At 40.1% G+C, this 72,089-nt stretch overlaps 1 protein-coding gene across 2 annotated transcripts; it reads right to left on the minus strand.

The window, feature by feature from the left end:
* Positions 1–19,975: 19,975 nt before the first annotated feature.
* Positions 19,976–24,055, minus strand: LOC131246110 (rust resistance kinase Lr10-like). 2 transcript variants are annotated; one of them, XM_058245977.1, is made up of 2 exons: positions 23,905–24,055; positions 19,976–21,247 (listed from the first exon to the last, which is right to left on the minus strand). In XM_058245977.1, the coding sequence occupies exon 2, from the start codon at positions 21,067–21,069 to the stop codon at positions 20,098–20,100; it is 972 nt and encodes a 323-aa protein (XP_058101960.1). In that variant the 5' UTR covers positions 21,070–21,247; positions 23,905–24,055; the 3' UTR covers positions 19,976–20,097. The 2 variants fall into 2 exon arrangements, with proteins under 2 accessions (XP_058101960.1, XP_058101959.1); XM_058245976.1 differs by lacking the exon at positions 23,905–24,055 and adding an exon at positions 22,276–22,296.
* Positions 24,056–72,089: the final 48,034 nt, after the last annotated feature.

Raw genomic sequence — 72,089 nt, forward strand, 5'->3', positions numbered from 1 at the left:
ATGGGGTGTGTAAGAACTTTTTGACTAATGGGGTTACTTGGGGATGAGTGTGAGGAGATGTGTACTTGACATGTACTTGACCTTAATGGGTTTGATTGATTGATTAAGGTGACATGTTGTAGAGATTCTCTTGGATTTTGCAATGCGTGGTGTTTTCCTTGAACTGAACGCGGGCTCACATCTCTTGGCCTGGGTATTATCTCGGCGTACGAGACGAGACATCGGAACTGCGGCGACGGTGAGGTCGCTAGGGTACAAGTCTCAGGTCGTGTCAACCCGGGTTGACAGGACTCAGCTTAGGATCATGCGCAAACGTTGGATAAAGGTTGAAGGTTGCTGAAATTTGACCGAAAATATCGTGGAAGCCTACGGGATGGTACGGACTATGATACGAGTCTTTTAAAAAAAAATTCTACTCTCAAATCTGAACTTTTTAACTAAGTTTAGAGCATATTTAGTTTGAGAAATAAAGAAACCATCAGGTAGCTGTTTTACTTGCAACCCTATGAAATAATTCAATTCTCCAACCATGCTCATTTTGAACTTAGATTTCATAAGATCTGCAAACTCAACAGTCATGTTGGCACAGGTAGATCCATAAATAATATCATCAACATAAACTTGCAGTATTAAAATGTGATCATTATGTTTCTTTACAAACAATGTCTTATCAACACTTCCTATTATAAAGTTATGACTCGGTAGAAACTTAGTCAACTTTTCGTACCATGCCGTGGGAGATTGTTTCAAACCATAAAGGGCCTTTTTTAGGCGGTATACATGATCAGCATTCTTAGGGTATTCAAAACCTGTTGGTTGTTCAACATACACTTCTTCATACAAATCGCCATTTAAGAAAGCACTCTTTACATCCATTTGGTATATTTTGAAATTTCTAAAGCATGCAATGGATATAAATAGTCTGATTGATTCAAGACGAGCTACTAGGGCAAAGGTTGCATCATAATCGATGCCTTCAATTTGAGTGTACCCCTGTACAACTAGCCTAGCTTGTTTCTAATAATATTACCAAGTTCATCAGACTTATTTTTAAAAATCCATTTTGTTCCAATAATGTGTTTATCTTTAGGTCTAGGAACTAAGTACCAAACATCATTTCTGACAAATTGATTGAGATCTTCTTGCATCGCTACAATCCAGTTTTCGTCAGTAAGAGCTTCTTTTACGTTAGCCGGTTCTATCTGAGATGTAAAGCACCCATAATTACACATATCTTCTAGTTGTTTACGAGTGCGCACACTAGTGAGAGGGTTTCCAAGAATCCGATTAGTTCGATGGTCTTTAACTGTCCTCAGTTCAGTGTTATGTCGACTTGATGATGAGTCTAGTTTATCAATTAGAAGAACTTCATCATTTTTTGAACTAGAGACAGGTGTATTCAAGTGATCGTCAACAACCACATTAATGGACTCTTGGATTACACCGGTCCTCTTGTTAAGAACTCGATACGCTTAACTATTCAGAGCATATCCTAAAAATATCCCTTCATCACTCTTAGTGTTAAACTTACCTAGATTTTCTTGGTCACATAAAATGCAGCACTTGCTGCCCAAAGATTTTTAGGCAGCTTCATACTATTTAACATTACATTTGTCATTTCTTGAAGCATTCTATTTTTTCTTTCTACTATACCATTTTGTTGTGGTGTTTTGGGTGCAGAGAATTCATATGATATTCCCTGATCACTACAAAACTTCTCAAAACTTTTATTCTCAAATTCTGATCCATGATCACTACGGATCTTACAGACTTGAGATCCTTTTTCCGTTTGGATACGTTTAAGTACCCTTTTTACTTCATTAAGAGTTTCTGATTTGTCTCTTAAGAAGACTACCCACATATATCTGGTAAAGTCATCAACAATTACCAGTATGTACTTCTTGCCACCTCGACTCTCCGTTATGGTTGGTCCAATAAGATCCATGTGGAGAAATTTGAGCGGTTTATATGTGGCATTGGAGTTCACCTTTTTGTGTGTACTACTGGTTTGTTTGCCAATCTAGCATTCGCCACATATCTTATCTATTTTCTGTATTTTGGGTAAGCCTCTTACCAACTCTCTTTTACTTAATCTATACAAGTTATGGTAGTGTACATGTCCAAGGCGTTTATGCCATAACTCAGTCTCATCAGTATGGACCATGTAGCACAATAGATTAGATGAGCTTGAATCACTTATAATGTAGCAGTTTTCAGAAGTTCTGTGACCAACTAATATTACAGAACCATTTTTATTTAAAATTTTGCACCCTATGTTAGTAAATTTTATGCTATGATTATTATCGCATATTTGGGAGATGCTTAATAAATTGTGTTTTAACCCTTCGACATATAAAACATCTTCAAATAGAGGGAGGTTAAAGAGTTAAACTGTACCTTGGCCAACAATTCTGCAGTTGCTACCATCACCGAATGTGACTAAAACATCAGTCATATTTTAAAGATTGTTGAATAGACCGCCTATCATGTGTCTGGAGCATCCACTGTCTGGGCACCACTTTGAACGGCTTGCAGCTTTGAAAGCAGTGTGGGCAACCAAGCAAGCAACCTTAGGAACCCATTTCTTTATAGTCTTGGGTTTAGGAGAATAGTTGGTCTTCTTATGTTTATAGTTGTTATAAGACCGACCCATTAAGTTAAATTTTAAGAGCTCCTTAAGTAAATCAACAATTTTCTCAACTAAAGGATTATGATTCTGATTTTTATAGTTGATATGGTTGATTTTAGGTTTTAAGGTTTGAGAAGTCTTAGACTTTTTAGAATAATTTTGATTCAGACTTTTCCCTTTTAACTTTAAAGACGCCCCTTTCACAAATTTGGGTGGAGTATTCTTATGTTTAGGAGGAATACTTTTGTCGTAGCCCAATCCGAATCGATCGCCACATTTTCTGGATCCAGATAAGAGTTTTTCTAATTTTGGATCACCTTGGGCATACCTCCATGTGTCTTTTAAACTCAAAAGCGAAGAGACTTCAAGTTTTACCTTTTCATTTTCAGATTTTAAGTTTTCAACTTGGGAGGTTTTGAAGTCTAAGTCGCACTTAGTTTTTTCAAAACAATCTGAAATGTGAGATTTTTCTAAAACAAGATTATCAAAATTTTCTTTAAGTTTTGAAAACTTTTCTTTCTGAAGTTTTAATTTTACAACAATTTTACAACTTTCCTTGTATAGGGCATTATAAGCATCTTGAAGATCTTCTTCATTTTCATGATCGTTATTTAGATTTTCTTCACTAGCTGAATCATTATTATCTGAAAAAGTGAACTTGGCTAGAGTCATAAGGGCTTTAACTTCATTACTCGACTCAGTTTCAGAATCTTCTGACTTAGAAAAGGCTTCAAAGTAGGAAGATTCATCCCAAGTAGCCAACATTCTTTTCCTTTTAGGTTTGTCCTTTTTAGGACATTTGTTTGCTAAATGCCCATATGCATGGCAGTTGTAACATTGACTGTCTTTTAAAGATTTCCAAATTTTAGATTTAAATAGTTTCTTTTCATTAGGTTTTTGAAAATCAACCCTCTTTTTACTTTTGAAAATCTTATAAAACTTTTTAGATAAAAGGGCCATATCATCTTCAGAATTTTCTAAATCAGAATTACTACTATTTTCTTGAGAAATACTTTTAGAAGATTTAAGGGCGATGAATTTACCTTTAAGAGCTTTAAAGTTTAACTCATGGGTCTTTAATGAGCCAACTAATTCTTCTACCCTCATATTATTCGCATCACGAAGTTCTTAGATTGCAGTCACCTTTGAATTGAACCGTTCAGGTAGTGAATGTAGTATCTTTGCATAGACTTTACTTTCTGGGATTCTATCACCGAGACCCTACATAGAGTTGACAATGTCATTTAATCTTATATAGAAGTCCATGAAAGTTTCACTTTCTTCCATACGTATTTCCTCAAATTTAGTTGTGAGGATTTGGACTGTAGATTTCTTGGCAATTATTGTTCCCTCGTGAGTCATTTCTAAAATATCTCAGGCTTACTTTATGATATAATTCTTTTGAATTCATCTGGTAATAGTGCGCAAGTAATTGCATTTAGAGCCGTTGCATTGACACTACTCTCACTTTTCTGAAGAGTGGTCTAAGAGAAATAAGGTGTGACTTTCATAGTTTTGGATCCGTCGGTACCAGTTACTTCAATGGTAGGAGGGGTCCAATTAGTCACTGTGGCTTGCCACACGCTCTCATCCATGGATTTTAAGAAAATTCTTATCTTGGCTTTCCAATAGGCATAATTGAAGCCATCAAATGGTGGAGGCCTAGTACCTGAAAGGCTATCAAAATTTGACATCTTACAAAGCTCAGATCGATTAGCTCAGGAAATTAATCAAAAAGAAATCATAATTAAAACGAACTATTACGCTCTGATACCACTTGAAAAGGTCGAGCTAAGAGTCCTAGAGGGGGGGGGGGGGGGGTGAATAGGATTATGCCAAATTAAAAATTAAATGAGGAATTTAAATAAATATAAATAGAGATTACACTTAAACAATCTCAAAATGCAGAAATGTTAAACAACCTCAAGTGTACAAGTATTGAGAGATTAATACAGATGTTGTTCTAAGGACAACCTTACACCAAAAACCAATGGCTTATGGTAGGACAACCTGATTCCTAGAACGGTCTGTGTATCAAAATCTCAAACCGATACAGAGGAATAAAGAAATAAATAACAAAGGAAATAACTAAGCTATTACAACATTCCCACACTTGCATAAAAGAAATTCCAACATTCTCCACAAATGCATAAAGGGAAACTACAACATCCATAAAATGAAATAATCAGTCAATCACTACACGACCAAAAATTATAGTGGTTCTCTTGTGTGTACACCAACTGTTTAGCAAAACAGCCACACAACTACTCCACTCCTAATATCCTCACACAGTAGATATTATTAGCGTTCACTAAGAAATAGGTTTTTCAAGGTTCACCTAAAACCCTCACAATTGTGTCTTTCAAGTGGGCTTATACAATTCAAAAATCCCACACTCTGAGTTTTCTGGATCACCTCAGACAAACCAAAAGAAAGATATTTTTCTGGCACAATCTTAATGAAATTAAAAGAATGAATTTACAAAAATGTAAAATACTTATCTAGATATTCTCCTTTGTTGTAGCCCGGAAGAACAAATTCGGAGTAGAAGTTCAACGTAGATGTTCAATATTCACACTCATTTATGAAATGGTTCTAAGTTCTAAATTGATTTTAGATTAAATCACCTTGGGCTAGCTTGATTTGATTTTGATTCCAAGAAATGGGAAAACTTCAATCCCTCTTTTGAATAAGATTAGAATGTAGAAACTTAAAATCAAATGTAAAGAAAGCTAATTATAGAGAATATAAAATGAGCACAAAATAGCTTAAGAATATCACTAACTTATCTCTTAGAGCGACGTATTGATTTTGCTTGAATTGGATATCAAACTCTGAAAATTGTGCTCTATTTATAAGTGCAGAAATCGTACCTTTGACTGGTTCAGAGGTCGGCTCGACTAGTCGAAGGACCAACAAACTTTTGAAAATTTGGGCACGATAAGATCAGGTCGTTCCATGTCTTGTCGAAGGACCTTCTCGACTGGTCGAGTGGCCTCCACGACTGGTCGAGTCCTATCCACGACTAGTCGTGTGGAAATTAATTTAGTTGCTAGACTTTGAGTCGAGCTTACAGGACTGGTCGAACACTGTTCACTCGACTGGTCGAGCAGTCTCCAGGACTGGTCAAGATAATAACAAAAAATTCCAAAAATTAGTAACAAACTTAGGACTGGTCGAAGATTTTTTAGACTGGTCGAGCCAGTACTAGGACTAGTCGAACTTAGGCTAAGACTAGTCGAAAAATAGACTATGCACTTATAAAATGACCCAATTAAATTATGTATTCAAAATTACCTATCGTATGGTCAATCTAGGTTCATTCATACCTTGTAAGTGATGTATGAACATTAAATCTTCTTTTGCTTCAGTTGATAGTTGTTCTTTGAAGTTCATGAAGCTTGAGATCTTGACATATGATGAAGCTTGAACTTCAGACCTTTTGAAGCTTGAATTTGTAATACATTGAAGCTTGAGCTTGATGTACTTGAGTTGTACTTCACCTTGAGCTTTGAGTACCAAAGTAAAGACTATTTGTCTTGCCTTTAGATGTAGCTTTGAAACCTTGAACTTTGAAGCTTGAAGAGTGAACTATCACAAAACTTTGAGTTGTACTTGAACATGTATATCTCTTGATCTTACATTTGAAGTTCTCGAGGTAAAGACCTTTGTTCTTGTACATGAGATGCACTGTTTTGAATATGTAGATGAGCTACACAAGACACATATTCCAAGAGGTTTTGGCACTACAAAATTTGACAATCATAGGAGCTAGAAAACATAGCAGTTACACAGACTCAGAAGTGCTTTCAGATTTAGATGATTCATCCCAAGTAGCAATCATGCCTTTTCTTTTTTACCTATCTTTTCTAGGACATTTATTAGCCAAATGCCCATATTCATGATAGTGGAAACATTAACTGTCCTTGGTTTTAGATTTCCAAGAATTAGATTTTCCTTTTCATTTATCAGTTGATTTTTAAAAATCTGATCTATTTTTATTTTTGAAAATTCTATAAAAATTTTTAGCTAACATTGTCATATCATCTTCTTTTTCTTCAAAATCAGAATTAGAACTAGTTTCTTTTGAAATAGATTTAAAAGATTTAAGACCAACAGACTTAGCTTTAGGAGCTTTAAAATTCAACCCATATATTTGTAAAGAGCCAACTAGCTCCTTAACCTTCATAAGATCTGTATCTCTCAATTCCTGAATGGCAATAACTTTAGAATTGAATCTCTCAGGAAGAGATCACAGTGTTTTTGCACAAACCTTGCTTTCTGGGATTCCATCTCCTAAACCTCACATGGAATTTACTATGTCATTTAGTTTTGTATAGAAGTTCATGAAAGTTTCATTTTCTTCCATACAATTTCCTTAAATCTGGTAGTGATAATTTGAACTTTTGATTTCTTGACTATAGAAGTTCCTTCATGTGTCATTTCAAGGATATTCCATGCTTGCTTAGCTGTATCGTATGAAATAATTCTTTTAAATTCATCAGGTGATAGAGCGCAAGTTATGGCATTTAAGGTTTTAACATTAGCACTGCTATCACTTTTCTTAGTTGCAGTCCATAAATGTAATGCAGTTTCTCTCATAAATTTAGTTCCATCACTGCTTAATAATTCAGTCATGGGAGGTTTCCATTTGATCATAGTGGCTTGTCGCACACTTTTATATAAAAATTTTAGAAAAATCCTCATTCTGGCCTTCCACTATGAATAGTTAGAGCCATCAAAAGGAGGTGTCCAGGTAATAGATAAACTATCAAAATTTGACATAATTAAAGCTCTAGATCTTTAACTTAAGGAAATTAATCTAAAAAAATGAGCAACTTAGCTCTGATACCACTTGAAAAGGCGAACTTAATAAGTCCTAGAGGGGGGTGAATAGGACTATGCCAAATAATCGAATAAAATGTTGAATAAGTAAATATATCAGAAATCTCAATCGCATTAGTATTGAAACGTTGATTCAAACTGATTCATAGGACAACCTTCACCCAAACAAGTTAGGGTGGACAATCTTATTTCACAAATATGATAAGAATCAAAATTCCAAACTAAGTAAGAGTAAAAAAAAAAATTATCTATTACAAACATTCACTACTTTTGCATAAATAAAATTACAATCATTCACCACAAAAGTAATAAAAGCATTCACCACAATACCAAGAATTATGGTGGTTTGGTGTGTCAACAACTGTTCTCAAATAGTCATACCTGCTCCACTCCCAAGATTACTAACAACGTAATCTCGGCTTTCACTATGAATAAAGTTTTCAAAGGGTCACCTTAAAACCTGATACAGTTGTGATTTTAAGGGGTTATCACAAACAAAGAAACCCCCTCTGAGATTTTCAGGCTATCTCAGATAAAACCTATAATGAGATTTTCTAGCTATCTCATAAAAAAACAAATACAAAAAGTAAATTGATACTTATCTTCACCGTAGAAGCCGCTGTAGTCATCGAATGCTTTTCTCGAATGATGAATGTTTAATGTTCAGTCCAATATAAAAGGTTAAGGGTTGTATTTGATTTTAATTAAGTTTACAATAAAGGCTACTTACATTAATTCCCTTAAATCTCAATAAGAGTAAGCACTCTTTTAGAATCAAAATGATAGAGTTTTAAGATGAAGGAATTAATGAAAAAATTATAAAAAAGATTATAAATACTGCTTGATGGCTTGACAATAAATGAGGCTTTTCTCTCTCTCTAGAATAAGGGCTTTGATATGTTTGAATCATATTTTTGGATCGAGAAAGAACCTCAATTTTTTGGCAGAAAGTTTGTTCCTTCGACTGGTCTAAGGCAATTTTCGATTGGCCTAAGCACTGGATTAAGTTCCAACAAATTTTCAAATTCGAGTGGGATAAGATCTAACAGATCTTCGACTGGTCGAACAGCCTCTTCGACTAGTCGAACAAGTTGAATCCAACCTTGATTTTAGTTGTTGGACTTCGAGTTGAGGAACCTTCGACTGGTCGAAGGTCGTCCTTTGACTAGTCGAGGATACCCTTCAACTGGTCTAAGGTGCAACAGAATTTCTGTTCTACTTCAGCTGTTACTTGGACTAGTCGAAAATTTTCTTAGACTGGTCGAGGTAGAACTCAGGCTAGTCGAAACTCAACCTACAACAAGTATAAAAATCCAAATTTAAATCTGTTTTGAAAGCACCTAAACCTAATGTCTTTCTAGGGTTTATAATACCTATAAGGACTGAATTTCATAGGACTAGAACTTCACAAAGGAGCTTGATTTTCTACTAGCATTTTTAGTAGATCTAGCTTGGTTTTCAACTTAAGCTTGAGCTTGAACATGAGCTTGAACTTGAACTTGAACTTGAGCTTAAACTTGAGCTTAACTAGAACATGACTTGTTAAGTTATTTTGACAAGATGAAATTTGACAAACCAGGTGTAACATGTGCTTTAAACATAATGACACTTACACATTTAGCCTCAGGTTAGTTATTATTTTTATTGTGTTGCTTCGGTTAATGAAATTTTAGTGAGCAACAAGCATGTTCATTGTTTGATGAAATTCCTAAAACAAATGTGTGTAGTATTATCAGGTTTTGGCCTCATACATGCATTGCATCCACCCCCACTTTGTTTCTATCCACTGTAAATGGTAATCAATTGAGTCAATTGCATTTTACTGAAACTGAGCATCCAAATACATGCTGAAGATTATATCATACTCTGCTGGAGTATGGTTATTGAGGATTGAATTTTGATATGGCTGTCTAGGTGATGTTTAAGGCTGTGTATGGATGCTTAATTGAATTGAATTGTGAAATTCAATTATGTTGAATGTTAATTATGAATGCTAAATGGCCTAATGCATGCATAAATTCTATAGTCTCTTTCAATTATGTTTTTGTTGCCCCAAATATATGATGAAATTTCATGATACTTGGTGTCATGAAAGCTATTATCATGACCAATTTTTTCTTGTGGATGCTTGTTCTATAAAGAACTATCTGCAATTGGGTAAAGATATAATTTATGAAGCTTGACATTCCTGAATTTAAGAATTCTTTTCTACTAGCAACAGAAGTTTAATAAAAGGTGCAGAAAAGGACCTCTAATATGTTAAGGTAATGGATAAGAGGGCCAAATGTAAATAGTAGGCCTCGAGACCTCCTTAGTGAGAGATCTACCATTAATTTGACATGCCAAAAAGAATTCCAATTTCAACCAACCAGGCTTCGGTCCTATTGGCTAATGAAAAATGCCTAACCAACATCTTTTCTTAAAATTGTACTGTAATGCAATGCAATTGGGATTTTCTTGCAATGATGCATGGGAAAATAGTGTCTTAGAGCTGGTATTGATACATGGTTGTATATCATGACTTCATGATTATATACTGCACTTATGCAGTGATGTGGTCTTTTTTTCATTTTATATGTTGTAGGTTGCATTGTTGGACAAGGGGCTCTGGTATTGACATTTTCAAACTTTCTATCGTCTTTTTCAATTATTCTAGATTCTAGTGATCGCATTCACATACTCAACAAGAAGTCTTATTGATACAAAATCTGGAATTGCAAGTAGGGATTTGGTTGTCTCACCATCTCACATGTTTATAGAGAGAGCAATGCAGCAGACAATAGACTAGCTCGTCTATGAAGCAGTTGTGTGGTCGACTGAACATGATATCCCTATGGAAATTAAGGGTCTCTTAGCAATGGATGGCGTGGGGTTGGGACGTATTAGAAGTAAAGGCTGATCCAATTGGCAGGAAGCATGTATGCAAGGGCTGGGAAGTGGACAATGCCCTTAGATTCCGATGATCTCTCTTACCTTGCATGAGCATCCGAATCCATGGTTGAGCTCCCCTTGTATAAGACCTGTAGCAGACTTAGGAGGAATGGACTTATCTATAGAGAATTGTGTGTGCATGCCAGGGCTGTAGGTTAGTTATGTAAAATATAAATATCAACGAATGGGACCAGTAGTTGTTGCCGTTACAAGTTTTACATTGGATGTGGCTCGTAGTCGAGCTCATCACAGGCTAGGTTATATGGTGTATAAATGAAGCAGGTTTAGAGATAACTCATTGTAGTCGTTTGTGAGGTAGTGGATGTGTCTGGCCTACTTCGCAAGCTCAGAGTGGCCCTCATGCTTACTTCTCTCTTTCCAAATGTATATTGTGCTGCTTATGCTGTTAATGGAAGTTTGTGTGTGTGTGTGTGTGTGTGTGTGAGAGAGAGAGAGAGAGAGAGAGAGAGAGAGAGAGAGAGAGAGTTGGGAGTTTGTTATATAGTGTCAGGTAGTGTTGAAGACACCTCTGTTTGGACGGGGATGTTGCTTGGAATGGGAAAGCTGGTGTGATCATTAGCTGCTTTAGTTGTATTTGGATGAATCTAGATTCAGGTTATTAGCTGAAGCATTTTCTCTTCATATCCAGGAGCTAGATGATGAAGTCTTAATGGAAAATCAGAATTGTAGTGGTTATTCTCAATGTTCTTTTCTAGCGAACATGGTAGTAATTTTGGATGCTTCTCAGTCTGATCCTATAAATTGCTCTGTTTCATCATCATCATCTACTCCTATTATGTTGTGAGTCTAGTTGTTGTTGCTATTCCTGTTTGCTTCAGGCGCTGCAGCTGCTCCTAGTGTTACAGGTTATATCTTCAACCTTCAACCTCCCTGCCACTGTCTTGAAGCCTCTACAGTTTTGTCTGTGCCTCTGTGATGTAGAGCAGATCACGGACAGTTTCTTGGCCAAGTTGGATCAGAAAAGGACTAGTCGACAATAGAAGTGATCCGGACCGTCAGACCTTAAATCGGGCATATTTCGTAATCTGGAATGAGTTATCAAAAGTAAAATATATGATTTTAGGGCAAAACAAGTTACTTTAGCCACCCAACCCACTATGTTGGGTTGCGCAATCCATATTTATGAGGTTACATCAGATCAACAGTTGAATTCCATGTTTATTTCTGTTTTTACTATTTTTAGTAAGTTTTGGTTTGATTATAACTCTTCATCTGTTGGCCTTTAGGAGTTGTATCCAACATGAAAAGTGCTTATAAAAATTAGGCGAATAATGTGGTTAAGCCACATAGGACCTTTACCATAAATAGTAAATTTACTATTTATGGTAAGTTATGAATTTTATTGAGTTTGAGTCAGAGTCTGATGCTGAAACTTCTTCCAAGGTTTGGTATCACTATTTAAAGGGTTGTAAATTCATTTTTACTATTCATCAATCAAATTACGAATTTTATAGGATTTATTTCTAATTTTCTTACTTTTTTTCCTCATGGATTCGAGAAGTCTCTATGAGGAGTCCAGAGAAGCTTCGTGGATTCTAAGTATTTATTATTGAGGAAGACGGTGATCGACCTCATCACGTTTATTCCTACGTCACTCTGCCTGCGATTTTAGGCCATTATGCTGATTGGGAAGGAGGGAAGTAAGGGCTATTGGAAAGGCAATCTACCACAGGTGATACACTGAATCCCATATAGTGTTGTGCAGCTGCTTGTTTATGAATCTTACAAGTATTCAGTTTGTGATGTCCAAACATGTAATCTATCTTTTCCATCTTGGGATATAGAAACTTTTCAGAGGAAAGGATAGGAAGCTCTCTGTTGTTGGGTGACTGGAAGTAGGAGCTTGTGTTGAGATGAAATCCACTCTTATCGCATATCCTTTAGATGTCTTGTAGATAAGCCTAGTAGTTGAAACTGGATCCAAAACGATGTCTGAGGTTGCACTGAACATTCTAAGAGATGGAATTGCTCCCTTTTTAGTGGGTCTCGGACCTTCTCTTCTTGTAATTGCATTGCACCTGACGTTGCTTTGAACTTTCACATTTTCAACTTGTGAGCTTCCTATTTCAGAAGTCCTTTTATATTTATAAGGAAAAAAAGCCTATGCATTCAAGGTTTCATAACACCAAGTGTTACATGACTATTGCAATAAATATCACCAAGATCTAGAAAATCTTGTGCAACATTAATCAAACAACATGTAAATATCTTGACATTTTCAAAATCTGGCAGCATTTTAATTTTCCATAATTGTATCTTGAAACTGCTATATTAGCACAAATCAAAAATTTTAAATAATCATTATATACATACATATATAATAATTATAAAATAATTTGCTAGTTTAACTTCTAAAATTTTAATTTTCAATGATATTTTTCCCATGAGAATTCAAGGAAAAAAAAGAGCTAAAAAACTCCTGGGAGCTTCTGGAACTGACAAATTGCCAAGAATGATTAGATAGTTTTTGAAGGTCAATAGATGAAGAATGATATCACCTATAAACTGCTACTTGTTAATCGATGAAGCTGGTTCTGTTTGAAGGAAGCTTTCTCCACATTAGTTTGCAGTCTCAATTCAAGTGGGTCACAACAGAAAAACCTCCGACAATCTTGAAAGAGCATCTGAAGTCCCATTAGAATTTGTATGTTATCTAGAGATGTTCTGTTGTCTTGGTTTTTTTTTTTTGCCATAGGCTGGCCCACCTGATGAATGGACCATTGTGATCTTTTGGTCAGCATGTGAAATTAGCAACCCTGTCAAATACCATATTCTCAGTCTTTTCACAAGAGATCTTTAATTAAAATGGAAACATGATGCCATGTCTTTACCCAGAGAAGGTTAAGTAGGTCCCATTATCCTTTGTTCATTCATGAAGATTTTGTTATCTTTTAGTGGAAACCTTGGTTTTAATTTTTAAGATTAAGGTTTTATTGGTTTCTTGTGATCACATTTTCCTCAGTTTATTCATGAAGATTTTTCTATCTTTTGTACCAATTTGCCTTTTCTTGTAGTGGATTTTGTTCTTTTTGATAGTCTGCCGAGTTTCATGTGCAGCATCTCATTTTCATGCTGGGGCAACCTTGATGGATGGTTTGCTGAGTTTCATGTGTGGCATCTCATTTTCATGCTGGGGCAACCTTGATGGATGGTCTGCTAAGTTTCATGTACGGCATCTCATTCATAAGCTTTGGAAATGATGTTTTTGTACATACATACATACATATACATACATCTTATGTATATACAGATATACATATATGCATGTGTGTATATGTATGGAATCAATGGAGCAAGGTGAGTTTTAATTTTGTTTACACATACATACATACATACATACATACATACATACATATATACATGCTTACATGTGGAACCAGGTGTTTTGGAGTGGTGGGTTTTTGAGTTGTTATACACATGGTTTCCACCCTTACTATAAGAAAGTAGTAGTTCTATGTCTATGCATGTATAGCTTCTGTTTCTCTTTGTTGTTTCATACATACACATAGATGCATATTGCTCGATTTTGGCGGTATTTGATTTTTTGGAGAATCATCCAATCTAGTTTAGTAAGAAATGAAATTTTTGTTTCTTCTGGTTTGAGAATTTTTGAAAGATTGGTTATCTGCCATGAGACATGAAGCTTTTGCTGTTTAGAGGTGGATTATTCTAGTTTTGTAGTGATATTTTCTAGATTGGATTCTTATTACTACAAAGTCGTTTGTCTTGTTTTCAAAGTTTTTTTAAATTTTTTTTAATTTTTTAGCTCCATTTCTCATGAAAGACTGGTAATTAAAGGAGTTTTCCTTTTCCCTTTTATTCTGTGTTGCTATGAAAGTACTAGATGTTGTACTATTTTATTTTTTTTTAGCTTTTCTCTTTTGAACAAATAGATGCTTTGGCCTTGTTTTCACTCAAAGAAAACAAGGTATTTTCGTTCTTATGGGACCACCATGTTGTTTGTGTGGTATTTCAAACAAGGCCTGAAATGTCCAGTTCTCCGTCTGTTATGCTGCCCATTGGTTGATGATAATACCCTTAAATGTTACTAGATGGATCAATGTGATCCCTTCTTGCAAAGCAGTGGATATATCCGATGTGTATTTTATTTCTCAGGATGATGGGTCTTATTAAAGCAATACATTTCCATTAGAAAGCTTAATTCCTTATGGGTTGGGAAATTGTGAATGTAATGGTGGGCCTCTATGTTCTCGTGATCTTGCTTGCTGCCTTTTTTTTTTTTTTTTTTTTTTTCAGTTGCGGATTTTGGCTGCTACTATTGATTAATGTGAATATGTGATTGCCATTATGACTTATCAGGAAACTAGATGTGCTTCTCTATTTTCTTTTGGGAGTTCTTTTTTATAGGTTGGCTAATCTTCTTCTTCTTCTTCTTCTTCTTCTTCTTCTTCTTTTTTGTTGCAGATGTTGGTGCTTGGCAATATGTTCAACAACGCATGCATGTATTTTTTGTTAAGATGCAAGTGATTTGTTTGTTGTGTCAGCGCCTTACGTTGGACTCCACATTCCATTTTTTAGTTTTGCTTTAACTAACTACCATTTTTCAGGAATGTTTTTAGTCTGTAAACCATTCAAGGGAATTTCTTGTATCAATGAACTATGCAGACCCTGAAACTGAATGGGTCAATATGGCTACCTATGGAATTTCGAGATGACTACAAAGTTCATCCAGTAATTTTTGTAAGAGGAAACTAATTGGAGTGTAGCACACCCATTTCCTTTTTTGTTGCACTATGATCAAATTGCATGTGGCAAGGTCTGTGTCATTCTCTCTCTCTCTCTCTCTCTCTCTCTCTCTCTCTCTCTCTCTCTCTCTCTCTTTCTCTCTTTCTCTCTTCTTTAATCAGAAAAATAAACTAAATTGCCATCTTTACGCTTTCATTTAAATGAACATATGTATTATAGCATTATTTTCCTTCTCTACAAGTCTGTTGATTGGTAGGTTGTTGGGCTTTTTGTCATTAAGATAAAATTTGATCACTATTTATTTTTTATAATTGGTACAATTTTAAACCATTTTATTTTGGTAGAAGTTCAATCTTGTTTGACTTATTTCTTGACATGCTTGTTATCTTAAACTTACAAATAGAGACTTTGGTAGTGATCGTTGCAGATGGGTACCAACACTGCTTGGTTGCAATGATGTGTGAACAAAGAGGGTGGAGATAGTTATATTGGCCAAGCAAGGAGTGGATGATATTGAGGATTTTTTTTTTTAAATGTATTCAGACAATTTTTCAACTTATTGTTATAAATAGTTTATATCTTTTATTGTAAAGTCATACAATATTTGTTTAATATTCATTTTTAATTTTAATGTAATATTTTTAGGTTTCAAATATTTTAAAATATATATAGGTTTCAATTGAAAAAAAAAAAAAATCATTTTGAAATTGCTGTTTCTTAAATTTTATGACATTTTTTTCTAAACTCTGTGATAATTTTCAACTGGTCCTGTTCTAAAATTTACGACGGTTTTCAACCGTTCCTATTCGAAAATTTGCGATGGTTTTTAACCATTCCTTTTTTTTTTTTTTTTTTTTTTTTTGCAACACCCTATTTAGGAATGGTTTAAAACTATTCCTAAAAAGGGATTTTGGTGTAGTGACATCTAGTCAGAATTTATCATACACTTGCATGGAATATCAAAGGTTTAGGAAGTGTTTAACTGAGTTAGGTTGTCTTTAATAAACAAATGAACCAAAAGCAAATGATTAAATTGCAGTTACCTTGGTATTCAGGATGAGCATGAACACCTAGAGTAACAACATCACAATTTGGCCAAACTCACTCAATATGAATAGAGACCATGTAATTTTCAATAAGGACCAAAAAAAATTTCCACCCATAAAAAACTCATCCATTCAAGTTTCTTCCATAATCAGACACGTAATTTTTTGAATTACTCAAAAATTCCAAAAGATTGATACACATGTAATTTTTGGAATTACTTGAAAATACCAAAAGATCAAGGAGTTATGGCAAGTACCTGGAGTGGAATTTTGCATGCAATTTTAACACATTCTTCAATTAGGCAGATTTCTCTTGTCGCATCTATCAGTTTTCAAATTCTCCAAATGCACAAAAAAAAGCTCTCTAGAACTTGCACTCAGAAAAGCGTCTACATACTTGATCACTGCTTCCGCCCTGTACACTATTTATAGATGGGTCTGGTAGTCGGGCATGTAAGCTCGTCTTCACGTAGCTTCCACTTCTGACCATTTTTTATGTTTCTAATAAATACATGCTATGCAATTACTACATGATAATAGCCATCTAAGAAATTATCAATGAAATAAGAAAAGAGGTAGAAGTACGACTACAACTCGGGTTTAGGTCAACCCAAATCTGATTGAAGCAACCGATTTTGGGTTGGGTTGTCAAGGTTATCATTAGGTTGGGTTCAGGTTGAGCAGATTTATGTTAGGATATGTTGGGTTGGGTTCAAGTTGAGCAAATGTGTCATGTTAGGTCAGGTTGGGAATAATCACATGTTTGGGTTGGGTTGAGATCGGGTAATTAGGTCAAGAATATAGGACATTGGCTTGGTTTTATGTTGGAATTCGGGGCGGGTCAAGTGTGTAGGTTCAATCCTCTTCAAGTTGGGGTTGACCCTCAAGCCAACCCATCCCGCCTGAGCTGTGCCCTTGGGAAAAAGGGTAGAGGGTGAATTTTAAGATTTAAATACATGTAGTTCATTCTGCAAGGTCATGTCCATGTACAACTTTTCCAGCTGGTTGACTCTCTTCATTATAATCTCCAACTCTGTATGAAGAAGTTGTTTTCCTGTGCAGAAAGAAGCAAAGTTAAATGAAACTAGCAAAACACTATGAGTTTTATCGTCACGGATTGAATGCCAGTAGTAAGGAATCAAAACTCAGTTTCGAAGTGAAACTTGCCCAAATACCAAAACCATTACAACTCACGCCAGAGAATCTTTCCAACTTGTTCAGACTCAGTCAGAATACATGTGTTTTAGGGTTGACTCGGTTTGCAGACCACCAAAATTGAGTTGAGTTGATGCCAGCCTAAATTTCATTCCATTGCCAGCATACCCACCAAGAAACATTTGAAAAGATCACAACCATGTTTTTTTTTAAGGTACCAACGACATGTTTGGAGGGGGCCTACAGGATCAAATCAGACAGGATATCCCCTATCCATTTCAATTTATTTGAAATGGGAAACAAGAAGAAATGTATTGTGGTACCTTTTCCACTCTCTGCTCACTTCCAGACAAAACTTGGCATAGAATCCAAACACCCTATGTTCCAAATTCAAATGGTTCTAGATTTTTATAATAAAATAAGAGTCTATTCCTTCTCCACAAGTCATTCCTTCCACCCGATGCTCTACCTCCATATACCCACACAGGTTAGGCCAGCACAGTCCAAATACAAAATTGGAAGAGCAATTTGCAATTCCATCCTGAAAAGAATTATGTGGCGCTTAGGCCAATGAATTGCATAGTGGACCCAACTACAGCTCTATTGGACACCCAATCACAGCTTAAGGAAAGAAAGCAAAGGTGCATATTAAAAGTTTAAAAACCTAATTGGATCAAAATTTACCTCACAGAAGAGCCAATTCTTTAGCAACAGTTTCACAACCTCCAAAGGTAGAAGGACATGCCTATGGAAATTTTTAGATAGAAAATTAATTAAAAATTACCGAGATTTATCAAAATTTTGGGAAAAAAGATAGGATAATGAAAGAGGGATGTGTAGTGTACAAACCTGTATTCATAGTTATCATCGATGTATTTCTCAGAGTGTTGGATCTGACCCATTTCGTGTTCCTCAATTAGGGATTTTTAGCTTTCACCGAGAGAGAGAGAGAGAGAGAGAGAATCAGAAAGCCAAGGTCTAATGTGATATGCGAATGAAAAATGCAAAGAGAAAGAAAACCTAGATTAAATGTCTGATCTGTGAATATGAAACTACAAATGGGGAGGGAGAGAAGGTTATGAGAGAGAGAAGAGAGGGTTGAGAGAGCGAGAGAGAGAGAGAAAGAGAGAAACCTTGTTTCCTTCAACGACAGAGAGAATGAGAGAGAGAGAGAGAAGCTGTGTGGGTTATTGGAGGGAGAGGGAGAGGGAGAGAGAGCGAGCGAGAAAGAGAGTGAGAGTGAACGCATGAGAGAGGACAATCGAGAGAGCGAACGTGAGAGAGAGAGTTGTGGGTTATTGGAGGGAGGGGGAGAGAGAGAGGGAGAAGAGAGAGAGAGAGAGAGAGAGAGAGAGAGAGAGAGAGAGAGAGAGAGAGAGAGAGAGAGAGTGAACACAAGAGAGAGGACAGTCGAGAGAATGAACGCGAGAGAGAGGATCAAGCCTGTGAGAATAAAAGTATCTCATGGGCTCCATCTATTTGGGCGTAGATGAGACTACCCCCGTATGGAGTGATGGATGATCTTGTCAGTGGCTCTATGGGGCCCACCATGATGTATATGGTTTATCCCCTCTGTCCATTCACCTTAGCGATTAATTTTAGGGCATGATTCCAAAAAGGAGGCAAATCTAAGGCCAAGTGGACCACACCAAAGATCAATGAAAGATAGTTAATTTCCACGTTTTCCTATGGTGTGGTCCACCTGATATTTAGATCGACCTAATTCTTGGGACCACATCCTAAAATGGGTTGGAAAAATGGATGTAATGTGTGGATAAACATCAAATCATCAAGGTGGACCCCAAGGTAACGGTAACACCCAACAAGGGTTTAATAGCCCTGTGGTTTTGCCGACGGATTTATTGGGATTTGTCGATGGCTTTTAGCCGTCGGTGACTTCAATGGCTAAAACCTATCAGGCAAACCACTATATGACCGACGGCTTTGGTCATTTTTTTGGTAGTGACATCTCTAATAGTTTATTTGATGTATAGATATTACTCAAAAACTTGAGGAGAGATGTATCTTTTGGTTTTTCTCGTGCGTGAGAGTGTTAAGAAATAAGTTCATGGGGGTCATAACAAAAAGGCACCACTGTCCCCTGGGATAAAAAATGACATTCCTCTATTAAATCTCTGAAATCCATCACTCAATGGGCCAAAATCGGGACATTGACATGCATAAACTATGAGATATAATAATAGGTGGAAACAGATGGATTCAATAATAGAAAATTTTGAAAGATATAATTTGAAGAATGGATTTGATAAAATACATTTTTCTTGTAAAATATGAAAATCGAGGTGTTAGGCCAGGCCACATACAGCCCAAAGTCTGGCCTAGGTAGTCTATTTATATAGCTATGGGAACAACTTGCATAACTATGTATAGTATGTATAGAATGTATTGGTTAAGAAGAAGACGTGCATTTATCTTAACGTGTGTACGCCCGTATATTACAAAGCTATAAGGATTATACAGTCATACAGCTGCACCCACAGTTGTTAAACGATGTTGTACACACACACTTCATATTGCTTTGGTCTATATACATAAGAAAACAACAAAGTGAGAAAGCATCAATGAAATTATCCAAAGGTAAGAGCAATCTAATCATTATAGATTCAAAGTAAAGGAAAAAGAAACACAACATTGTGCTTATTCTAATGGACTTCAATTTAATGGATAAGAGATAGAAATGGAGACCATCACAAACATATAATATAGCAAACACTCTTAATGACATAAGTTTGGAGGTTGATGTCAAGAAATATCTTCTTTCCCTTCTTCAAGTTCTGCTATAGTTGTTAAGTTTGCCACATGGGTTATCTCAGGGGTAGTTGTGTCAACATTTGGAGGAGCAGAGGAGGCAAAAGGATTTGGTGGCATCATCAAGCTTTCCATGCTTCCTTCTATCATTTGGACCACACTGTTCATAGCAGGGTGATCACCCAGGTACCACTGTATGCACCAGAGTGTCACAGTTGTTAGTTTCTTTGCTTTATTCCCATCTTCAACTACAACGATGTTGAATCCCAGCTCTTCCCCATGATGTAGACGATTATAAATCCATTCAGGAAAGTACACTTGACTGGTGTTTTCCACCATAACATAAATGTTCTTCCTTCCTCCAACCATTTCTAGCAACAACATTCCGAAACTGTAAATATCTGACTTGTACGAAACATTTCCAAAGTTCCTAGAGAACACTTCAGGTGCAATGTAACCCATGGTTCCTCTGGCAGTAGTCATTGATACAATGCTCTGTCCCTTGGAGCATAACTTTGCTAGCCCAAAATCAGACATCTTAGGATTAAAGTTATGGTCTAGCAATATAGTGTGAGGTTTGATATCAAAATGAAGGATGCGTTGGTCACATCCTTGGTGAAGATACTCTATCCCTCTAGCAATGCCAATTGCAATATATTTAAGCTTCTCCCAACTTAGCAAAGGGTTTTTGGCGTCTGCTGAGAAAATGAAATTTTCTAATGATTCGTTTGGCATGGATTCATAGATGAGTGCACGCTTCAAGTTGTCAATGCAGAAGCCCAGAAGAAGAACCACATTAATGTGGTGAATCCTACCAATGGTACCCACTTCATTAATGAAGTTTTCTCCATCTCCCCCTGAATTTTGTAGGATCTTCACCACAACCAGATTTCCGTTCACAAGCATTCCTTCGTAAACATTTCCATATGCTCCTTGACCTAATTTGTCTTTGAATTGTTTGGTCATCCTTTTCAGATCAGCATAAGAGTATTGTGGGCTTCAGTGATTTATAATCCTCCAGAAATTTTGCAACCTTGAGCCGGTTCTCTCTATATATCTTTCCACCTTTCTAACTTCCACGAGTGATAGAACTTCAAGTTAATCAATGATGCTACTAAGATAACAAAGTAGACTAGGCTCGCACCTGCACACATAAGCATGGAAATTTCTTCTTAAAACATGTGGAACTGTATTGAGATGTGCAATGCATGTACCAAGTGAACAATTGATTAAGTCGGCCAGATTGAGGATAGGCCATAGTTCAAAAATCACACCAAATGGACAATGTCAGGGTCCTCTGAACTCCCTTTTACTATCTGATCAATTGCAGCCTTGTACAAGAACTTCGATTGGGTAGTCACATCATCCAATCAATGTGTTTCTGAACATTTTGCAAGTCATTGATATGATAATCATGTGGTTGTAATTTTTTCACGGTGACCTACCATGAATGGGTTGGACCAAATGGTAAGTCTAGATGGTGATTAATTTCACAATTAAATCTTAAGTACATCATACACACATCTTTTTATTAGTGGCCCATAAAGTGTGGGATGGATCTAATGGACTGTTGAGATCTTTTGGTTAGACTGTCCACTTTTCCCTACCCAACTGGGAGCATTACAATGTACAGTGCCCAGGAAGCGTTTGATCATATTTCTCGGTGTTAAGAAATGAATTTGCATAGGTAGATGGAAAGGATCCAAACAATGAGCCATCATGCAAAAATCTCAACTATCAGATAGTTCTACTATTAAAGTCGTTTGGCATTGGACAAAAATCCCATTTCTGAATGTTATAAAGCTTGGGAGGGAGTGATCATTAATCGCACAAAGCCCAGGGGCAATAGTTAGATCAAGAGCCTGAAAGATGGATGGCTAGACCAAATTCGACCTAACCAAACATTTCACTGATCTTGATCAATAGCAAAGATCATCAGATATGGTCATGTTTACTAAATAGATCAGGCTTGGGCTAGCCCCAACCCAACCAATCACAAATCCTATTCCCAATATTATCAATGTGTATTATTTTAATATCGAAAGTAGAATAGCTTATAAGCCAAAATGGGTGTAAATATACACTCCTTCAGTCCATATATGCAGTATATATATATATATATATATTCTTGTTCATGTAGTCCACAAGAACAAAAGGAAGCAGTGGTTTTACCTATAATTACATGCTTTTCTGTTCATTTGATGTACCTCATCATCAGGTTGAAAGAATTACCCAAAAAATCACTGTATTTTCTAACTCAGGTGGGCCATACTAGCTGAGTTTAGAGGATTTTATGTATAATTTATGCAGAGGCCGACCAAGTGCCAACCTGATTTTTGGGAGCAAGACTAAACAAGAGTGATGCACCCTGAAGAATTGGACCCACTGGAGAAAGAGGTTTGATCAACTAGCTACTTTGCACTACCTTCTGCTTAGTGAAGTGGGCGGCCATATACTAGGACCGTTGTTTATAACTATATGCTTAAATTTTATGTTTAAGATCATCCATTTGATTTGATCTCGGGGCATGACCAATTGATTGGATGGTTTGGATCAATTTTCCACAGCGACAAACTACATGGTTATCTAGAGAGTTCATCTAGTAGGCCTACATGGCAAACATCCCATTGGTTAGACTCTCCTCATCGATGCATTGTTTGAGATCTGGACAGTTCTTTATAACCTTCCTTCATAATTACTTTGAGGATTTCTCTGGTAACTGTTAATTTCCCCACTGCGATGTCAAAATCCAGCTTAAGTGATCCTAGCCATGTGAAAAAATGTTGTTGATCTCTTGCAACCATCCATTTCCCCAGACATCTATTGGACTTTTATGATCACCAAATTCAGCTAAGTTTCATTTTGGCTGGATGGCCCATGATGAGTGGGGCCTCATCAATATATCAATGGACTCTCCATGTTTCTGTACCCAAGTGACAAACCCCCAAACTAACTAAAAACAGAAAAAAGGACAATATTATCATGTTAGTATCATGAATTTTTTTAAAACTCATTAGTAATTATTTCCTTTTTGTGATTCTATGCAGAGAATATCATTATTTTTCATACAAAATTCATTCCCTACATATATAGTCTAAATTAATAATTTTATTAATTTATAGTAAATATCTTTTAAAATTTTTATTTTTGGTGAGATTTTCTCAATAATATCCCCCCACCCCCAAAAAATAAAAATAAAAAAAATCAAAATCTGAAAATTCCTGCACTAAGAAATTGCCAAGATGGGATTAGTCACTATGATCTAGACAGCAGGTGTGCATCTTCAATAGGATACAAAAGAGAGAATAGATTTATGATGATGAAAATTTGGCTGAAAAGTCTAATCATAACAAGAAAACATGGGCACATATAAGTAGAAGATTTATATTTTTCTATTATTATTATTGTTATTATTATTATTATTATTATTATGGAAGGAAGAGAAATGGGAGTTGTTATTAAGAGAAAAGCTCCAGAGCTATCAGAGAACTATAAGCTTCAGTGTTCATAGTTGCATTAGGACATATAGACTGCCCAATCCATCGATTTGGACTGTTCATCAGGTCTAACACATTTCTCACCCATGGTTAATTTAGAAAAAATATGGGTATAGAACATAATGCTGAATTGAGGATGGATTAGGTGATACGATCAGTGTATTTTTTTCATGGAAGGTCAGGAAATGTGTTTGGAAAATAATGGAGAGTTGAGATTGAACAATTGGAGCTTCCAGGTGAAGCTATGCAACTACAACTTTTGGTTCTCTGAGAACAGTGGAGCAGTTATCTTTCATTAAAATACCTTCATTGCACTTATTATAGTAACATGTAGTCTCATTAGATTGAGTCTTGTCTTTGAATCCACAAACCCCTTCTTTGGCTTCATCACAGCCAATGCATCCGGGCATGTCCCACTTCAGATCAAGAGGATGAGGAAGACCATTACCATATCCATATCCATACCCATATGGTGTTAGGATTTATGCTGTGGAATCACACAGATTTGGATCTAGGATAGCAATCCAATGGCTCCAAGCAAACACAAGAGAATACAAGGATTTAACGTGGAAAACCCTTGCGATAAAAAACCACGGCACAAAGCAACAAAAATTCATTATGAAAGCATAAATCACAAAGAGAGAGGACTTACCTGATTCGAACAACCTCGAATTTCACCCTTGTTACACCCTTTCAAACCCTAGAATCCCTTCTAGAAACCCTTAGAATACCTTTAGAAAGCCTGAACATCTCCTAGAATGGCCCTAGGAACTCCTATTTATAATTTAGGAAACTCCACCTATGCACCTCTCTGAAACCACCACAAATTTATGTAGTCCACGTATAATCCACGCATCATCTGCGTAACCTTGAACTGGTCGAGCTTGTCTCTCGACTAGTCGAAGACCTCGAAAATTTCAAAAACATTGTTGCTAGACTTCGAGTCGAACTTGTTTCGATTAGTCGAACTTTTCCAGAACTTTTCAGATTTAAGACATCCTTTTTAACAACAATCTCTACCATGTCTTCAATCTTCAAATGTATAGATTTTTGACATCTTCTCTTATCTCTGCACCACATCATAATTTCTCGTGCATACTCTGTCCTCCTTTTATGCCATCGTCAAGCCTAGAGAAGTTGCACAAAACTTGAACTTCTCTATAGGAACGACTTTGGTGATCATGTCTTCCGGATTCACACTAGTGTAAAACTTCTCTAGTGTTACGCCTCCTTCCTCAAACACCTGTCAGATAACATAGACATCCAACTAATTTCTCCACCCACTAGTATAAACGAGTAATCTAAAGTTGACTTCCTAAAATCCACACTGCCTGTATAATCTGAATCCACGTACTCTTCTAACTTTGTTCCCATCTTCTCAAAAGATAAGATGTAGTGCTTCGTACCATCTCATTGGTACCCAATATTAATTGCCGAGGTATAATATGCTTACAACACCAGTAGCATGTGAACTAACTAGTTTAATACAGACCATGACATTTACCGCCAGCCACATTCTAATAAGGCTCATGAGACATATCTACTTTTTCTTATCTGTTTTGGGACATGTCATGAGGAAAACTTAAGGAGAGACACGTAAGGACTACTCACCAGCTTTGCCTAGTCTATCACATACTTGATCAATACCTACCCTAGGTATTTTGCCTGAGATAACCAAAGCCTACTCATCTTCCAGTCTCTATGAATATCAATGCCGAGAACCTTCTTTGCAGCCCCCCGATCCTTCATCCTGAATGTCCCACTTAACCAAGTCTTTAGTGCATTTATTTCATACAAGTCATGATTGACGATCTACATGTCATCAACATACAATTCCTGACTCACCATAAAGGAATCAAAATTTACACCACTGCCTAGGCGATAGGTCGTGCAACGACCTCCTGCAAACTTTTTCTTAGCCCCTTTAAACTTCGATCGGCTCTGATTGCTTCATGTAGATCTGCTCTTCCAATTTTTCTTATAAAATTTCAGACTCCATATCCATCCTTTCTAGCGCAAGATCGCATTGGCCAACCAGCATCAATATGATTCTTATAGACACCTACTATACCGTTGTCGCGAATATTTATGAGAAGCTGATCCCTTCTCTCTAAGCATGACCATTCGCTACCAACCTAACCCTGTATTTATGTTGTATCCCTTTAAAGATTCACCTGTATCCAACCACTTTCTGGCCCACTGGAGGCTCCACCAGCTCTCATGAGATGATCTGGTACAATAAGTCCATCATATCGTCCATAATCACCTTCCACTTCTCAGCACCAGGCTCACCAAGAGCCACTTAAATAGTATATGGATCCCTCTCGTCTGTAATGAGAGCATATGTGATATTGGAGTCGTCCATGTACCTCGCCGGTATCATGCGATTATGTGGTGTGATTCTTCTCATAGGTGGCTGCTCCACCTGTCTCGTATCTTTGTCCGCGCATCTCAGTCTTCATGCCCTGCCCGCTCATGTGGCCATGCCCAGCATGCCACACACGTGCAGAGGTAGAATCTGCTTAACCACTGTAGCTCCACCTATTGAAGTGTTCCCGATCAACCTGTAAAGATTATCGAGTTGTTGCACTTTCATGATTACCTGTGCTCCCTTAGATACTTTAAGAGCACCATCAATATCTGTAAACTTGCAGCCCATTGCCTTAAGTATACTAAGAGAAATCAGATTCTTCTTCAAATTAGGAACGTGCCTAACATCAGTCAAGGTATGCTCCACCCCAATAAACATCTTAATGCGCAATGTACCAAAGCCACAACATTGTAAGAAATGTCATTGCCCATAAACACTTGTCCACCATCTCACTCCCTGTAGCTAGTGAAATAACTCAGATGATGAGTCATGTGAAAGGATGCCCCTGTGTCTAGAATCCACTCGCCCCTACAATCATTATATGGTCGTTTGATCATAGACATAGACAAAAATATCACTATCACATCCACTCGATCCATCTGACGTGGTAGGATTAGCCTCCCTGTATGAAGCCTCAAATTCTTCTCTCTTAGATTTAGGATTTGTACAATCATTCTTCATATGTCCTTTTGTAACGTCTCGGAAAAATTCATAGAAAGACCCGAGTACCACCTCAGGTAGAAATCTTTAAAGATTGAATCCTTTAGAATTTAGACGAAATTAATTAAGTAATAAACTAAATTAATCGATGGATCATCTTAAGTGACTATCTATACAAACTGCAAGACCCAAAACCATTAAAATCGTTAACTCAACATTACTTGAAAACCTAGGAGAAATTCCAAAACCCAGTTGCTCTCAGAAGTACATTGAAACTCCGTATCGGACCTAGACCATGCGTCGAAAGTCTGATTATCCTGAAACTATAAGGTTATGACCGCCTTATTAGGCTTGACAACTATCGCGGGAATCGAGCCCAAATAGTACCCAAAAATGCACAACTTGAGCCTTGAGTGAAGAGTGTGAAAAACGCGAATATCTTTAGAAAATGAACTCAAACTTAAATGAATTGGACCATTCACTTGCGGGTGAAATTGAAGACTTCAGACCATTAGATTCTAACCTAAATACACCCATGGATTAGAGAAATTCTCCTACACCTATTGGTATACTTGTGACCCTGATCAAGTAACGACGACCGTTGATTCGTCGCAAGTCCTTCACGGCCGATCAGTTTGTCAGATCACACCATAAGCACAGTTCTGGTGAAGATTCATTGTCAGGGAACTTGCTCCATGACTTAGGTGAGAAATGGACCTTCCTAAGAGCCCTGCTTGTCAAAAAAAGGCACCCTTTGGCTATAACCTAAGTATATCATGGCCCCAGGGCCATTTGTATCACTTTCGAGCCTATATAAGGCCCTTAAACCAACCCTTCTCCCCCTCATACGAATTTTTTAGAATCCCTAGGAGAGAGAGAGAGAGAGAGAGAGAGAGAGAGAGAGAAGGAGGGAAAAGAGGGAAGAAGAAAGAAGGGTTCTTGGAGTTCATTATTGGGATCCTTTCCCACAACTCCTCACACTGATTTGCCTCTCTACTACGCAAATTGACCTGATTGTAGCTACAATTTGGGTAAGAAATCCTAACCCTAATCATGTTTTAGGAATCCAAGTAGAGGAATCTATGAAATAACTAACCTATTTCAATGCTTAGGTGTCCTACGTTTGGTTTACGGGAATATAATATTCAAACCGAGTTCGAAATGAGCAAACCAACGAAAGGTGCAGACTATAAACGTTTAGGTTATGGTTTTCAAGGCTTTTAATGTCAGCAATGATTTATGTCTAACATGATTGCTGCCATATGATCTTAGTTACGATGTATTCGATAAACTATACATGTGTGTGAACTATGTGAATATTAAATGCATTTCACATGTTTGTTGAAATGTTTGAATGAAGGTGAAATTATGATTTATGCTTTCTATGACTATTAATCCAAAATACATGTTTGTTGTGTGTATGACAACTCCTTTATGAAAGGATTTGCCATAATATATGTTATAACTAATTTAGTTTATGTATATAGTATTATGTAGTCTAAGTTTTGATAAAATGTCTGAATGAGAAATTGTTTGATAAATCACTTCCAACAATGGTGTTGAGATGGGATTCTCAACTACCTTATCCATATTTGTAGTTCCCTTTATATTTTGTAAATTATAGCTATGTGATTTATGGATGAAATGCGTATGTATAGTAACATGTTCAATATGTTTGATAAAATGCTCAAATGAGAATTTTGTTTGAATTGTTTGTTAAATATCGTTATGATTATCACATGTGACTACTTATTGTATTTGAGTATGATTGGGACTACTACGTAGTCCAGGCAATCAGTAATGATTCCCAATGGAGTGACCGAACTAGTTTTGCCACATTAAATACGTTCGATAAATCTAAGTCGTACGCTGATTGTCGACAGTGGTTAGGCCACGTGGAGTGCTTATGCGTTCCATGTCGATCAATTCAACGTGTGCTTGTACCAATCGCACTTGTCAAATAACCCGATTGGCCTATTGTGTGTTTACTATGTATGGATACTACTGCCTGAATCTAAGGTACCACTTACCAATGTAAAGCCCGTTTAACCATGGTACCAAGATCCGCTAAGACACATGAGTCGGGCATGGTAGTGTATGGGACACCGTTGTTGAGCTATTGGCTTGCGTTGGGGTGACGAGCCTCCCTGTAATGACCAGTGAGCAACCTAAACTCGTGAGCCGAATATGGTGGTGTATAGGAGACCATATTCAAGCTGTCGGTCTATGTTCAGGTGACGAGCCTCCCATAGTGACCTCGAGTATAAACTAAGCTTATGAAGAGGTGACGAGCCTCTTCGTAGTGACCTCGAGTGTAAACTCGTGAACTTACCTATCTACTGCTTTTCATCAGGGGTGATGCCTTACAACTTGCCTATCGTACGTGATTAACTAGGATTGACGACCATAGATGGATCATTGTTTAGGTAAATGATATAAAGGGAGGTACCTTAGCTTCCCGAACCTGCTGTCTAAATAAACCTAATAAATTACTTGGCTAACACGACCATGCACCGCATTCCATGTGCTTTGGCGAGGAAGCGCACATTTAGGGAGTTTGTCATGCGCGATCATGAGATGATGTCGCTGAGGGAGTGCAGGCGAGGGCATGCATCATTACGCATATCATTCATGCATTAACTAGAGTAGTTAGGAAATGTTTGTTGTATTGCCTTATCATTACTACTTGACTGAATTGATAACATGTTAACCTTTACCTTATAGTACCACTGAGTTGATCACTCACTTCCACTCTAGGACAGTGTTTTAAAACACCAACCAGACTCTGATTTAGATACAGGTTGTGATGAGGTTCAAATGATGGAGCTAGACTTCTTTGACGATGAGTTCTCCTATGTTAAGCTCTTAGGCAGGTCAATGTAGACCCAGAGCTACATCATCAGGATTACAGGGATATTGGATTAGTGGAATATTCACATTTTGTCATTTTTTATATTTTGAAATAAATTATGTATGTATTCAGCCTGGTAGCACGTTCATACTCCAAATGTTATGAAATAAGTATATACTTTATATATATTTAGTTCAGTCTTTCGCTTGCTTAATTACATTAACTCTGGAGTATGATATGTTATTTTAGTGTAATCCTACTCATATTTAATGCACTAATATGAACAACATTTAAACATCATTATCTATGCTGCATAAGTGATGCGTTGGAACTCGGGAGTTGAGCTTTGCTTGACCCCCAATTTTTGGGAGGTTATAAGTTGGTATCAGAGCATGATTTGAATTAAACTGGACCTGAGTTATGGTAACACAGCATACTTTGATACATTTTGACTTAGGAGAGGGCGATAAAATGTCGAAATGATCGTAGGATCCCAAGTTTCACCAACGGGTGAGATTGGCCGTTGAAATGTGACCCATACACGTCTGAGATCCTGTGAAATGATCTTGATTCTTTCCTAGGCCGTCAATCGATGGGTTTAAACCATTTTTCGGTGAATTCCATATTTAAAACATCCCAAAAGGCATGAATATGTGCTAAGTGGACCGAGAAAGCGAGTTATACGGACGTTGGAGCACAAAGCCCATTTTCAGGTGGGACCCAGGGGGTCCCCCACACTTTTTCGGCACCTCGGGAGTGGGAGGCCACCGCCGTCAACACAGGGAGGCATGGCAGCACTGCGCCGACCACGGCGCACCGTACCCATCTCCAGCGGGTCCGGCGACCCACCGCCTTCCACGTGCACATCTGGGGCCCGCTTTCATGTAGGACCACTTTATTTGGGGTCCCCTTGCTTCCCTTTGTTCATTTCACCCCTCTCCTAGCTCTCAAACCCTTCCAAAAATTTGATTTTCTCTTCCAAATCTTTGTTCCACACACATTAAGCTTCATCTTCTTCCATCTCTTGCACCTACCTCCACCATTCTCTCAAATCCATCTCCTATAACCTTCCATCCCCCTATTTCTCCTCATTTGAGTACACAAACCGATCTTTGTGTCTCAAAATCCCCAAACTTTCCCATTTACTTCAATATCCAAGCTTTTTCTACTTTCATGGCGCTCGTCGAGCTAGTTGTCGTCATATTCTCGCTCTCAATGCTCCTTTCCCTCATGGGAAAGAAGAGGGCATCTGCGGGTGAAGTCGGGCCTAGCCGCCCAACCCGTTCAAGGAAGAAGATAGGAGCCGAAGCAAGCACGAGCGTCGAGCGAGAGCAAAGGACAAAGCGAGATCTCGATCCCCAAATTTCGCTCAAAAGATCTCTACCGTCGGGCATCGGTCTCGATAAGTTTCGCAGCCATAAATTCATATTTAAAGCGCATGTTGATGAAAGGCTATTTGGGTTGTATCTAGTGATGGACCTCCTGTTAGAATCTGGGTGGGGTCCCATATTTGAAGGCAAGTCTCATGCATGTGAAAGCACTGTCCGAGCCTTCTATGCCGACATACAGGATCCGCTACTGGAGCCTTTACAGTTCACTATTCCTGTGGGAAGGCAAGAAGCCATAGTCAATGTTGATGTGATGGCCTGAATTATGGGAATTGAATGTGGAGAGGTACATGCTAGTGAATCTCATCTCACTAGTATGCGAGAAAGAGATCACTGCACGCGGTTTCTTTGTGGGCGACTGGTTCACTAGAAGCGAGACAATTGCCTCCCATCGACCAAATTGATAAATAATTTATGCCTGTTCCACCACATATTCACATATAATGTGTATCCTAGGCGGAGAAACCGTGTTAAATGCACTCGTTTGATGGTAGACTTCCTGTACAGAGCTGGGCAGGGAGACAAGCTGTGTATTCCTACGTTCGCCCTGTTATAGATAATTTAAACTGCACGCTCTATCAGGGGAGATACTTCACTCCCATTTGGCCAACTTATATGCAAGATTTCTCATAATTTCGGTTATAAACTTAACATGGATGAGCTTGCACTGATACGCTTCATTAATAACATTACGCTCAACAACATGGGAATTGGCCTGCGACAACGTCAAGCCTGACTCGATGAGAGTGGGGATGAGATAGAAGAGGACAGTGAAGGGAAGAAAGTAGTGAGGAGGAGGGAGAAAATGAAATGAGGAAGGAAGTGAGGAAGGAAGAAGTGAAGAAGAAGAGGCCCAAGACTCTGATGGGGGACCTCCTACTGCTACACATGAGCACCGCCATGATCGGGCCACCCTGGGAGCCCACCTGGCTCAGATTGAAGAGAACCAGGCCACCTTGAGACAAGAGGTCAAGGAGACCCAGGCTGAATTGAAGCAAAGGCTTGAAGAGAATCAAGCCTATATGAAACAGAAATTCAAGAGGATGTCTCATACTCTGAAGGCCCTCCTGTGCAGTATATAGGACAAGGGTGCTCCTCCACCTTCGCCAGAGCCAGAGGACTAGACATATGTTGTAGTCATCTTTTAGTCTGCTTTGTATTTTTTCTTTGTAATGGCCTTGGTAGGCTAAGTGGTGTGTTGGTTTGCTTAGTGGTTAAAGCTTTAGTTAGATTAGCTCACATGCATCTTCTATCATGATCCATGTAAGACTACATCTCATGTATTGTGACAATTTTGGCTAAATGAAATGCATGAAGCTCCTTTTATTATGGAATGTGTGAAATTTTTAGTAATTTGAGTAACCTTGTTATTCAAGAATCTTACACATGTTGCACCCTATGTTGTATATAAGGAATGCCACCTAAGACCACTTGGAGTACGACATGTCTTACACTTGGCAAATCGATTGACGGGGCACCTCCCCTGAACGATAGTCAGTCGGACCCTAGCCTGGGCCTGAATTTTGAGACGATTCTGGATTCTTAACCAGCCACTTGCCCCATAAATGGGCCAACACATTTTGCACCACCGGTTCCAAAATAGAACCGTGCATCTTCATCAACTCCACGGGTACCATAGTCGGCTCCTCCTCCTGATAGGTTGGAACAGATGATATTTTTTAAGCAGCAGCAGCAATAGTTTTTGGTCACTATTATGGGGGCCATTGCTCAGAACATGAATGTGGTCCTGCCTGCGCCACCTATACAGCCTACTAGAAACATGAATACCAGCAGTCTATTTGAATGCTTCCAGCGCTTCCGACTTCCCACATTTGCAGGCACTCACAGGCCTTAGGAAGCTGAATACTGGCTAGATCGCATCTCTAAGATGCTGAAGTTGCTGCACCATACTGAGGCAGACCAAGTTAAGGTGGTCACATATATATTCGAGAAGGAGGCTAGTCTATGGTAGGACAGCATCTTACGAACAGTTCCTTTAGGACACGTGTGGACATGGGAGGCATTTGAGACTCGCTTCCATGGGAAGTACTTCCCCCTCACTTACCGTAATGAAAAGGAGTGTGAGTTTCTTCACCTCCGATAGGGAGGAATGACTGTATTAGAATATGAGAAAAAATTTATGGAGCTAGCCAGATACCCTCCTTTGATCCTAGTAAATGAGCTGATGAAGATGTGGCGTTTCTCAGATGGTCTGCGACCTGATATCCGCACGAAGATGTGTTGCGCTAGCATTCCCAACTATGTTGAGCTAGTGAACATGTGCCTACGAGCTAAGCAGGATGGAGACAGACTGTCCCATACACATATGCCCATGGGCTTAAGGCCTCGACCTGATTTGCCGAACCAGCCGTTCCTCGGCAAGAGGCCACGTGCAGATTCGCCTCCCAGGCTTATGGCTCCACCAACCCAGCCAAAGCGATCAGATCTGTGGTGCACCTACTGTAAGAGGATGGGTCATACAAACACCTACTGCTTTACGAAGATGAGGGACAATGGTTTTATGCTGCCTCAGAAGATCAACCGTCAGCAACCGCAGGCTATATCAGCTCCACGTCTGCGATCGGCACCACCAGGATAGCCATTTTACTGACCACCTATACCTTGAAATAGGCCACCTCAATGACCTATGGCAGTGCAACCGAATCATCCTCAATAGGCATGTGTACATGCACTAGTAGCTGTGCATCTAAGACAGCAACTGCAGTGCCTTTAGCCTTTAAAGTCACTGCCCACATTCAAGGTACACCTGTATTTCTATTGGTGCACACCAGGTCCACTATATCAATAGTATCATGTGCAGCAGTCAAGCAACTGGTGTTGGAAACTACTCCTGTGATTAGGGTGAGACTCCTTACCGCCACAAGGACCTTTTTAGACTCTACTAAGATTTGTAAGGGTTGCTTTATAGACTTAGGAGGTAGAACAGTTCTCGTTAACCTGATTATTGCCCCACTATGTCATTATGATGTCATCCTCGGCATGGATTGACTCATTGAAATGAAGGCAAAGATCGATTACGATACCAGATTGGTGATAGCGCATGCACTTGAGGGCACGACCTTTACTTTCCTAATGCAGGTCAGTTGGCCCTACCATATAAGTTGTTATGCTTCCTTGTTGGAGAATGCTGATGGTCCGACACTTGGGGACACGCCTATTGTTGGGCAATCGTAATTTGGTGAAAATTCATTGGAGTTGGAAGATACAATGGTTAGAAAGCGGAAGACAGACAGGAGGAACAAGACCTTCAACCAACCCATTAGACTGATTTAGAGAAAAATGGTTAAGAGTAATTGCTGTTTGATTTTCCAATTCCTTTATAAATAAGCTATAAATAAATAAGGGAAATTGACCGTACTTGCCTCAAAGTTTGGGCAAATTACCTAAAACGCTACAACACTCCATATATTCCTAGAAGGGCCTTCTAACATGCTTTCAAAAATTACTTGGACCAAAATACAGTTGTGCTTGTTTCAGTAGTTGTACAGTTTTCCAGGAAAGAAGAAGTTACGTCGTATTTAATGCCAAAAATGTGATGTGTAAGGAACCCTTTTTTTGTGTGCGGGCAAGGACAAAGCTCGTGGGTCCACATTGATGTATGTGTATAATCCATGTTGCCCATCCTTTTTACCGTGTCATTTTAGGGCTAGGGCCCAGCTATCAGCCTAATCCAGAGCTCGTGTGAGTCACATAATAGAAAATAATGGAGATAATAGAACCCACTGTTGAAACTTTTCAAGCCTATTGTGATGTTTGTTAGAAGTGGACACTACCCAAGTCAGGACTTTTTAAAGCCAAAGCAGAGCTGGCTGACAAGGTGGACGAAATGGATCACCCCATTTTGGGCCTTAAGCTATTGTACCAATGGTTTAGTAGAAAAGGATGTGAACACGTTCAAAACCACGATCCATACAACATGACAACCACAACCCATATAGCATGGCAACTACGACCCATGCAAACCACGACCTAAATGGGCCCACACTGATGTATGTGTATAATCCATTCTGCCCATCCTTTTTGTCATGTCATTTTAGCGCTAGGGCCTAAATATCAGCTCGATCCAGTGCTTTTATGGCCCACAAAATAGAAAATAATGGTGACTGTTGAAAGTTTCCAGGCTCACTGTGATGTTTGTTAAAAGTGGACATTGCCCAAGTTAGGACTTTTTGGGCCACGCCGAGCTGGCTGATAAGGTGGATGGATCGTATCACCCCTGTATGGGCCTTAAGCTATGGTACCAATGGTTTGGTAGAAAATGAATTGAACACATTGAAAACCACGATCCATACAACATGACAACACGACCCATATAACATGGAAACTATGCCCCAAATGGGCTGCAGTTGTATGGATCGTAGTTGTCATGTTATATGGGTCTAGTTATCCTGTTATATGGGCCTCAGTTGTATGGATCACAGTTGTCCTATTATATGGGTCTTAGTTTTCCTGTTATATGGGTCTCAGTTTATGGATCGCAGTTGTCCTGTTATATGGGTCGCAGTTGTCCTGTTATATGGGTCGCGGTCGCAGTTGTCCTATTATATGGGTCTTAATTTTCTTGTTATATGGGTCTCAGTTGTATGGGTCATAGTTATCCTGTTATATGGGTCGCGGTCGCAGTTGTCCAGTTATATGGGTCTTAGTTTTCTTGTTATATGGGTCTCAATTGTATGGATCGCAATTGTCCTATTATATGGGTCACAGTTATCCTGTTATATGGGACACGGTCGCAATTGTCCTGTTATTTGGGTTGCAGTTGTCCTGTTATATGGGTCTCAGTTGTATGGATTGCAGTTGTCCTGTTATATTGGTCGCAATTATCCTATTATATGGGTCGTGGTCGCAGTTGTCCTATTATTCGGGTCACAGTTGTCCTGTTATATGGGTTGTGGTTGTTATGGGTCATGGCTATCATGTTATATATGGCCCACAATGGAGTGATCTGATCCATCTACCTTGTTAGCCAGCTTGTCGTGGGACCAAAAAGTCCTGACTTGGCCCCACATTGATGTATGTGTATAATCCATGCCACCCATCATTCTTGCCATGTCATTTTAGGGCTAAGGGCCAAATATCAGCTTAATCCAGTGCTCGTGTGGCCCACATAATAGATAATAATGGTGACTATTGAAATATCAATGGATCAAATGTGAGCCCAAGTCAGTGATGTGTATGGAACCCTTTTTTTGCACATAGGCAAGGACCAAAATCGTGGGGTCCACATTGATGTATGTGTATAATCCATGCCACTCATCCTTCTTATCGTGTCATTTTAGGACTAGGGCCCAAATATCAGCCTGATCCAGTGCTAGTTTGGATCACATAATAGAAAATAATGGTGACAATGAAACCCGCTGTTGAAACTTTCCAGGCTCACCGTGATGTTTGTTAGAAGTGGATACTGCTCAAGTTAGAACTTTTTGGGCCCATGACGAGAGGGCCAATAAGGTGGATGGAACGGATCACCCCATTGTGGGCCTTCGTCTATTGTACTAATGGCTATCCTTTCATTTGGTAGCAAAGGAAGTAACATATAACAACCGCAACCCATATAACATTGAACCACGACCCATATAACATGATAACTACAACCCATGACAACTACGACCCATGACAACCATGACTCATATAACATGACAACCACGACCCATAACAACTACGATCCTTACCACATTACAACTAAAACCCATATAACATGACAAACACGACCCATATAATATAATAACCACGACTCATATAACAAGAGAACCATGACCCATATAACATGACAACTACGATCCATGATAACTATGACCCATGACAACCACGATCCATGACAACTAGACCAATGAAAACCATGACCCATATAACATGACAACCACGACCCATATAACATGACAACCGCGACCCATGAAAACTACTACCCTTACCACCTTACAACTATGACTCATATTGCATAACAACCATGACCTGAGAATTTGACCGTACATCGATGCCCACATTGATGTATGTGTATAATCCATGCCGCTCATCCTTTTTGTCATGTCATTTTAGGGCTAGGGCCCAAAATCAGCCCGATCCAGTGCTCGTGTGGGCCAAATAATAGAAAATAATGGTGACAGTGGCACCACTCTTGAAACTTTCCAAGCTCACAGTGATGTTTGTTAGAAGTGGACATTGCCCAAGTCAGGACTTTTTGGGCCCACGGCGAGTTGGCCGACAAGGTGGATAGATCAGATCACCCCATTGTGGGCCTTAGGCTATGGTACCAATGGTTATCCTTTCATTTGGTAATAAAGAAAGTGAACATGTAACAACCGCGACCCATATCACATGAGAACCACAACCCATATAACATAATAACCACGACCCATTTAACATGATAATCACGACCGATATAACATGACAACCATGACCCATGACAACAACGACCCTTACCACATTACAACCACGGCCCATATAACATGACAACCACGACCCATGATAACTACGACCCATATAACATAACAACCATGACCCATATAACATGACAACTACTACCCATGACAACCACGATCCATTTTTGGTAGTGTAAATGGATCAAAGGCTACAGATTAAGGTCATGGTATAATCTAATTGATCTTTGCATATGCTTTAATTTTGGGCTCAACCCTTAAATTAGATGGAAAAATGGATGAATGTCGTGGATAGACCACATACATTTAAGGTGGACCCAATCGAGTACTCAATCCGATTTCCTCTCTCCCATGCAACTTATACTAGGAAAGAAAGAAAAATGGGCACGCTACTGAACAAGTTGAGTATCCAGACTCACTACTCATTCTACAAGCGCGGATTGCTACTTACAAGTTGAGTATCCAGACTCGCTACTCAACCTCTTGCACCAACTCCTAGCACTGGATACCTGGGTGGGGCCCAACGTGATGTTTCTGAGAAATCCACCCAATCCATCTGATTTCTGAGATATTTTTAGGATAATAGACCAAAAATGAGTCATATCCAATATTTAATTATACCCACTTAAGTCTTGGATCTTGTTATATGGGTCCTAGTTGTATGGGTCATAGTTGTCATGTTATATGGATCGCAGTTGTCCTGTTATATGGGTCGCAGTTATTTTATTATATATATGGGTCGTGGTTGTCATGGGTTGTGGTAATAATGTTATATTAGTCGTGGTTATCCTGTGATATGGGTAGCAGACAAGGTGGATGGATTGGATCACCCCATTGTAGGCCTTAAGCTATGGTACTAATGGTTTGGTAGAAAAGGAAGTGAACACGTTGCAAACCACGAACCATGCAACATGACAACCACAACCCATATATCATGGCAACTACGACCCATGCAAATCACGACCCAAATGGGCCCACATTGATGTATGTGAATAATCCATACCGTCTATCCTTTTTGTTATGTCATTTTAGGGGTAGAGTCAAATATCAACCATAACCCTTTGTGGATGAAAACCACGATCCATTGTACATGTGAACCACGACCCTTCAAATGGATCATGGTTGTCATGTAGCAAGGGTCGTGGTTATCATATTATATGGTTCATGGTTGTGAAGTTATATAGGTCGTAGTTGTCATGTTGTATGGGTTGTGGATGTCATGGGTTGTAGTTGTCAAGTTAAATGGGTCGTGGTTGTCAGAGTCATGGTTGTCATGTTATATGGGTCGTGGTTGTAAAGTGGTAAGGGTCATTGTTGTCATGGGTCATGGTTGTCATGTTATATGGGTCGTGATTGTCATGCTAAATAGGTCGCAGTTGTCATGGGTCGTAGTTATCATGTTATACGGGTCGTGGTTCTCATGTGATATGGGTCGCAGTTGTTACATGTTCACTTCATTTACTACCAGATGAAAGGATAGCCATTGGTACATAGCCTAAGGCTCACAATGGGGTGATCTGATCCATCCACCTTGTTGGCCAACTCATCGTGGGCCCAAAAAGTCCTGACTTGGACAATGTCTACTTCTAACAAACATCATAGTGAGCTTGGAAAGTTTCAAGAGTGGGTGCCACTATCACCATTATTTTCTATTATGTGGCCCACACAAGCACTGGATAAGGGTGATATTTGGGCCCTAGCCCTAAAATGACACGACAAGAAGGATGGGTGTTATGGATTATACACATACATCAATGTGGGTCCCAATGTATGGTTAAATTCTCAGGTCGTGGTAGTAATGCAGTATGGGTCGTGGTTGTAAGGTGGTAAGGGTTGTAGTTTTCATGGGGTCGCGGTTGTCATGTTATATGGGTCGTGATTATCATGTTATATGGGTCATGGTTGTCATGGGTCATAGTTGCCATGGATCGTAGTTATCATGTTATATGGGTCGTGGTTCTCATGTTATATGGGTCATGATTGTCATATTATATGGGTCATGTTTGTCATGTTAAATGGGTCGTGGTTGTCATGTTATGTCGGTCGTGGTTGATACGGGTCGTGGTTGTAATGTTATATGGGTCATAGTTATCATGTTATAGGGGTCGTGGTTGATACGGGTCATGGTTACGTGTGACGTGTGCACGGTTCGTAGTTGTAACGTAATAAGGGTCGATGTTGTCATGTTATATGGATCGTGGGTCCTGTCGTGATTTATGTGTTGAATCCAATCTACCATCGGATTTAGAATTTAATTTAACATCATTGGCCAAAAAATTAGTTACATCCAAAAAATTTATGCCCCAGAAGGTTTTCAATTTCACTGCTTTCTATGGTGTGGTCCACATGAGCCTTTGATATGCCTCATTTTTTGGCTCATTCCTTAAAATGATCTTTCAAAATGAGTTGACGGCATGGATAAAATATATACATCATAGTGGGCCCAATAAGACGATTCATCTCTACATATATTGTGATGCGTAAGTCGAGTAACGTGAGGTCTTGGGAATCTGGACTCCTTTCTCTAGCGCAACTTTCGTTGGAAAAGAAAAACTAGCGTAGATTGCTAATGGTTGAGTATCCAGACTCGCTACTCAACCTGCACGAATTGACAACATCACCATGACTGGTGTTCAGTGCTACTTGGACCACACAATATCATCCATTCTGTTCATACATTCAGCCTTATCCTTTTAGGGCTTTATACAAAAAATGAGGGGGATATAAATCTAAGGTTGACCACACCATAGGAAAACAATATTGGTTGGATATCAATCATTAAAATCCTCATAAGGCCCACTATACTGTTTATTTAACATCCAATCCGTTGATTAGGTCATATAAACCCAGATGAAGGAAAAACACAAATAATTTAAGAAAAATGATGGATGACTTGGATAAATAGATACATTACAGTAGGCCGGCTCACAGAACTACTCGTTCTGAGCTAGACTCGGACAGGGGAAGGACGCAATCCACGTCCATCCCGGATGGAAGCAGATTGGCTGGTGTACCTCAAACCAGCTACACAGCTGTTGTAGGTACGTGTCATGCGAAGATGGGCATACCATCGCCCGAATGGTAATCCGTCTGGGTAGGGATCTGTGGGGCCCACCGTGGTGTAATGGTTTTATCCATGTCGTTCATCTCTTTTATCAGATCATTTTACGGAATGATATTAAAAATGAGGGTGGTCCATAGCTCTAGTGGACCACACCAAAAGAAGCTGCAGTGATAATGGCACCCACCATTGAAACCTTTCTAAGGGTTAGCATGATGTTTTTTTTTTTTACCATCCAACCTATTCATAAAGTCATGTATACCTGGATGAAGTGAAAACACAAATATAAGCTTAATCCGAAACTTCTGCAGCTCCCAAGAATTTTTAATGGTGGACGTTCAATCCCCACTTTGTTGTCCACTTAATGTCTTGGTTCCACCTCATTTTTTCATAGCCTAAACTTATTTGTAATATGGATGGACGGAGTGGATAAATCCTTTACATCATGGTGGACCCCACAGATCCCTGCGGGTAGGACGCAATACAGCAGCTATATAGCGTGTGAAGTACACCAGCCAATCCGCTTCCATCGGGACATGGGGACGTGGACGTGGATTTCCTTCGACTGCGAAAGCCTTTCGCATTAAGTTCCTACGCTGGAACCCACGTGGGACCACTACGATGTTTGTGTGAAATCCTCCTGGTCCATCCATTTTGTGAGTTCATTTTAGTACATGAGGTTAAAAATGAACCGTATGCAATGCTTAATGGGCTGAAAAAGTGATAATTGAACGTCCATAATTGAAATATTCGTGGGGCCACAGAAGTTTTGAATCATGCTAATATTTGTTTTTTCAGTTCATCCCAGTAGGAATGACGTTATTAACAGTATGGATGTCATGTAAACATCACTATCGAACCCAGGGAGGTTTCAACGGTAGGAATTTACCTAACCACCTTTTCCTTTAATATGACCCACTTAAGTCTTGGATCCTGCTCACTTTTGGTCTCATGTTCTAAAATGATCTCAAAAAATGGATGAACGGAGTGGATTCCTGACAAACATCAAGGTGGCCCCACCTAGATCCCAACACAGGAACTTCTTGCGAAAGGCTTTCGCAGAAAATCCGCGTCCGGGGATGTGGATTAGATATTAATGGGTTGAGTAGAAGAGTTGGCTACTGAAGTTCCGTGGGCCCACTATGATGTATGTGTTGTATCCACACTGTCCATCCATTTTGAATATCATTTTAGGGCAATAACCAAAGAATGAGGCAGATTAAAAGCTGTAGTGGACTCCACCACAGAAAACAGTGGGGAGAGTGATTCCCACCATTAAAACTATCCTAAGGCCCACCATAATGATTATTTGAAATCCAACTAGTTCAAAAGTTAAATAAAACATGACAACCATGACCCACTTAAGTCCTGGATCCTACTCACTTTTGATCTATGGTAAGGTCCACTTGATCTTTGGGTATGATTAAATTTTGGGTTCAACCGCTAAAATAAGATGGAAAAACGAATCGACGGCATGGATAGACCACGTACATTCATGGTGGTACACCAGCCAATCCACTTTCGCTTCCGATGTGGATTAGAAGTTACTTGACTTAAGTGTAACTGTAGGAGTCTTTGAGGAGTCCAGATTCTCAAGATCTCGAGAAGGCTATTTTAGTAAGTCATGTTAGTCAACTTACGCATCCCAATATATGTAGAAATGAATGGTCTTATTGGGCCCATCGACTTACGCATTACGACCCATATAACATGACAACCACGACCCATATAACTTGGCAACTATGACCCATGACAACCACGACCCATATAACTTCACAACCACGACCCATATAATATGACAACCTCGACCCTTGCTACATGACAACCACGATCCATTCAAAGAGCCGTGGTTCACATGCACAATGGATCGTGGTTGATATTTGACCCTACTCCGAAAATGACACAACAAAAAGGAAGGGCGGCATGGATTATTCACATACATCAATGTGAGCCCATTTGGGCCGTGGTTTGCATTGGTCGTAGTTGCTATGTCATATGGGTCGTGATTGCCATGTTGTATGGTTCGTAGTTTGCAACGTAGTTGCCATGTTATATAACAAAATAATTGTGACCCATATAACAGGACACTGCGATCCATACAACTAAGACCCATATAACAGGACACTGCGATCCATACAACTAAGACCCATATAACAGGACAACAAGACCCAAATAACAAGACAACTGCGACTGTGACCCAATAACAGGATAACTACAACCGATATAATAGGAAAACTTACAACTGAGACCCATATAACATGACAACTAATACCTATATAACATGACAACTACGATCCATACAACTGCGGCCCATATGCGTCACGCCCCAAATTCATAAATCGGATTAACAGGAATCCTGATTACCGAATCTGGTGCCGACAGCCTCTGTAGTGTCCCATTCTCGGTTCCCAGTGCCCATATGCCAGGTTCCGATCCTAGGATCCTACAAGGAGGATTTTTCAACGTGCATTTATCTCGTAAAAGGAAAAACCACAAGTTTACCCAAATCATAAAGGCAACATCATCACCATATATCCACTAATATAAACATTTGAATACAATGCTAAAAAGGAAATACATATGTTAAAATCAAAACTCCAGAAGTCAGCTACATGCTCCAAGCTCCACGCTGCTTAGAGGGTGGTGAAAGTGTGTGCGCAAGATAAGTGCCAAACACACAAATACAATGTCACAATCATACAATGTCGGAAATACATGTAAGATCATGAATCATGCGATATCAAAGTAAGCGGAAATATTGAAAAATAAATGAGTCAAACAATATCAGAGTACGCAATATAGATCAGCTATGCAAATGAGGAGTCATAAGAACTAAATACCAGATATTGTATCTAGACCATATAAATGCAGAAACACAATAACCCAAAATACCATATGCCGCGGATGTAATGCAATATACGATGTGAATGGAATGACCATGCTGGGGTGTGAAGTCGGGATGATAGTACATAGTATCACAGGCTACGGGGTCCATCACAAGAGACTTCTATCCAAACCAGTCTCATACCTAAATTTGGATAGTCAGACTCAATGTGGTAAACTCCTAATCTCAGGTTAGTCGCACGCCCCAACTGAAATCCTAGCCTTTACGAAGCACGCGTAACAAATAGTTGTGCATCACCAGCCCGAGTGGATAGTGAATGAATGAATAAATGAATATGTAACTCCTGTCCAATAAGTCTACATATCAGTATAGTTCATCTCTAGGATCATCACTAGGGTCTAGTACACTCTACACCAGCTTGCCACCCCATCAAGTGCACAACTGGGTAAATGGAAAAGACCTCACTATCCGCCTGGCCAGTAGTCAGCCAATATCTATCCTACACGTCAATAGCGGACCCATTCACGAGCCGGTCAAACTCAGCCTATCTATGCCTACTCACTTAGGCGAGTAAGGCCACACTCTCTCCCAACTGACGACGACATAGTGGGAGACGCGGCCTACTGGTATATGGCCCTCATGTACTCATATATATTCACTCGGTCTCGACGTTGGGGCGTCCTTTAGTACCAAGAGGGTTTAAGAATTTTCACCCAGGGCCATTTATGGCAACCCGATGCTAATAACATATTTTCGGTGTCCCATCTAGCCATCCACGATATGCCTGTGGAAGCTACAACCCTGATGTCACTAGGGCGTATAGTAATCACAACACAATGCCAAATGCATGAGTCATATAATCCAGACATGCATCAATCCTACGTATAACATGCGCTCATATGAGACAATCTCCGCCTATCAGGGAGTCTCATAATAACCTGCCCAATGATATATGCAATGGTTAACCACATCTCATAACAAACATGCAGATGATGCGTATGGGCATGTATCATGATGCTACGCTGTCACTGTTGAGGGTCAAATATTGCATATCAGACCCAGTTATTGCATGAATTTACAAGCATGATACCGTTTAATGGCCTGATTTAATTGTATTTGTGATGTAGAGTGTACTTACAAGTATGAACTGAAAAAGGGTGCTTAAACCATGGATTTAATGCTCTGATGACACCCAAGGCAAGGGACGGACTCCAGGGGACCAAGATCGATGGAATTACACACCAGGGATCCGAGGAAATCAGGCCATTCACGTTAAAGAGGCCCAAAATTGGTGAAGAATGCAAGATCACATAGTTCCCGCCATCTGATTGGCTCAAAACTTCATACATGGCCTGAGGGCCATAAATTAACCGTACATATCAAATTTCAGCCCTCGGATCACTATGGAAGTGGCCCAACGGATAGATCAGCCCCTTAAATCCTTAGGTGGGGCCCACCTGATATCTGGATATTCTCCAGTTTTGGTCTCAACTGTTTAAATGAGCTGACAAAGCGGATAGAAGGAGCGGATTTCTCGAAAACATCATAATGGACCCCACTGGAGTATGAGTGTGCATAGTGCACAAGTGCACTGGCCGTGCACTGAAACGAAGAATCGGTCAAACCAACCTTTGACCGACTTCTTCTTCCAAAAAATGAAAACGCAACAGCATTACGCCGTTCGCCGCTGTTCTGCGTTGTGGGCCCCACTCATCATCTAGTTTGAAGATCGGATCCATCCATTGCATCTAAAGGATGGGTGTAACCCACGTCTAGGTGTCCTTTTTCCCCCATGCGAGTGTATGCGCGTTTCCAGCCGTTAAACGCAGGTTGGACGACAAAGAAGAAAACTACGTGGGCCACACTGAAATCAATTCAAAATCAGCCATTTCTTACTGATTTTTCGAGAGGATCACAATGAACGGAGTGGATTTATCCTTAGAAGCCTATAAAGGGGCCCACCGATCATCACAGTCACGTCCGTAAGCTCTGTTTCACAACAGAGCTTGCGGAGAAATCTTATGGGCCACCACCCTGCATCGAAGGTTCGATCTGGACCGTCCATTGGAATCTCACCAATCCTATTATCACAGCCTAGGTGACAGAATCCCAGAAGGCAGCGAAGAACGATTTCCAATCGTCCAAACGAAAAATAGATGGTGCAAGGAAAGCTTTCATGGGCCACATCGAACCTGAGTTGCAATACGTCCTTCCTGACCAATTTTTCGAGCCTCTTTCAATGGACGGACTGGATTTTCCATTTGACGCTGATCAGGGGCCCACCGATCATCACAACGAATCTTACGTCAAGCCCTGCTTTCCGTGTCCGGCGCTGACTGGTTTTGGGGACATTGTAGGCCCACGATGATGATCAGACGGCTGATCTAGACCATCTATCGTGGGTATCTGTCCAAAACATCCCAAGGGACATTGATCTTGTGGACAAGATGCAGGGAAAGTGGGAGTTGTTGGGCATTGTCTTTTGGCTGCGAAACAAGATGTGTCGCCAGCTGCGTAAAAACGTCCGCATGAAGTTTTCCTCCACCAACCCTACTTGGCTATTATAAAAAGGGAAAAAAAGGAGGATTCAAGGGGGAGATTGGAGCTGGAGGGGACGTGACCAGCCGTGGAGGCGTGGAACAGGCCGGCATCAAGAGTGTTTTTCTTCCTTTTCTATTTTTCTTATTTATTTCTTTCCTTTAGAGAGTCTTTTAGCCCCAGCATGTCTATGATGGGGTAAACCTCTTAGCTAGGGCTAAGATGTGAAGCTTGTAGTCTGATGGGAGAATTTATGCATGTGCCTTTTGTTTAGACTGAACTGATGTTGATTTTATTTTAATTAAGGGAATGCTTTTGGTTTTTAATGGTCTGTTGTGACTGAAATTACAATGGGTCTGCAATGGCTTTGAGTATTTCTTTTTCCTTATTTTGATTATGACGTCAAGAAGCCTTGTTGTTCGCCATCATCTCCTGGGCATGGTTGAATGGCGGTACCCTTTTTAACCTTCATAATCATCTAATTGGGGTAATTAGTTTAATTCTGTTGTTTGCTCTGTCTCCTGGGCATGGTTTGATGATGGAATCCATTCTGATTCATATTCCTTCCATCTCGTGAAGACTAAATCAAGTAAGTTCAGTTTGATTTCCATGATTCTTAATGCAGGCATAAGATCTCCCTGATCTCTACAAGTGGATCCTCTGAATCCCTAGTTTCCTTCCTCTGAATTCCTTAAAGTTTTAGATAATTATTCCGCAATTATTCCCTAAATTCTATTTGCTTTAGATCGCATCTCAGACTAGTTCTATTTCTACCTAGTTTCAGGGAACGTACAAGTTTCAGTCCCTGTGGATTCGACCTCGGTCTTACCGAGTTATTACTACATCACAACCCTATACTTGGGGAGTGAACAGTCACATACTCATAATCGATATCAATAACCAACATCGTCAATCGGCCTCAACAATGTGGACATTTAACCAACATTGCCACCAAGGAATGGTCTGCATAGAACCTAACATATAATAGACCCATAGCCTCACACAAGGGCCTAATATACAACACCATGAGCCTCACTCAAGAGTTTAATATACATCACGATGAGCCTCTCACATAGGCTTAATATATAACACAACGGGCTCCATCACCTGGCCCTTAAATGCAACACAATGGGCCTCATCACATAGGCCTCACATACATTACATAGGCCTCAAATGCATCAAGCCGAGGCCAAATGCTTATCAGAATGGGCCTTAAGTATGGGCCGCATATACATCACAATGGGCCTCAACAATCGGCCTCATATTTGGCCTCGACAATCGGCCTCGACAATTGGCCTCAACAATTGGAGTCAGCCTTGATAATCAGAATTGGCAAATCAACCACGTCAATCGAAATTGGCAATCGGTCACGATAATCGGCCTTAATCGCTAATCGGCAATTGGTCACGATAATCGACCTGATCACTAATCGGCAATCAGCCACGACAATCGGAATCGATCTATAATCGGCCTTGATAATCGGAATTGATAAGAATGGGCCTAACAAGGCTTAATGGAAGGTCACAATGTAGACATTCAACCATTATTACCCATCAATGTGGACATTTAACCAACATTGCTCCCAAGGAGTGATGCTCATAGGGTCAATCATATAATGGGTCCATGTTCTCATACAAGGATCTAATACACATCATCATGGGTCTCGCTTATGGGGCATATACGCATCACATTGGGCCTTACTCATGGGCTAATGTATATAACATCGGGCCATATCATCAGGTCTAATTAAATGGGCAGAATCAAATAGGCCGGTACAAATGGGCCAAATCAAATAGGCCGAGTCAATGGGCCGAATCAAATGGGCCAAGTCAATTGGGTCGATCAAATGGGCTGAGTCAATGAGCCGAATAAAATGGGCCAAGTAAATTTGGTCGATCAAATGGGCCAAGTCAATAGGCCGAATCAAACAGGCCAAGTCAATTGGGTCGATCAAATGGGCCGATACAAATGGGCCAAGTCAATGGGCCGAATCAAATGGGCCAAGTTAATTGGGTTGATCAAGTGGGCCGAGTCAGTAGGCCGAATAAAATGGGTCAAGTCAATTGGGTCGATCAAATGGGCCGATACAAATGGGCCGAGTCAATGAGCCGAATCAAACAGGCCAAGTCAATTGGGTCGATCAAATGGGTCGATATAAATGGGCCAAGTCAATGGGCCGAATCAAATGGGCTAAGTCAATTGGGTCGATCAAATGGGCCGATACAAATGGGTCGAGTCAATGGGCCAAATAAAATGGGCCAAGTCAATTGGGTCGATCAAATGGGCCGATACAAATGGGCCGAGTCAATGGGCCAAATCAAACAGGCCAAGTCAAATGGGCCGAATATATCATAATGGGCCAAATCGAATGGGCCGAGTCAAATGAGCTGAATCAACGAGTCAAACGGCCTGATTCAAATGGGTCGAATAAAACGTGCCGAATCAAATTAGCCGATTCAAATGTGCCAAATCAATGGGCCGATTAAAACGGGCTGAATCAATGGGCTAAATCAAGGAGTGGGTCTCTACCTAGGTCTCCAAATACTTCACAATGGGCCTCAACCCATGGGCTCCAAATACGTTACAATGGGCCTCTCAGATACAACAAGTAGGCCGCACTACTTGGGCCGCACCATTCATCCATCTATAAAGATCATTTTAGAGCATTATCCAAACAATGAGTCAAATCGGGAGATCATCTAGATCATACCACAAATAGTAGTGGTGATAATAATTCTCATAGTTAAAAATTTAGAGGGCCCACCATAACATTTATTTCCCATCCAGTCTGTTCATAAGGGCACAAAGACCTGAACAATGAGGGAAAACAAATATCATATTGGTTCAAAACTTCTGTAACCCAAAGGGTTGTAATGGTAGACATTCAATCTCACTATTTTATATAGTGTGGTCCACTTGATAATTAGATCTGCCTTATTTTAGCTCAAGCCTTGAGACCGAATTGCCAAATGGATGGACGGTCATAGATGTAACACATACATCAGTGGGCCCCACATAGGACTACTGACGTCATGGGCCCTCTGATGGACGGCATGGATGAAGCACATACATCATGGTGGGGTCCACGTACATGGCCAGCACGCCAGCTAGGTGGACGGTTGATATAACACAGTCTTCATGTTCAAACCCTCAGGTCTTGCTGATGCCACAGCAGGTAGGTGGGAACCACAGATTGCTGACGTTAATACAGAAACCCCACAGCTGGTTCGAGGTACGCCAGTCAATCCACTTCTATCCACGTCCTGGATTGGACGGTGGATGAATGGATGAAATACGTGCATCTGGTGGGTTCCACGTGGAAGTGGCCCACCATCTCATCCCTTCAAATATAATATAATATAATATTATATATTATATATTATATATAAATACATGAAGAAGAAAGAAAATGGCAGAGGGCTGCCCAGAAACCACCGCGCATCCAGATTTTTTTTACAATAAAGGTGGGTTCCACGTGGAAGTGGCCCACCATAACATTTATTTTTATTTTATATAATATATTATATTATAATATATATATATATATATATATTATATTATAATATATATATATATATATATATATTATGTATATATATATACGTGTGTGTGTGTGTGAGCGTGCAAGTGCCAGCGGCCACACTCCCTGGACGCTGGATGGACGGCTAGATGGGGCCACCATCTGGCCAACATGAGACGCCAGCCCCCCTGGAATTCCAACCAAGTGGGTCTCCACGTGGGCCCACTGTATATAATATTAATATATATATATATATATATATATTACTATATCATGCATTTTACAAAGTATAAGCGTCCAGTGTGTGGGATCTCCACTATCCCAACAGTGGATGGTGTGGATCAGCACCTGCAATAGGGTGGGCCATACCATTTGATGGACGGAGTATAACACATATTGGTGGGGTCCACTCCATCATAATGGATAGAGAGAAGGGGAGAGAGAGAGAGAGAGAGAGAGAGAGAGAGATACGTGAAGGGGAGGGACCCCGCCACCATGGGGCCCTCCCCACACAATGCATACATCAAGTGGGTACCACAACAAATGGGCCCTTAAAAATCAAAATCAAGGGTGGATCACCCACCTATTGCACTCCTCGAACTCGTATGCTCATTGCCTTCAATTTTGATGGAGGTAGATGATGAATGAATGGTTGAGATGGGAGATGAGAGAGTGGGAAAGTGGGCCACACTTAGATTTGAGAGAGTGAGCTTCGATGTTGGGTGTTGCTCTTGGGGTTGGAGAGTAAAGATAGAAATGAGAAAGAAAAATAATGGATGAAATGGATGGATGGAGTGGTTGTTGTGAGGAAAGGATAGTTAGGGTATGGGCTTGGTTGAAATTTGGGTGAAAGAGGGATGGGTGGAGAGAGAGAGTTGACTTCGAGAAAGGAAAAGGGATGGGTTGCTTATACATGTGGTATGGAGTGTACTTGACTTGACTTGATTGATTGATTGATGAGACATGTTATAGAGATTCTCTCAGAATTAGCAATGCGCGGCGTTTCTTCTGAATAAATGCAGGCCTACTTCTCCTGGCCCGGGTATCGGATCTGTCCGCGAGTCGCGGCGTTGGAACCGTGGCGACGGCACGGTCGCTAGAATATAAGTTTTGAGTCGAGTCAACTCCGATATGCAGGACCCATCTTAAGATTGCGCGCAAACGTCGGATACAGGTCGAGGGTTGGGGAAATTCGACTGGGATGACCGCGGAAGCCTACGGAACGGTACGATTTAGGATACGAGTCTTACAATTTGGGTCGTGGTTTGCATGGGCCGTGGTTGTCACGTTGAATGGATCGTGGTTTTTAACGTGTTCAATTCCTTTTCTACCAAACCATTGGTACCATAGCTTAAGTTTCACAATGGGGTGATCCGATCCATCCACCTTGTCAGCCAGCTCAGTGTGAGCCCAAAAAGTCCTAATTTGGGCAATGTCCACATCTAACAAACATCACAGTGAGCCTGGAAACTTTCAACAGTCATCAATATTTTCTATTTTATGGGCCATAAAAGCACTGGATCGGGCTAATATTTGGGCCCTAGTCCTAAAATGACATGATTAACAGGATGGACGGAATGGATTATACACATACATCAGTGTGGGCCCATTTGGGTCGTGGTTTGCATAGGTTGTAGTTGTTATGTTATATGGGTCGTGATTGTCATGTTGTATGGATCTGGTTTTGAATGTATTCACGTCCTTTTTTACCAAACCATTGGTACCATATCTTAAGGCCCGCAATGGGGTGAGCGAACCATACAATTGAGACCCATATAACAGAAAAACTAAGACCCATATAACAGGACAACTGCGACCGCGACCCATATAATAGGATAACTATAACAGGACAACTGCGATCCATACAACTGAGACCCATATAACAGGATAAGTAAGACCTATATAATAGGACAACTGCAACTGCGACCCATATAACAGGATAACTGTGACCCATATAATAGGAAAACTAAGACCCATATAATAGGATAGCTGCGATCTCGACCCATATAACAGGATAACTACGATCCATATAATAGGACAACTATGATCCATACAACTGAGACGTATATAACAGAATAACTAAGACCCATATAACATGACAACTATGATCCTTACAGCTACAGCCCATTTGGGTCGTAGTTGCCATGTTATATGGGTCGTGGTTGTCATGTTGTATGGATCGTGGTTTTCAACGTGTTCAATTCCTTTTCTACCAAACCATTGGTACCATAGCTTAAGGCCCACAAAGGGGTGATCCGATCCATCCACCTTATTGGCCAGCTCGGCGTGGGGCTATAAAGTCCTAACTTAGGCAATGTCCACTTCTAATGAACATCACAGTGAGCTCCGAAACTTTCAATAGTCACCATTATTTTCTATTTTGTGGGCCATAAAAGCACTGAATCGGGCTGATATTTGGGCCCTAGCCCTAAAATGACATGACAAAAAGGATGGATTGAATGGATTATACACATACATCAGTGCGGGCCCATTTGGGTCGTAGTCGCCATGTTATATGGGTCGTGGATGTCATGTTGTATGGATCGTGATTTTGAATGTGTTCACGTCCTTTTCTACCAAACCATTGGTATCATAGCATAAGGCCCACAATGGGGTGATCCATTTCGTCCACCTTGTCAACTTGATCCGCTTGGGCCTAAAAAAGTCATGACTTGGGTAGTGTCCACTTCTAACAAACATCACAGTGAGCCTGAAAAGTATTAACAGTGGGTTTCATTGTCACCATTATTTTCTATTACGTGACCCACACAAGCTCTGGATCAAGCTGATATCTGGGCCCTAGCCCTAAAATGACACGGTAAAAAGGATGAGCGACATGGATTATACACATACGTCAATGTGGGCCCCACAAGCTTGGTCCTTACTCGCACATAAAAAAGGATTCTACACATCACTTTCTTGGCATTAAATACGACGTAACTTCTTCTTCCCTGGAAAACCGTACAAGTCCTAAACCAAGGTCAGGGGCATTTTTGTCTAAAACTAACTCCAATAGCTGTCAGAAGGCCCTTCAGGGAATATTTGGAGTGTTGTAGCATTCTAGGTAATTTGCCCAAACTTCGAGGCCAGTCGGTCAGTTTTCTAATAAATAATTATTACCATGTGACCTTGTTTCCGCCTCCAAAAATGGTTCAAAAGCATTGACTTAAATTTGTGGGCTCATCCAAGATATTTGTGGCATATCCATGTTGTCCATTCGTTTTACCAATGGCGTTAGCCAAAAATTGAGGAGATCCAAACTTCAAGTGGCCCACACTAAAAGATAGCATGACCTTAAAATATCCACCATTGAAAGTTGTTTCTTTCATTGGTCCCACATTAATGTTTATTTGTCATCTAACCTATTTAGTAGTTCACAAAGACATGGATAAAGGCAAAACAAAAATATCATGTTGATCCAAAACTTCTATGGGCCCAAGACATTTTAAAGGTTAAACGTTTAATTCCCATTGTTTCCTATAATGTGGTCCATTTAAGCTATAGATCTCTCTCTTTCTCTAGTTCATACTCTCAAATCAGTCTGCATAGAGGATGAACAGTGTGGATAAACTACATGCATCACACTGTGCCCCACATTAATCATTTTACACTTGTCCTCATTTTAGTGTTTAAGAAGTACCTCAGCATGGAATGGTGCTTACGTAAGTAATTATTATTTATTTATAATGTATTTACAGCCCAGCCACTAGTCAAATTGTCTGACTCACACAGCTTGTGAATACACACACACACACACACACACACACACACACACACACACACACACAGGGAAATGGTTTTATGTCGTCGAGCTCATGGGAACTTCCCATGAGGTTGATCTGTGTAGGCCCCACCATGGTGTGTCGAACATCAACACCATGCATTTGATGGGTCCCCTTCAAATTATATGATATTCCAAAAATTAGTCGTACATGGAGCTCAGGTGGACCATACCATCTAAAATCATATAAAGACATTACTATAACATACAAAAGCACTTGGTGGGGCCCACCGAAAATTTGGATGCACTTGAAGCTTGGTTGGACCCCTCATCCAAGTGGGACACACATAATAGATGGGCTGCATTTGTGAACCACATCTCGGTGGGCCCAAAAAATGATTATGAATGTTTTAATGGGAGGATAACCCCTCTCGACTTTTGTATGTGGTGTGGTCCACACAAGTTTTAGATCGACTTGATTTTTAAACCTGAGGCCAACCATGGAATGGTGCATCTAACTGATCATGGGGTTAATATTCGACACACATCATGGTGGGGCCCACATAGCTTGACCTCATGGGAAGTTCCCATGAGCTCGATCACATACAACGATTTCCCACGTACGTGTGTGTGTGCCTATATATATATATATATATATATATATATATATATATATATATATATATATATATATATATATATATATATGAAATGGTACTATGAGGTCAACCTCATGGGAACTTCCTATGAGGTCGAGTTGTGTGGGCCCCACTGTGATGTGTGTTGAAAATCTACCCCATCAATGAAAAGAAAACCAACGAAACTGGTGGGGTGTACTAACAAGCTAACAAAAAAAAAAAAAAAGGAAACAGGCGAAACTGGTGGAGCATTTCACTCGTTCGTGAAAAAAGAGATCAAGCATTAGATTGCGTGGTGTGACCTTAGGTGTGTGTTGCTGTTAGTCTCACCATGATGAATGTGTTATATCCAGATTGTCCATTCATTTGCCAAGTTTATTTTAGGGCACAATCATAAAAATTGGGCAGATCAAAAGCTCAAGCAGACCACATCACGGGAAGCATTGGGGATTGAATGCTTATCATTGAAAATTGCAAGGGCCCATAGAAGTTTCATATAAGCTGATATTTGTTTTTTTTTTTTTTCTCGTCATCCACCTTTGGGTGACCTTATCGACAGGTAGGATTGTAAATAAACATCATGGTAGGCCTTTGGAAGGTTTTAAAGGTGGGTGTCATGGTGCCCCACTGCTTTCTGTGGTGAGATCCACTTGAGCTTTGGATCTTTATAATTTTCAGGCTCATGATCTAAATTGACCATGCCAAATAAATGGACGATGTGGATATAGTACATACATTATGGTGGAGCCCACAGAATTGGTGACGTCATCACACCACCTAAGTCGATGGTGCGTGGCACACCGTGCAAGCCGCTTATAGAAAGTTGGTGAGTAGATTAGGTGTTGTCGAGTAACACCTTTGTTACACTTACTGTGTGGGGCATAATTTGATGATTTTTTTTTCTTTTTTGTATATCTATGCCCTTCATCCTTTTTATTATATACTCTTAGGACGCGATCCCAAAACTTAAGCAAATCCAAATGTCAGGTGTACGACACCACTAGAAATAGTGGTGAATGGCTATTAAAAGCTTTTTATGGGCTACAAAAGTTTTGGATTAATCTAATCTTTACATTTCCCTTCATCCATGTCTGGTTGACCTTATCAATGGGTTTGATGGAAACGAAACATTACAATGGAGACTACTATGGGCCCTAGGAAGTTTTAATGGTAGGCATTCAATCACCACTGTTTTTGATAATATGGTTCACCTGAGATATAAGTCTTCTTCATTTTTTGACTCATGCCATAAAATGATCTTGAAAAACAAATGGACGTCATGGATATAAAATAAATGGATTAAGTTGGCCCAACAGCAAGGGCCGCACTCTCAATGGTGAGGCCGGGGCTACATATAATATGCTCCCACAGCGTTGAAGCAGAATGCCTTGCGTGTTAGGGCGTGGATTTCTGAGAACTTAGGTAGGGCCCATCGTGATTCTTGTGGGAAATCCACCCATTCATCCATTTTGGGAGCTCGTTCTAAGACATAAAAACAAAATTAATCTTGATCCAACACTCAAGTGGACCACACATTAGGGGAAAATTGGGAAAAAATACCTACCGTTGAAACCTTCCTGGTTCGAACTTGATGTTTACATGACATCCAAACCATTTATGAGCTCAATTCCATTGGGATACAAATTTGTTGTGGACATAGGAATGTTTCAACTGTGACTATTCAATCCCCATTGTTTTCTATTATATGGCCCACTAGAGTCTTGGATCCGGCTCATTTTTTATTGCATAAAATAAACCAAGGTTGCAAAAAGGGTGGATAGGGTGGATTTATCACAAATATCATGGTGGTCCCACCTAGTTCCCAACACAGGAACTTACCGCCAAAGGCTTTTTAGGAAAATCTATGCCCCATCCACCATGTGCAATGACTTCGGTGTTGTTGTGTTGCCATCATGGCCCGACTATGATGTAAGTGCTATACTCACACCGTCCATCCATTCAATGAGATTATTTGATGGCATTAGCTCAAACAGAAGGCAAATTCAAAGCTCAAGTGGACCACAACACAGAAAACAATGGAGATTGAGTGTCTACCATTGAAAATATTGAAAACTTCTTAGGGCCACGAAAGTTTTGGATCAAGCTGGTATTTGTTTTGTCCTTTCATCCAGGTTTGTGTGATAGTATGAATAAGTTGGATAACAAATAAACATTATGGTGCGTCCTAGGAAGTTTTCATCAATGGCCATCATTGTCCCCATTGCCCTCTATGGTGTGATTCATTTGAGAGCTTGATCTGCCTAATTTTTGAATTCATGATTTAAAATGATATCTCTAAAATTACAGACGGTGTGGATATCACATGGAATCAAGAACTTACCCAATAAGTAGTAAATGAGTAATGTCAGTTCCTCCGGTTTTGCCTTTGTTTACATCGCTTGCATGTTTAAAGTATATTTTTCAAATTTATCTTCCAAAGATGGGAAATGGGACACGACTCGACCGTATGTTAGGGTTGCATGCGCTCAACTGCATAGTACCATTCCTATATATATATTCACCAGTCGGTTGTAAATGTATCCACATGGGTTACATAAATCCTCAGTTCAGCTCCACCAAACACGGGAACTCTGGAGAATTAGACTTTTACTCTATGAATCCACGGGTATCTAAAGTCCCTTCTACAATAATTTTGACATACCTTTGAGTGACATACCAGTGAGTGATAACACTAATTCCCCACAAGGCACTGAAGGGGCAATCCTGACTGTTGAATTAGTGCCCACGAAATTAAATGCAGGAGTTGAAAATGTCAAAGGTTCAAATTGAACAACCAAATGCCCTTTAGTAGTAGTAGATCAGGTGCGTGACAATCTGTCCAGTTCTTATTTTTGGTATGTCTGGTATCCTAGCAATGGGTCCTACTATTTTTGGATGGTTTTCATGGGTCTACATACATGTAGCATGTACATCCTTCTAGACATTCAGAACTTACCTATGCCTTCTAATTGTTGGGTCGTCTATCTGATGCTCTTAACAAATTGCAATGTAAACTTAATTGGGTCTGACTTTTTTTTTTTTTTTTTGTTAGCTTGTTAGTACACCCTGATCCATAGCTCAAGTGGAAGCCAGCTATGATCACTGTAAAGCTCCTTATAAGAGGGGCTCAATATTCAATCAAAATAAGGCCATTAAAAATGGCCAGCTTGTTGCAGAAATAGTAGTACTTTTTGTGGCTAAAATCTAACCTTATAATGGCTTTTTTAACGTCTTCTCATCTGATTTTCCAAGTTCCAAACTCTCAGCTAACTGACCGTGAGGGTAAAATTGTTCCTTTTAATGATTAAAGTATCTAACAAATTGCTTTTCATCCTACATCCAGTCGATGCCAATAACACTAGTTGATATTTTTCATGCTCAGTCAGTAAGACAAGCACGCCATCAGGTCGTCCCAATTAAAGACCCGTATCTGGTGAGGTAGGGGAAGCACCTACTTCAATGTGATGCTGTAACTGCATACCTACCTTGATGTGTATATATTGTATATCTATGCCGTCCATCCATTTTGTCACCATAGGAAACAATGGTAACTAAATTTCCGTAATTAAAAACTTCCTAAGGCACGCTATAATGTTTATTTGCCATCCAACATGTTGATAACTCTCATACAGACCTGGATATAATGAAAACACAAATATCAGCTTGATCTACAGTTTTTAATGGTGGGTATTCAATCACCACTATTTATTTGGATCAGTTTTAATTTTTGGCCCACCCCCTAAAAATCAATGGATGGCGTGGATATATAAGACTCATCAAGGTGGCTCCAGGGTCACCGCCTCATGGATTTGGTGGATTTCCCTAGTGGGGGGTGGCTAACAGTCATGTGTGAACTGACAGTGGGGTGTAGTAACCAGCTAAAAAATAAAAAAATAAAAAAATAAAAAAAAGGTCACCGCCTCATGGACTTGGTGGATTTCCCAGCCTTGCTTGGTTCTGTGGCTTTGAAAAGACAATATTATATCGTGTCGTTCCACAGGCAGCTTTGACCAAACAATAGTAGCTAGAAAGAATATAGATTTTATTGAATATGGATTATTGACCGTACGTATTTTGCTTGGACCATAATAGTCTCAGAACACTTGTTTTGGCAGTACTGCAAAAAAACACTCAAGCTTTGTGAGGTCTATCATATTGTATATGTGAAATCCACTCTACTCATCAGGTGAGAACTATTAATTTTACTGTACATATTAAAAGCTTATTAATGTGGCTTATTAAAAGCTCAAGTGGGATACAACAATGAAAATAATGTAAAATTACTCACTGAACCATTAATTTCACATAATGTGGCTTCACTGAATTTTATATCAATCTAATTTCTTTTTCTTTTACCTTGTCTTGGTGAGCTACACCTGATTAACTTTGATATAAGATAACCCACGGTCGTACAGAAAAACTTATAATTGTCATTCCCTTTCCATTGTGCCATGCCGTGGGCTTATATAGCTGATTTTTGTCCTAGCCTAACATCAGGGATAAGACTGTGGAAGTGAATTGTGTACTGTGGGGTCCATTGTAATTTATTTATTGTCTACTTTGTCCATCCATTTTACTAGATAATTTTAGAGATTGAGTCAGAAAATGAAGCATATCAAGAGCTCAAATGAACCACACCACAGGAAATAGTGTGAATTGAATATCTACCGTTGAAAATTTCTCAAGGGCCATCTAAGTTTTAGATCAATATAATATTTGTGTTTTCGATTCATCCATGTATGTGTGATCTTATGAACAAGTTGAATAACAAATAAACATAAGTGGACCCTAGCAAGGTTTTAACGGTGCATTATGCCAAAATTGTGAATTTGCGACGGACCAAATCCATCGTAAAACAAAATAAACGACAGATTTCATCCGTTGCTTAGTCCGTGGCTATTTACTAGGGTCTTTTTTTTTTCTTTTTTTTTTCCTTTTTTTAAAAACGACGGATAAGATCCATCTCAAAAAACATTTAAAAAAAATCCATAACTAAAATTCAAAAAAACCCACCCGAATCATTCGTCGTTAAAAACATTGGCGACGAATAAGGTCCATCGCTAGTATGAGGAGAGCAACGGTCCTCAAATCCATCATTGATTTTCAACTTGTTCAAAAATTAGCAACGGATTTGGTCAGTCACTAAAATATCCGTGAAAAAAAAATATGTCGTCAGATTATTTATTTATTTATTTATTTGAATCTTACACCTGATAGTCATTCAAAAAATAATTCACACGATTGTTTAATAAGAATCATATTCACAAAATTGCTAACAACTCAATTCAGTAAAGAGGAAATGGCTCAAGTGGGGCTAACCTAAACAGCAATTCCCATAGTTTTAAGTTAAATGTGAAACATGGAATTGCAAAGAGAGCTTCGTTGTCGCTGTTTCACCTCCACTATGGTCAAATTTTTACATATTTTATTACAATCTAGCAGACTTGTTCCCATTCCCGCAAACTCTGGAAAATCAACGACAAGATTATTAAAACACATTCTTTCAAAGGATTCTGAATACACGAAAATAGAATCAGATGGATAACAGAAACTTTAGAAATAAAAAAAATTATATTTAGCCTAAAAGACCTAAAAACTACCTATAACAAGAAGATTTAAGTGAAGAAGCAGCATATGTTGTTATGAATGTAAGTATTAATGATGATTTCACGCCCCAAACTTGGGAATCAGGCTCATAAAACTTTCGGCTACCGAATCCGGTGTCGACAGCCTTCGTAGTACCCCATTCTCGGCTCCCAGCTCTCATGCGCCAGGTTCCGATCTTATGATACTATAAGGAGGATTTTCAGGGTGATTTTTTTTTTTTTTTTTTTGTAAATGAGCATAATCACAAATGTACCTAAGTCACTAAAACATCATCACCACATATCCACTAATATAATGTTTGAGTATAATGCTGAAAGGGAAATATATCATATAACAAAATTCCAAAAGATCAGTACATGCTCCTGCCTCAATACTGCTGCGGTTTAGCATAAACTACATGTAAAGAACGTGCATAAACTTACTACGAAGCTTAGAGAGTGCGTGCGTGTGTGCACAATGCATGTGCCAAGCATACAAATGTTAGTGTAAGTAGAAATGATGGAAGGTTAAACTAGCAAGTCCATAAATGATGTTAGCCATATCAAGGCTATGCAATGCAAGGCCTACATGGCCGAATGTCATATGTTAGAATGCAACGTAAGCATGCCAATCCTCAACTAGTCAACGTATCAGTACGGTTTGTCAATGGAAACATCATCGGGGTCTAGTACACTCCAACACTGACTGCCGCCTCATCGTATGCATGACCAAGTGAGTGGAAGAGACCTCACTATCCGCCTTGCCAGTGGTATGCCAATTTCCACATGGCTCGTCGATAGCGGACCCATTTACGAGCTGATCAAACTTAACCTAACTTCCAACCCTCTACCCTCAGGTGGATAACGACACAGTGGGAGATGCAGCTTACTGGTCTTCTGCACTTGGACACTCATGTTATCCACTGGGTCTCAACGTTGAAGCATCCTATTGGTACCACAAGGGTTTAGGGACTTTCACCCAAGGACATCCATAATGTCCTAATACTAGAACAGATATTTTCAATATTCAATCTGGCCATCCGCGATATGCTTGTGGAGGCCATAACCTTGATGTTACTAGGGCGTAAAGTGATCGTAACATACAAGATGAGAAATGTATGATTCATACCATCCAAGTCATGCATCAAACCTATGCGTACAGCAAGATCATATGGGGCAACCCTATCTCACATAGAGTCCCCTAAGTATCTCAACCTAATGACATATGTTATGATCAATCACCACCTACAACATGCATACAAATGATGCGTATGGACATATGTCTGGACATGATGTCATTATACTAAGCATGTTCTTAGTGTGTCCTACCAGGCTAAGTACTTTAGCATATTATTAGACATATCAGATAATAATCGCCTTAATCGGCACATCATATACAGATAGTGAGAACTAAACGACATGTCCCACTAGAAAAATAGATGTATATGTGGTATGGCCCACGTTAGACTAACATCAGCTCCTCATATCTCCTGCAAGGGATGAATATAATATATATAACATGGCGGGGTCCACTGGGAGTGACCCGGATGAACACCAACATGTACAACACGTGTGTTACTAGGCTACCAATCCATTTAGGCACATGGCCCACAATGATGTCCCAAAATAATCATATTATCTATGACATCACTATAATTACTTTAGTAGAATGATCTGCACCGTCTAATCATTGCTAATATAAATTGACGGTTACAGATCATTGGTTAGTCACAAGGATGTGATCATATGTTCATGACCCATCTAAGTCTTGGGATTTCATCACTTCAGGCAAAGTATATGCTTAAATGGATTTAATAAAAACATAGTTTCAACATTCACACACCAACTAATTTAAGGATTTGGATTCAAGATGCTAAATATAACCAAAGACCTAGGGAGCTCAATTCTAAGGATTCCTAAGTCCAAGGGATCCCAAAACCAAGAAATCCCAAAGTCGAAGAGGTTTCTACCCCCATATTACCCTATGGTGCGGCCCATCTGAGATCTGGATCGACCTGAGTTTTACGCCCATGGCCTAACATGGTATGATAAGACGGATGAATGGAGTGGATATGATACATACATCATGTAGGGTCCCATGTGTGGGCAGCCCAAGGGAGGCTTCCTCCCTCATGTCACTAGACAAACTGCCTAGTAACACATTTCTTTTTTCTTTATTTCTCCTTTTTTTTATGCACCATCAGTGCAGGCCCACGTGGATTTTCTACTCCATTCACCGCGTAGTCCATCTCGAGCGGGTCTAATGAGATCTAATTTGGGTTGATTTGGACAAATAGGGACTCCATAGTGAGCCTTGGAAGATTTCAACAACAATGGTTTGTTTCCCTCATTGCGGCCCACTTGAGACCCTAATTTGTATCATCTTTTGGCCCATGCCCTAAAATGATCTTGAAAAGTAGGTGGATGATGTGGATTCCATATAAATATCAGAATAAGGTCCCACTTATGAGACCCAGAGTTGGCTAAGAATGGGTTATTTCCCATGTACATGACATTCATGCATTTTTCATGTTATTATTATATTCGTTGTATGTTTTGCATACACCATTAATGCGGGCCCCAAGTGGATAATCTAATCTATTCACCATCTTGGCCACCTTGAATGAGGTCAAATAGACTTTGACTAGGACTGGTTTGGATAATCAGGGACTTTATAGCGGGCCTTAGAAGGTATCAATAGATGAGCAATGATCTCCTTAGTATGGCCCACTCAAGACTTGGATTTGCCTCAAAATTTAGCACATGGTCTAAAATTATATGAAGAAGATGGATTGATTGATTGATTGATTGATGGATTGATTGATTTAACATCATGGAGATTTATGCAAGTGGGGCCTACGTGCATTGCGCGACCCATCTCGGATTGTGCCAAAATTATAACTTCTAATCTAAGGATCGAAATGAGGCATGTCACGCAGCGTTGGAAATGTAACGCCAGCACCGTCTCTAAGGTACATGCCTCAGGGTATCGCGGTACAAAAGTAGGGTAATGATCAAAACCCTTCGGTCTGGTCCGCCGAGAACATGCCGTTGTTTAAGTAGAAATGCATGGAAGGTCTCACGAGATTACGGGTCTTATAACTCTCCCCTCCTAACAAAAAATTTCATCTTCGAAATTTACACTACAACCCAAACTAAACAAAACTCACAAAGGAAGGGAAATCATATCACTATATATATAATCAGAAACGCAACATACAAATACAATCAAACATCAAAGAGATAGGGATAACACTCATGAATCTCAGCCTCTCGCTCCCAAGATGCCTCATCCACACTATGATGACCCCACTGAACCTTCATGAAGGGGATGAACTTGGTCTGGAGGACTGCTCCTTTTGATTAAGGAAATGAACTGGTTGCTCAATATAAGAAGCGTCCTCACGAACCTCTAAAGGCTGTCAATCTACCATGAGAACGATGTCTTACTCACACTTTTGTAACATAGAAATATGGAAGACGTTGTGGATGCCAAACAACTGAAGTGGCAAGGCAAGCCAATAGGCTATGATGCCAATGCGCTTAGTGATCTCAAAAGGTCCAATGAACCTTAGGGCAAGCTTCCTCTTTGCTTTAAAACGAACTACACCCTTCATGGGTGAGACCTTGAGATACACAGGGTCCCCAATGACAAACTCTAAGGAACGATGCCGACGATCTACAAAACTCTTCTGTCGGATCTGAGCTGTGTGCATCCTCTGCCTAATGATATCGATGGCCTCTGGTGTCCTCTGCACAAGCTCGGGATCTAGGAGATGGTGCTCTCCAACCTCGGTCCAACAACTTGAGGATTTGCAAGGCCTGCATACAACGCCTCGAAGGGAGTCATGCCAATAGTTGCCTAATAGCTATTATTATATGCAAACTCAACTAAACGCATGTGATCAACCCAACTACCTGAGAAATCCATCACATGAGCCCGAAGAATATCCTCAAGGATCTGGTTAACCTTTTCGATCGGCCCATCGGTCTGCGAATGATACGCGGTACTAAACTTCAAGGCAAGCCCCATCGCCTTATGGAAACTCCTCCAAAACTGAGACATGAATCTCGGATCTTGGTCAGAAACGATCAAAACTAGAACATCGTGCAGTCTCACAATCTCATCGATGAACAATCCAACAAGACGGTCCAAAGTCTAGGTCGCGCATAGCGCAAGAAAGTGTATCGACTTTGTCAGATGATCAACGACAAACCAAATGGCGTCATGATCGCGTTGAGTCCTCGGCAAGCCCATGATAAAGTTTGTGGTCATGTGCTCCCACTTTCACAACGGGATGCTCAATGGCTGCAAGGGACTTGGATGCCTTTGATGATCGGCCTTGACACGCTAGCAGGTGTCACACTCGGCTACAAAGCTAGTGATCTGGTGCTTTATCCTTGCCCAAATATATTACCTCCTCATATCGCGATACATCTTGGTGGAGCTGGGGTGGATAGTAAACCTCGATTGGTGTGCCTTGTTCATAAGATCTCTATGCAACTCTAGAATATCTAGAACACACAATTGGCCTCCGAAACAAAGTCCACCATTAGATCTAATCTGCTAATCTGACTAATCTTCAGACGCGGACTCTCCTTGGTAATCCTATAACATCTGGTTTACCTGCTGAGCCTTGATCACCCTTGCGACATATGTACCACCAGGCCTCGTGGTTAATGACTAAGGGCATTCGCCAACATATTCGCCTTACCAGGGTGGTACTAAAGATCGAAATCATAGTCCTTCAGGAGCTTCATCCATCGCCTGTCTCATATTCAACTCATACTGTGAGAAGAGATACTTCAAGCTCTTATGGTCAGAGAAGAGCTCGAACTTAACCCCATAAAGGTAGTGCATCCACACTTTCAGTGCAAAGACAACTGCAGTCATCTCCAGATCATATGTGGGGTAGTTCTGATCATGAACCTTGAGCTGGCGAGACGCGAAGGCCATAAACTTCCCGTGTTGCATCAAGACAGCACCCAACCCAACATGCGAAGCATCTGTAAAAACCACGAATCCTTCACTCCTAGTGGGGAGAGTGAGGACTAGTGTAGACATAAGAGGGTCCTTCAACTCTATGGATGCTCATTCACATGCATCACTCTAAATGAACTCAGTGCCCTTCCGGGTTAACTTGGTCAACGGGGCTACAATAAGGGAGAATCCCTTAATGAAACGTCGATAGTAACCTGCTAACCCTGGGAAACTATGGATCTCGGACACATTTGTGGGCTAGCTACACTGATGCACGACATTAATCTTCGAAGGGTCTACTCCTACACCCCGCCTCATCACCACGTGATCGAGGAACTTCACCTCCTCCTACTAGAACTCACACTTCTCCAGCTTTGTATAAAGATGGTGTGTATGGAGGGTCTACAGAGTGATCTCCAAATGCTGTCATGCTCCTCTTGGGACTTTGAATATATCAGGATGTCATCGATGAATACCACAACAAACTGATCGTGATATGGATGGAAGACCTCGTTCATTAACTGTTTAAACACTGCTGGTGCATTGGTCAGTCTGAAGGAAATGACCTAAAACTTAAAATGACCGTAATGCATCCTAAATGCTATCTTCAGGATATCCTAAATGCTATCTTCAAAAAGAATTGCCCCTCTTACAGATGGTTGAACAAATCATCAATCCTCAGAAGCAGATACTTATTCTTAATCGTGACCTTGTTCAGCTCGCAGTAATCCACGCAAAGCCTCAATGAGCCATCCTTCTTCTTCATAAAGAGTACTGGCGCTCCCCACGGTGAGTTGCTCAGATGGATAAATCCTAACTTGCATAACTCATCCAACTGCTTCTGTATCTCCCACAACTCCGATGGTGTCATACGATATGGGGCCTTTGAAATGGGCACTGTACCGGGCATGAGATCAATTTAGAACTCAGTATGCCAATGAGGTGGTAACCCCAGAATCTCCTAAAACATATTTATAAAATCGCAAACAACTGGTAGCTGGTCAATGCTCACGACAACTGGCTCCTCTATAGCACATGACATAAGGCAAGAGAGCAGCTCACCTCTGGGGTCGGCTACAAACTGAAACTGTGGGACACTGAGTATACAAAACATGATTGTCCTCGCGAAATAGTCCAATATCGCATGGTACTTGGCAGGCCAATCTATGCCCAGGATAACATCGAATTTGAACATTGGTAAGGCAAACAGGTCAGCCGACAAAAAGTTCTCCCCTACCAGAATGGGGTAAGATGAGAAAAATTAACATAATACTGCACTCTTCCCTAAGGGCGTCAACACTGACAGACCCTCACGCGCAAACTCTAGCAATAAACTAGTCAATCAGCAAAAATCCTCTGATACAAATGAATGTGATGCACTAGAATCAAAAAAGACATGTGCTATGCATGAGGAAACAAAGAATGTACCCTCGACAACTCCTCCTGATGCCCAAGGATCTTACTAGGCTACATAAAACCTGCCCTGTGTCTACTGGGGAGGTGCATGTCCCCTCTGTGGTCATCATTATTGCTGCTAGTGTAGCAGGCTATACTATTGCCTTTGCTGATGTGGGGGAGCTCTCAGTGGCTGATGCGGCTGCCGCTGCTACTGCTGGGGTCTCGGCGGTGAAAATTGTTGTCACTGCTACTGCTATAGTGGTTGCTGAGGCTCTCTCAGCTGCTGCTGTGTGTGAGGGCACTATGCTTATGATGCCCCATCCCACCACATACATAGCAAACACCTAAAAACTGTCTCTATGGTGGTGTTGGAGGTGCTGCTGGTACTTGAAAGGATGAACGGGTCGTGTGCCTTTGGGATGGTCGAAGTTGCTGCTACTGGGAGCTAGCAGAGGGGGCCTTCCTCTTCCGGTCTCCTCCCTAATTACAGATCTACTATGCATCGGTCCACTCCACCTCATAGATCTGGGCCCGCTCTGTAACCTCCTCAGATGAAGGGAGCTTGTGTCTAGTGACACGACTCCGAAGGCCAAGGCATAAGCCACCCTCAAAATGATGGGCCCTGTGCCCCTCCTCATCCACAAGGTATGACGTGAATCTAGATAGCTTAACGAATTGAGTCTCATACTAAGACACAGTCATATCTCCCTGGACTAGAGTCTCGAACTCTAATGCACGCTGCTATCGAATAAGCTTGAGGAAGAACTTCCGGTCGAACCGATTTACAAAGTCCTCCAAGGTCCACTCAAAATCAGCCCCTACTGCTCAGGTAACTGATGCCCGACAATGCTTGACCTCACCCTGTAGAAAGAATACTACCAAAGGGACCTGCTATTGTGTCGTACATCTCATCATGTCAAAGATATTCTCTACCTCCGATCTCCACCGCTCTGCTGCTATCAGGTTGGGTTCGCCAGGAAACATGGGGGATTGAGCCATCCAAAGTCACTTAAAAGGGAGCTCGCGCTCTCCTGCTCAGTCTGGACTGGCGTATCAGTGGATCGCCTACCCTGCCTTTGTAGCATAGAGGTCATTGCAAGCAACATCTACTGAAGCTGATCTGCACTCACCGATATAGCTGGGGCCGCACCTGTTTAGGATGTGTCATCCCCTCTCCTCAGCCTCTTAGGTGTCATGTCCTACAGGAAGGAACAAGGGACCTTTTAACCTTGAATACTCTCTAATGCACACACATTAGGGAGCCATATCAGAAGGTTTCTAAGTTCGCATTAGTAAATCCTATTTTAAACTGAGTTTCAAAATGAATCATAAGGTGAGTTTCCAAGCATTCGAGATCAGGGACCTAATCATTCTAAGTTCACAACAGTCATATAATGAAGGGTAGTTATTCTAAGACCATTAATAGATATGTGATGTTATCCTCAGATATTCCCAAGTTATTCTCTGATACCAACAACGGTCACACCCCAAACTCGGAAACTAGGCTCACAAAATTTTCGGCCGTCAAATCCGGTGTCGATAGCATCCGTAGTACCCCATTCTCGGCTCCCAGCTCCTATGCGCCAGGTTTTAATCCTTAGATCCTATAAGGAGGATTTTCAAGGTGAATTTTTTTTTGTAAAGGGGAATAATCACAAGTGTACCCAAGTCACCAATAGCATTATCATCACATATCCACTAATATAATGTTTGAGTACAATGGTGAAAGGGAAATACATCATATAACAAAATTCCAAAAGATCAGGTACATGCTCCTGCCTCAATGCTATTGCAGTCTAGCATAACCTGTACGTAACGAATGTACATAAGCTTACTACGAAGCTTAGAGAGTGCGTGTATGTGTGTGCAATACATGTGCCAAGCATATAAATGTTAGAGTAAGCAAAAATGATGGAAGGCTAAACTGGCAAGTCCATAAATGATGTTATCCATATCAAGGTTATGCAATGCAAGGCCTACATGGTTGAATGTCATATGCTAAAGATGCAACGTAAGCATGTCAATCCTCAACTAGTCTATGTATCAATACGGTTCATCACTTGAAACATCACTGTGGTCAAGTACACTCTAACACTGGTGTCACCCCATCAGGCGCACGACGAAGTGAGTGGAAGAGACCTCACTATCCATCTTACTAGTGGTATGCCAATGCCCATTTGGCTCGTCGATAGCGGACCCATTTACGAGCTAGTTAAACTCAATCTAGCTTATAGCCCCCTACCCTTAGGTGGAAAAGGTCACACCCCTTTTCAATCGGCCATGACACAGTGAGAGACACGGCTTACCGGTATTTGGCACTCAGGGGCTCATGTTATCTACTTGGTCTTGACGTTGAAGCATCCTACTAGTAACACAAGGGTTTAGGGACTTTCACCCAAGCATATCCATAATGCCCTAATGCTAGAACAGATATTTCTAGTATCAAATCTGATCATCCACGATATGCTCGTGGAGGCCATAACCCTGATGTTGCTAGGGCATAAAGTGATCATGACATATGAGATGAGAAATGAATGAGTCATACCATCTAAGTCATGCATCAAACCTAGGCATACAACGCAATCATCTGGGGCAATCCTATCTCATATGGAGTCCCCTAAGTATCTCAGCCTAATGGCATATGCTATGATCAATCACCACGCACAACATGTATACAAATGATGCGTATGGGCATATGCCTGGACATGATGTCATTATACCAAACATGTTCTTAGTGTGTCCTACTAGGCCAAGTACACTAGCATGTTATCAGACATATCAGACAATATTCGGCCATAATCGGCACATCATACACAAATAGTGGGGACTGAACGACATGCCCCACTAGAAATATAGAAGTATATGTGGCATAGCCCACATTAGATTAACATCAGCTCCTTATGTAGATGCTAGGCATGAATAAAATAAATATAACAAGGTGGGGTCCACTGGGAGTGACCCGAATGGACACCCACATCTACAGCATGTGTGTCCCTAGGCTACCAATCAATTTGGGCACATGGCCCACTAATAATGTCCCAAAATAATCAGATCATCAATGACATCACTATAATTAATTTAGTAGAATGATTTACACCATCTAATCATTGCTAATGTAAATTGACGATTACATATCATTGGTTAGTCACAAGGATCTGATCATATGTTCATGGCCCATCTAAGTCTTGGGATTTCATCAGTTCAGGTAAAGTATATGCTTAAATGGATTTAATAAAAACATAGTGTCAACATTCACACACCAACTAATGTAAGGATTAAGATTCAAGATGCTAAATATAACCAAAGACCTAAGGGATCTCGATTCCAGGGATTTCCAAGTCCAAGGGATCCCAAAACCAAGAAATCCCAAAGTCAAAGAGGTTTCTACTCCCAGATTACCCTATGGTGCGGCCCATCTGAGATTTGGATCAACCAGAGTTTTGGACCCATGGCCTAACATGGTATGATAAGATGAATGAACGGAGTGGATATGATACATACTTCATGTAGGGTCCCATGTATAAGACCCTACCCCGAGTGTGCATGTCATTCCTTTAGGTCTCGCAGTCCTACCGGTTGAATCCCGACGACCCGCGACCTATGGATAGTGTTTGCAGTTATCCTTAAGTCTGGTCATATAGACCCGACTCGGATAAACTCAAAACCTATCCCATTATGACCACATCGGCGTTGCGGTTCCAACGCCGCGTCTCGTGCGTGAATCCGACGTGTACATCATATGTTATAGGTCGCATTCGATTTGGACTGTTGATGTGTGATTTGGTGGGAACCACCCTAGCATTGCACGTTTCTCCATGCATGATGATGTCATCCCTATTAATAGCTTTCTAGAAAGCCTACCATATAGCCTAGCCCCTAGCAAGCATGGGTTACTTCTCCCATGCCCATCATTGCATTTTTCTTATCTAGGCCATTATGACTAGCTTCTTTTAGAGAGACAAATCATTGCCTTCTAACTACATCTCCCAAGCCTCTCTTTCCCTTCTTATTTCTTCTCTATTTCCTCTTGTTCGAACCCCTCCAATGTCCCCACCTTCTCCATTTCTCTAGCCCCCTTTCTCTTTAATTCCCTCCAATCTAACCATTCCCAACCCATCTCCACCATAGAAATCCCTTCCTTGGAGCTAGAAGATCATGGTGGTGAAGGATTGAAGATAGATCTTGAGGTGGTTGTTCTTTAGATAGAGATATATTTCTGATTTCTTTTGTTTCATAGTTGTTCTTCCTCTTTTCTTTCATCTTGGAGCATGTGGAGCCCATCAAATAATGGTGATGGCCCCCATGTCTTCATGGATGTGGCTCATAGCCCATCCATTGTGCATGCATAACCCATGCAAGGGGCCATCCTCCATGGACCCCTACATGGCTTTCTTTCTTATGCTCAAGGTTCCTTAGGTCATCTAGACCCTAGATCCTTGGTGGAGATTGCATCTCCACCGTAGATCTTGAGTAGGAAGCATTATGCTCTTATAGATCCTTGTAAATCATGTAATAGTGGATGTGTGTGATTGTGTGATGAAGGGAAGGGCCTCAATGTGACGGAACCCCTTCCCTTGTGACCGGATCTTTTATTTTTCCCTTGATATACCTTTGATCAAGATGTGTGTAGTCCACCTTGTGGCTCAGAAATATCCAGACCGTCCCAAGGGAGTGGACATCCTTGATAGTCCACTCCATGGACGTTGTGGCCCCAAATGCACCAAAAAGGGGCACATGCAAAGGGGTTTTGATGGTGGAAATGGTCTGGATGTTTGTGGGGCCCACTGAGGTGGTCCATACCATAATTTTTATGGGATGATTTCCTCTTTTAGTGGTAGTTATAATTATTTTATTTCAGCAATATGTTATTATCCAGAAACTTTCTGGACAAATTTTTGGACTGACATGAGCTCAGATTTTGAGGTGTTTGGCCCAATTTGATATGTTATTCTTAAAGGTGTGGACCCCACCTATATGCATGCCAATTTTCACCTTCATCTTACCTCGTTTGGGCATCCAAAAAGTGGGCCAAGATGGTTGGATAGCCAGATTTCTATCTGACAGTCCAACAATACAGTCTGATGGAATTTGAAATTCATAAATATTTCTAGTAAAGGTGGGCCACTTTTCTGAACTTCATCTTGATGTGTACATCTTAGGGGATCTTGGCCCCCTATTTTCTAAAATTTTAGAGGCCCTGGACCCACTCTAATGGAGTGCTCAAGTTGAGGACAACAACATGTAGTAGCAGAATTTTTTCTTCAAACCTTGCTGACCTCTTTGTTATTATAGAAGTTTTTGGGTCCAAACCCATTACACCTTGTGGATGATTTTTTAGGCCCACCTCTGATGTTTCTAGGGCCCATAGGGCCATGATTTTTTACGACCACAGGGCTCGGTCAATAGCTCTGCTGGACGTCCAACTGGTTGACATCTAGCATGGACCAGCCGTCCCCAGCGTGCAGGCCCACCATGATGGCATGTTTCATCCATGTCATTTCCACCATTTGGGTGGCCCACGTGGGAGTGTCACGCCCCAATCTTGAAAACCGGGCTCATAAAATTTCCGATCGTCGAATCCGGTGCCGACAACTTCCGTAGTATCCTATTCTCGGATCTCAGCGCAGCACACACCAGATTCCGATCCTGGGATCCTACAAGGAGAATTTTTAAAATGATTTTTTTTTTATATCATGGAGCATAACCACAAGTATACCCAATTCACAAAGGCAACATCATCATCATATATCCACTAATAGAATCAATTGAATACAATGCTAAAAGGGAAATACATATATCAAAGCTCTATAAGACAGCTGCACGCTTCAAGCTCAACACTGCTGCAACCTAATGCCACTTGCACGCATCTATCGTGCATAAGCTTATAGAAAGCTTAGAGGGTGGTGAAAGTGTGTGTAAGTTAAGTGCTAAGTATACAATAAGCCCATAAATCATAAATCATCAGAATAAGCGGAAATACTGACAAGATCATGAATCATACGGTATCATAGTAAGCGGAAATATGCGGTAAGTGCATGAGTGCTATCAGTCGTATCAAGGCTATGCGATGCAAAACATAATAAGAAAATAACAGATGCTGAGGATGCAATGCAATATGCAAATCCTGATGAGCCACGAACACCATTAACCTCATCTAGGCCATATAAGTGTAAAAAGATAGTAACCCAAAATGCTAAGTACTGCAGATGCAATGTGATATGTGGTGCGAATGAAATGACCACGCTGAAATGTGAAGTCGGGATGATAGTACGAAGTATCATAGGCTATGGGGTCCATCACAAGGGACTTCTATCTAAACTAGTCCCATACCTAAATTTGGATAGTCAGACATCATGTGGTAAACTCTTAATCTCGGTTAGTCGCGCGCCCAACCAAAATCCTGGCCATGCGATGGTACACGTAACGAATAGTTACGCACCACTAACCTGAGTGGATAGTGAGTGAATGAATGAATGGATATGCAATTCCTACTCAATAAGTCCACAATATTAGTACGGTTGCTCTTTGGGGAAA

This window comes from Magnolia sinica, chromosome 5, assembly GCF_029962835.1.
Source record: "Magnolia sinica isolate HGM2019 chromosome 5, MsV1, whole genome shotgun sequence".
In the NCBI taxonomy this organism is placed as follows: domain Eukaryota; kingdom Viridiplantae; phylum Streptophyta; class Magnoliopsida; order Magnoliales; family Magnoliaceae; genus Magnolia; species Magnolia sinica.

Excerpts from the sequence above, each read along its gene's own strand:
- LOC131246110 (XM_058245977.1), bottom strand. The coding sequence starts at position 21,069 with ATGACCAAACAATTCAAAGACAAATTAGGTCAAGGAGCATATGGAAAT.